This window comes from Oryctolagus cuniculus, chromosome 7, assembly GCF_964237555.1.
Source record: "Oryctolagus cuniculus chromosome 7, mOryCun1.1, whole genome shotgun sequence".
Taxonomy (NCBI): Eukaryota; Metazoa; Chordata; class Mammalia; order Lagomorpha; family Leporidae; genus Oryctolagus; species Oryctolagus cuniculus.
In genome coordinates, this window is record NC_091438.1 from 38981149 (window position 1) to 39042296 (window position 61148).

Sequence of the window (61148 nt, forward strand, 5' to 3'; positions counted from 1 at the left end):
GTCCAAAAAGGAAGCAGAGTGTATTTCATGGCTGTGCCCAGGGGAAAAGAAACCTTTTGTGATTGGAGACAAAGGACATGACTGGCTGGGGAACTTCCTCTCTGTGCCAACAGAACAGAAGAGGAGACTGGGTGTGTAGTTCTCAAACTCTGGCTTACAGTGGACCACCTGGGGAACCTGAGGAGCCTGTGGATGCCTCGGTCCCATCTCTCAAACCCCTTCATCTCCCATCCCAACTCAGCGGGTTCAGAGTGGGGCCACAGGAATAAGTGCTTTTACCGTCTCCCCATTGGCTCTGATGCAGATGTGCAAAACCTACACTTGAGGGCAAGAAGAATGGGCACTCGGAGAACATGCCACCTGGAGGAGCACAGGGCGGGTCCATGTTAGACCAACTGTACTGCAGAGATGAGCCGAGGGAAGTGTGAGAGAGAGAGAGAGAGACAGAGAGAGAGACCCACAATGGCATCTGTGACGCCTGAGAGACTAGCAATGAATTGTTCAGGCTGTGTGATTAGGGGGTCAGCCTAGCAAGTTACTTCTCTGTGTACATAAGGGGTTGGTCTGGTATGGAAACTGCAACCTTGACTGTACGTCCTGCAGCAATGCCCACTGACTTCACAGACCAGGGCTGATTGGTGCTAAGGTTCTCAAGTGAACCTGCCCATGTGTCTTGTGTTAGAGACTTCCTGCACATTCTCTTCAACAGTCACAGATCCTGACCAATTACCAAGGGGCCCCAGGTCTTCATAATGCCAAAGCCCATGACCTTTATGCTTCACCAGCCTTCAATAATAACCACAACTCACATTCACTGAGCCTCACACTAAGACAAGCTCTGTACTAAGTGCTTAATAGACATTATCTCATCTGATTATTACCACTATTCTATAAAGTGAGTATTGAGCATACCATTCTCCTGACAAAGGAACCCGAACGGTTTGGGTCAGGGGCCTGCTCTCATCCACTGCCCACTTACTGCCTCCTTCCAGATCTGCAGGGTTGACCAGAAAAGTCAAGAGAGGCCTTGAACTCTTTTTTTAAAGATTTATTTATTTATTTGAAAGACAGAGTATGGCCGGCGCCACAACTCACTAGGCTAGTCCTCTGCCTGTGGCGCCAGCACTCCGGGTTCTAGTCCCAGTCGGGGCGCCAGATTCTGTCCTGGTTGCTCCTCTTCCAGTCCAGCTCTCTGCAGTGGCCCGGGAGTGCAGTGGAGGATGGCCTAAGTGCTTGGGCCCTGCACCCACATGGGAGACCAGGAGAAGCATCTGGCTCCTGGCTTCAGATCAGCGCGGTACGCTGGCTGCAGCACGCTGGCTGCAGCACGCTGGCCACAGTGGCCATTGTGGGGGGTGAACCAAAGGAAAAGGAAGACCTTTCTCTCTGTCTCTCTCTCTCACTGTCCACTCTGCCTGTCAAAAAAAAAAAAAAAAAAAGAAAAGAAAAGAAAAAAGAAAGAAAGAAAGAGGGAGAGACAGAGAGAGAGAGAAGAGAGAGAGAGAGATCTATGATCACAATGGCCAGAGCTGAGCTGATCTGAAGCCAGGAACCAGGAGCTTCTTCAAGGTCTCCAGGTGGGTGCAGCCCAAGCACTTGGGCCATCTTCCACTGCTTTCTCAGGTGCATTAGCAGGTAGCTGGATTGGAAGTGGAGCAGCCTGGATTTGCACTGGTGCCTATAAGGGAAGACAGTGCCACAAGTTACCCACTATGCCACAGTACAGGCCTGAGGCCTTGAATTCTTTTTTCTGTTTTGTTAATTTATTAATTAAATTCTTATTTCCTAAGTACAACTTTAGGAATATAGTTATTCTTCCCACCAGATCTATCCTCCCACACTCACACTCCCACCCCTTCTCCTCCTCCCTCTCCCCTTCTCAGTCTCATTCTCCATTAAGATTTTCTTTAAAAAAAAAAAAAGATTTATTTTATTTATTTGAAAGACAGAGTTACAGAGAGAGGTAGACACAGAGAGAGGGGTCTTCCATCCACTGGTTCACTCTCCAGATGGCCGCAATGTCCGGAGTTACACCAATCCGAATCCAGGAGCCAGGAACTTCCTCTGGGTCTCCCACACGAGTGCAGGGGCCCAAGGACCTGGGCCATCCTCTACTGCTACCCCAGGCCATAGCAGAAAGCTGGATTGGAAAAGGAGCAGCTGGAACTGGAACCAGCACCCATATAGGATGCCGGCGCATCAGGCCAGGGCGCCACAGCAGTGGCCCCTAAGATTTATTTTCAATTAACTTTGTACACAGGAGACCAACTCTATACTAAGGAAAGATTTCAACAATTTGCACACACACATACACACACACACAAAACTGTTTGAGAACTAGTTTTAGCTTATTCTCATAATACAACTCATTGAGGACAGAGGTCCTGCATGGGGAGTTAGTGCACAGTGACTTCTGTTGTTAATTTAACAATTAACACTCTGAGGTATGACGTCAGTGATCACCTGAGGCTCTTGACATGAGCTGCCTAGGCTATGGAAGCCTTTTGAAACTACAAACTCCATCTGTATTTAGACAAAGCCATAAGCAAAGTGGAAGTTCTCTCATCCCTTCAGAGAAAAGTGCCTCCTTCTTTGATGGCCCCTTCTTTCCACTGGGGTCTCTCTCACAGAGATCCTTCATGTAGAACATTTTTTGCCATAGTGTCTTAGCTTTCCATGCCAGAAATGCTCTTACAGGCTTTTCAGCCAGATCAGGAAGCCTTAAGGACTGATTCTGAGGTCAGGGTGTTACTTAAAGCAATTGTCATTCTATGAGTCTGCTGTGTGGACTGCGTTCCAAGTTGGACTTTCTCTCCTTTTTAATTCCATCTATTATTATTACCAGATACTTGATCTTTTTTATATGATCCCTTTAACACTTAATCCTATCTCTATACCTTCACTTTAACATTTAATATGATCACTTTAACACTTAAGGTGGCATTTTTATCACCCAGCTTAATAGGATTTGGGGTCCCATGACAAGTTTTCAAAGAGTTCAACAAATAGTATGAAGAAAAAAATACACAAAATAAAAACTGTTTCTTGACAGTCAAGGCAATCTCACTGTTACCTCTTTAGTAATATTTTGCTCCTGTTCTTGGGTAACCATGCAATGTATCCTCCAATCCTCCATCTCTGAGAGTAAAAGGGAACACCATGAATAATAAGGCATTTAAATATGTTCTCTCATCATAAAGAAGCAAAAAAACCCGTTTGATTCCTTATGTCTCCCCCCCCAAATAATACATAAATAAATAAATAAATAAATAAATAAATCTGGTTTTAATGTGACCAGCATTGTAATGCAGTAGGTTAAGCCATCACTTGTGACTCTGGCATCCTGTATTTTGAATTCCAGCTCAAGTGTCAGCAACTGCAGCCAAAATGAATCTCTTCCCTAAGGCCCACCTTCAGACACTGTAATTCCATCAAACTTCCACCCTCTGAAGACTCTGGGGACCAGACCTTTAACAGACAGGTCTTTGAGGACATTCAGCACCCAAACCACAGCAAGAGGTTTACATTTTACTGGTGCAACTACTTTATCACATGTTATAACGCCCTAATGTGGTTTTCCTCCAAAGCATACCTTTAGATAAGAACTTGGGTGGAGGAAATTTTTCTGGGAGAAGATCCAAGAAGAAGGAATGAGGAAAATGAGACAGACAAGGGAGAGAAGCCAAGAGGGAATATGTTAGTAGCTGATTAATGCTGTGGACCTGGTTCCCTTCAAGGAGCTGTGGAGAACACACCCCAGAATTCTCTCACGGAAGTGAAGGAGGCTGGGCCATATGCCTACATTTATCTACCTCCTCGATGCTCCACTGGCCGCCGTATAACCCCTCTGTTTCCTGGCTGCACCTGCACTTGGTGAGTGGCCTTCTACTGCTTCAAAAAAAGTCCACAGGCAGGAAAGTGCAGGGATTTCCCAGGGTGAGAACTGCATGGAGAACTCAGTCATGAAACCACCTGCTGGGGTGGTGCTGTGGCGTAGCAGGTAAAGCCACTGCCTGCAGCCTTGGCATCTCATATGGGTGCTGGTTTGAGTCCTGGATGCCCCACTTCCGATCCAGCTGTCTGCCATGGCCTGGGAAAGCAGTAGAAGATGGCCCAAGTCCTTGGGCCCCTGCACCCACGTGGGAGACCTGGAGGAGGTTCCTGGCTCCTGGCTTCAGATCAGCACAGCTCCAATGGTTGCGGCCAACTGGGGAGTGAACCAGCATATGAAAGAACTTTCTCTCTCTCTCTCTCTCTCTCTCTCTCTTTGCCTCTCTTTCTCTCTCTGTGTAACTCTGGCTTTCAAATAAATAAATAAATCTTAAGGAAAAAAAAGAAAGAAAACTGCCTGCCACCGCAGTATAGAAATCAGGGGAGGGAACAGGCTGTGCTACAAGGAATCTTCAGGGTCTGCTATAAGTAAGATGTTAGAATGAATCTCTTCCTGCTTTGGCTATGTGAACTGACAATCTGACAGGTGTCAGGAACTGAAAGACAGAACAAGGGAGCTCTCCCCTTGTGGAGCCGACACTGAGTCTTGAGGAGAAACTGTGTCACTGCTCTCAGAACCAGCCCATCTGTGGATGGAGGGTGAGAGAGCAAGATTGGGCAAAAGACTTCTTTGCAACTAACTGGTACTTTACTGCGACTTCCCATCTCTTCTCCAAACAGGAGGTGATAGTGCCTGTGACATCAAGCCAGGAAGACGAGGACTTGGGCAGCACTGGGAGGCAGATGAGAGTCAGAGGGAGCAGGAGCCCAAGGCAGGCCTGGAAGAATTAAAGCTGATCACGCACTAAGAACTGACTCTCACTAGGGAGCCAGAACTGGGTGTCACAATGTAGAAGCTGGCATCTATCAGGAAAGGAACATTGAAGGTGGACAGCTGAGGGACACTCATGAGCCACAGCATGCTTGGTTGTCCTGGGTGCCACACAACAGGGACATTTGGAGGAGTGAGGAGAGAGGACTGGATATGTGTGGCCAGATGCCCAGGGGCCAAAGAAGGAGTTGCAAAGGACCATGCAGGATTGAGCTGGATCTGCCTAGGGCCAAGGGCAGGAGAAAGGGAACCAACGGGAGCTCTTAATTGGAAAAACTGCCCTTCAGGGGAAAATAGTTTCTTTCAACCGAGGGCCAGGCCTGCAGAGTGCAAAGCTGCTCAGACTCAGACAGTTTCTCACCTCTGCACCCTCTCCATCCTTCTGGGGAGAACAACCCTGAGCTGGGGACAGTCGGGGGAGCAGCGAGAAAGAGCTAAGCTCAAAGTGAGCAGAGAGGAAGCAGAAAGACCTCCGCCCCTGTCACCACAGGCGTGCAGCCTGAAACACATCCAAAGCCGGGGAAGGGGAGATGGATTGTCAGTTAAGTTGGGAATTCTGTACATTTCACAAGACAGGAAGTTCTCTCATTCTCGAACTGAGACCAGAAATCCAGGCCAGAGTTCTTACGGGGCAGAGAATTCTACACCAGGGAGTAACATGTACAGGGCAGTGAGAGAAATGGAGTCACTTTTGGAGCACAGTGCAGGCATGAGCTGGAAGGAGAATTAGATTTGAAAAAAGCAAAGAAAAGAAAAAAGAAAAGAAAAGCATGCTGTAAGCAGGGTCTTCCTCCACAGTGGACTGGGAGGGCTTAGTGAGGACGAGGGTTGGAAATGATTTCCCTCTCCTCAGTAGACACAATGGACTGATTATGCTGATTTATGGAGATAAGTTTAATACATCACCTTCTGGCCACAGCACACTCACTGAAGCAGCCACGCACGGATCCGCCCCCTGCTCTCCGGCTGCAAGGCAACAGACCCACAGCCTCCGGCTGCAACACCCTCGGCATCCACACTCTGCCAGGTGGCACCAGCAGGTGGCTGTGCACGGCGAGGGCAGCGGCACCTGGGCACTCTTGCCCAGAGAAGGTGGTCTCGCCGGGGCCTGGACATTGCCCCAAGATCCCGCTTCTGAAAGACTGTCTTGGCTCCAGAACTCCCTGCTGGGTTAGCTCAGGCTGTGGGATCTGCGTTCCACTCTGAGGCTCTCCTTCCTCAATCCTGCTTCCTTCCCCTTTTCTCTTCATGGGCTGTATTCCTGTTAACCCTCTGCATGTGCTTCTCAGGGAATCCGATATCCTCATTCTTTAAATTCTGAACGTTGCCCGCATGGCCTTGCTATCTTTTCCCCAATGCTTTAACTTTATTTATTTTAATATTAATTGACAAAACTTTGTGCCTATTTCTTGTGTGTAGCACATAGTTTTGAAATAATGTATACACTGTGGAATGACTCCAGAGCTAATTACGTGTTACCACATGTACTTCTCTTTTTTTTTTTTTTTGGTGGCAAGAACACTTAAAATTTATTCTCTTAGACATTTTCAAAGAATGGGTGTGGTACTTTTTTTTTTTTTAAAGATTTATCTATTTATTTGAAAGTCAGAGTTACACAGAGATAAGAGACAGAAAGAGAAAGAAAAGGATCTTCCATCCACTGGTTCATTCCCCAAATAGCAGCAATGGCTAGGGCTGGGCTAGGCCGAAGCTAGGAGTCTGGGGTTTCTTTCAGATCTTCCACATGGGTGACAGGTTCTCAAGGACTTGGGCCATGTTCCCCTGCTTTCCCAGGCGCATTAGCAGGGAGCTGGATTGGAAGTGGAGCAGCCAGGTCTTGAACCAACACCCATATGGGGTGCAGGTATCACAGACTGAGGCTTTACATTTTAATTAACTATTGTCATCCTGGTGTACAACAGACTTCTTCAACTTACTCTTCCTGTCTAGCTGAAATTTTGTTTCTTTTGACCAACATCTCTCCTGGCTGCACACTGATATCCACCATTCTACTCTCTACTTGCATTAGTTCATGTTTTTAGATTCCACATACAAAGAAGATCATGTGTTATTTGTCTTTCTGCACCTGCCCTATTTCACTTAACATAATGTCCCCTGAGTTCATCCCTGTTGTTACAAATCATGGAATTTCCTTCATGTTTAAAGCTGAATAATGTTTTATCATGTGTATATATCACATGTTCTTTTTCCATTCACCTAGCTTGACTGCATATTTTGGCTGTAATGATTAGTGCTGCAGTGAACATGGGAGTGCAGGTATGTCTTTGACATAGATTTCATTTCCTTTAGAAATATACCCAAGAGCTGCATTGCTGGGTGTAATTTTATTTTTTAAAATAAATGAGAAGGGGCTAACCCCGTGGCATAGAAAGTTAAGCCTCCACCTGCAGCACCAGCATTCCACATGGGGCCAGTTCGTGTCCTGGCTGCTCTTCTACCAATCCAGCTCCCTGCTTATGGCCTGCAAAGGCAGTGGAAAATGGCCCAAGTGCTTGGACCCCTGCACCAATGTGGGAGACCCAGAAAATGCTCCTGGCTCTTGGCTTTGGATGGCACAGCTCCATCTGTTGCAGCCAGCTGGAGAGTGAACCAGTGGATGGAAGACCTCTCTTTCTGTCTCTCCCTCTCTGTAACTCTGCTCTCAAATAAATAATCTTTTTTTGTCTTTTATTATGTATGTTTTTATTTTTCTCCAATATTTCCTCAATCTGTATACACAGGCAAAAGTATGCTGTTTGACATTAGACTGCAAACTTTATCACTGCCTGGAAAAGGAACAATTGGCCCTAACACATGCTTAACCAGGAGGCCAGTTCATCTGCCGACCCCCAAGAACGTGGAGATGAACATGATAGATGGACTGTCTGCCATCTGAGCCCTCGTTCACCACCATTCGGTAACCCTTCTTTAGGCCCAGGTCAGCAGCACATTTTTGCCAACAATCATTAAATGTCCAAGAAGACTTTCATCAGCATCCTCTGCTGCAGAAATCTGGGATATATGTTTCTTAGGTATCACCAGAAAATGTGTTGGTGCTTGGGGGGAAATATGGAAAGCAAGACACTGGTCATCCTCGAAAATGATTTTGGCTGGGATTTCCTTGCGGATGATCTTCCCGAAGATCGTGTCGCCACCAGGCTGGGCGACCTGAGCCTTGGCGATCTCATCTGCCATCTCGGGCTGCCTCCAGAGCAACGGCCACGGGAGAAGCGCAGAGGAGGGAGGAAGCCGCAGAGCTGGCAGAGGGCGGGAGCGCGCCTAAATAATCTTTTTTTTAAAATAAATATATATAAATATATATATATAAAAATTTAATAATTCAGACTGAAACCTGATTGTATCTTTTTAAAAAATCTTAATCCCAGAGGCTTTTAAAATTTAATTAATTTATTTATTTGAAAGAAAAATTACAGGGAGAGAAGGACAGACAGAAAGAAAGATTTTTTGGTTTACTTCCCAAATGGCCAGGGATGGTCCAGGTGGAAACCAGGAGCCAAGAGTTTCATCTGAGTCTCCCATGTGGTTGCAGGGGCTCAAGCACATGGGCCATCTCCCATTGCCTTCCCAGGTGCATTAGCAGGGAGCTGGATCGGAAGTAGAGCAGCCAGGACTTGAACCTGTACTCATATGGAATGCTGGCACTGCAGGCTGTGGCTTAACTCACTGCACCACAACACTATCCCCTCCCTGAGTCCTGATAAATAAATTAAATGTTCAGAGGTATCCATTTGAAAAAAGCAACAATACATAGGGAACTATTCATTTCATTCTCTTCTTCACTTAGCAGATCCTACTCATCCTTGGGAGTCTCAGCTTAAATATCATTTCTCTTTAACAGCTTTCCCCCAATGCTCCTGACTGTAACTTTGCTAAATCTCCTCACTATTATAGGCTCCCTCATTTTTCCCTTTAGAAAGATTCATCACACTTGGAGTTACTTGTCCAAGGTCAGTTATTAGCCTGGGAGCCCCATGAAGCCATAACCTAAAATTATTGACCACTGCTCATTGCCCAGCACTCAGGACAATAGGAGGGATCTTCAACAAGTTCATGGAAAGTGCATATTATGAAAAATGGGTTTCAGAATTTTTTGCAACAATTGGGTCGGTGTTGGCCACAGCTTGGGGATTTTATGTCTCATAAAAGAGCTGGTTTGAGTCTTGGTTACTCTGCTTGCCATTCGATCATTCCTGTTAATGCACGCTGGGAGGAAGTAGATGATAGTTTAGACCCCTGCCATCCATGTGGAAGACCCAGATGAAGCTCTTGGCACCTGGCTTTGGCCTGGCCCAGCCCTGGCTAATGTGGGCACTTGCATTTTGAACCAGCAGGTGGAAGCCCTCTCTCTCTCTCTCTCTCTCCTTCTCTCACTCTCACGCTCTCTCTCTCTCTCTTTCTCTTTCTCTCTCTGTGTGTGTGTGTGTGTGTGTGTGTGTGGTATTCCACTTGATCTGTTGCTCTGCCTTTCAAATAGATGAAAATAAACTTTAATAAAAACATTTAACTTTTTAAAAAGAGTTATTTATTTGTTTGAAGAGTTAGGGAAAGATGGAGAGAAAGAGATCTTCCATCCATTAAGGACTTCCCAGATGGTCACAAGGGCCAGGACTAGGCCAGACTGAAGCTGGGAGCCAGGAGTTTATTCCAGGTCTCCCACGTGAGTAGCAGAGAATCAAGTACTTAGGCCATCTTCCACTGCTTTTCCCAGGCCATTTGCAGGGAGCTGGATCAGAAGTGGAGCATCCTTGAACCGGCACCCATATAAGATGGCAGCATTGCAGGCAGCAGCTTACCCACTATACCACAATGCAAGCTCTATTTAAAAATGTTTAAAAACATATATTTTCATTTCTTTTTTTCCACAAATTTCTTGAAGTACCCTTCAATGCGGACCATAGAAGCTACTTCGTACTCATTTAATTGAGTGCTGGACTTGCTGACCCAAGGATAGTTAATGTTAGCACAGAGTCAGAGTTCACCACATCTGCCTCCATTGTGCACTTGACCCTGAGATGCACTATTTTAGACTCATTGGAATTGAATATTGGAATAAACTAAAGATTATCTAGGGGGCTGGTGTTGTGGTGCACTGAGTTAAGCTGCTGCCTATGACGCCAGCATCCTGTATGAGCACTGGTTTGAATCCTAACTGTTCCACTTTTGATCCAGTTCCACGCTAATGTGCCTGGGAAAGCAGCAGAAAATGGCCCCTGCCACCCATATGGGAGACGTGGATGGAGTTCCAGACTCCTGGCTTCTGCCTGGCCCAACCTGGGCCATTGCAGCCATTTGGGGAGTGAACCAGCAGATGGAAGATCAAGCCCTCTCTCCCCTCTCTCTCTGGCTAGCAAATAAATAAATAATAAAATCTTTATTTAAATGAAAAGATTATCCAGCTAGGGGATCCATCTGGTACCAGAGCATCTCAGCAAATCGTTGTCCAGTCTATGCTTGAATATCAGGAACAGAAACTGCCTCCTGTGGTAGCCATGACAGAGCTCTGTCAGAAAGTCTTTTCTTACACTGATCTCCAGCAGTCTCCTCCTGAACCTGATTTCCTGTAGCTTTCACCAAATTGTATTTGCACAGAATGATTTCCATAATTTCAACAACCTACATCAACTCTCTTGTTCAAACTGCTTTTTAAGAGTATCACATTTCTCCCCTCTGGATTGTTTCTCAAATGGAACATAACTAGCTTTACATAGAAAGATTTCATTCATTCATCTATTCTAAAGCGATCAGTTGAGTGCTAACACATGTCCGGCATGGAGGCCAGCAATAGTGGGACCCACAGAAGAAACAAGAGAAGGAGTCCATCTGGGGAGATAAAAATACTCATCAGATTGGACGATGACAGCCACATAGGATCCGCAGAGAGAGAGCTGGAGCAGAGTATGCTGAGATCAAAATGATGGGTTGGGAGCATTCTAAGGGTTCCAAGCAGATGGTACATCTGAGGGTCTGGGAATACAGAGAGTAGGGAGTCCAGGGAGGCTCCCCTAGGAAGTGAGATTTGAGATGAGCTTAGAGAATGGCAACATAAGCCCCTGGTCAAACCACCCTGATAAGCAGGCTCTGAGAGAGGACTCGACCAAGCCGCTAGGGAGGGGCTTAGTGAGGCTGGAGGAAGTTGGAGGGTGGCCACTTAGGGTGAGAATTATTTCCCTCTCCTCAGGACTGCCAGTCAGTCACTCTTGCCAGGAGCCTCCTCACAGCTTGTCCTAACCTCACTCTTGGGGACTGACCCGCTGACGCCTCCTGGGGCACGTGCTGCTGACATGGCGGTCCTTCTCTGGCTGCTCCCTCTCCTGCTGCTCCTTGAAGGTGAGTGACCCCCAGCTCCTTTCCAGGACTGGCTCCTCTCCTCCTGTTCTCCTGTCCTGCTAGATTCTGGGCTGGCAAGATCCTTTGGAGTTGAATGTGTAAGTTCTCCTGGAGCGACAAGGAATAGGATGTGGCTTCAGTATAGGACACGGTGATGTGGACAGCTGGGGATGTGGAAAGCAGAGAGCAGCCTCAGGGTGGCAAAGTGGATGGTGAAAGTTGGAGGCTGAACGACCAACTGGAAGGCAACACTGGTTCTCAAAATCAGGTGCAGTGGAAATCTAGGGCCAGAAGAGGCAGGTGGAGGAGGCAGTGTGTAGACCACAGAAACAAAAACTGAGATTGAACCACAGCTCCTGCTGCCAGGTTCAGCAGCCCAGACTCCAGCTGGGATGTTTCTCCCTCTTCTTTTCCTTGATCTGCAGCCAAAGGGGACTCTGGAGATGATGTGAATCCTGAGGAAGTAGCAGCGGTCCTCCAGGGACCTGTTAGCCTCTCCCTGGAAATACCGTCTGATGAAGATGTTGAGCGCATCATCTGGTACTTTCACAAGCCACTTGCTACCGTGGTGCCAGGGAAAGACGGACATCCAGCTACCATCAGAGTGACCAACCCACAGTTTGAGAACCGACTGAGCTGGCTGGACACCAGCCACACCCTGCTCATCAGGAATCTGAGCTGGGCGGACTCCGGCCTTTACCAAGCTCAAGTCTACCTGGGAACATCACAGCTCTCTACCATGCAGTACTACAATCTACGTATCTACCGTGAGTTTAGGCTGGGAACTGTAAAACTTCTTTGTGCTAATCTCCTGAACTTCCCACCGTGGAGTAGGAGTCTCAGTACTTGGGATCATGGCTTGAGGGACTGGAACCAGAAGAAGACGGTCTCCAGAGTGCCCAGCCCCAGTATCTGAGCTGCAGCAAATGCAGCTGCAGTGACCTAGAGCAAGGAGGCGCTGGGCACTGAGGCTGATCCATGTGGGTGCCCAATGCAGAGCAAAGGCTTAGGGGCTTTGTTTATAGACCCTCTAGGGTTTCCTAAGGATGAACACCTGATCCATACTTGAGACTTTTACCCCTGTGGGATTTAAGGGCTACTAATCACTGTCTTCTCTCTACTTCTCAGTGTCTGTCATCACATTGAATCTACCCTGAATCTTGAAGGGAATTGATTAAAATATAAATGCCCCTCGGAGGGATGGTTATATCTTATGGGATCAAGGAGGCAGAGCAGATATTGGGGGAAGGCGGAGTACAAAAGTGAGAGGGAGGAGGCATTTAAGGCAGAAGACGCCAAAGGCAGCATTGCCTACCTTAGCAGTTGCCCGGAGACCCTGGAACCACAGGCTTGGTGGAGGCTGGGTTTTGTTTTTGCTTATTTGTTGTTTGGGTGAAGGAGCTCTCAGAGGACAGCACTAATTCCTCTGTGTTGGGGGGTGGTGGTGGTGGGGTCTTTGTGTCTCCTCTCATCCAGAATGGCTGTCGGAGCCCCAAATCACAGTGAACTTTGAGATCTCCAGGGAAGGTCCCTGTAACATGTCCCTGACATGCTTCGTAAAGGCAGACATGGACGTGACCTACAGCTGGTTTTCCTCGGGGGACAGCACCGATACAAACCATGAGGGCCCCGTCCTTAGAACATCCTGGAGGCCCGGGGACAGCGCCCTCTTGTACACCTGCAGGGCCAGCAACCCCATCAGCAGCATCAGGTCCCGTCCTATCTCTGCAGGACACTTCTGTGCAGGTACCAGAATCTGGAGACAACCCCTAAGCTCACGCGAAGCCCGTGCCCCAGAGCACCAATTCCTTCCCCAGTCCTTCTTTCTCAGGGAGCTGGAAGCCAGAGCCCAGCCCCGCTCCACAGAGGCTTGACACTGGCACTGGGGAGGGGCCCTTCCCCTTCTCTAGTGCTCCCAACTGCCGAAGGTCACTCAGCTTGGGAATGCCCCCCAGACCCCAGTCCCTGAGTCTCTGTGCATAAAATAGACACGTATAGTTCCCAAGGGGCATCCGCCGATCGTGAGCTTGAGATCCACCGTGGGATCTGGGGAGGTGTCCCCACTGATTCCCACCACTCCCTCTGATGGGGCCTCTCCCCGGCTTCTTCCATCGCAGATCCTGGCTATTCTGAGAAGCCCTCAACACCCTTCTGCCTCCTGGCCAAGGGACTTCTCCTCCTCTTGCTCTTGGTAATTCTGGCTGTGGGACTCTGGGTCGTCCGGGTCGTCCGAGTCCAGAAAAAAAAACAAATGCCCAAGATGAAGAAACTCAAGAGGAACAGAATGGAACTGAGGAAGAGGGAGAAGCCTGGCCTCAGCCTACCCTGACTGTCCCTCGGGGACTCCTGTCCTGAACTTTGTTTCTTTCCAGCTCTCAGGAAAGTGTGCCTCATCTCTCCTCCTCCCAGGGACTCAGTTAGGGGGTGGGGGGCCGGGTCGTCCACAGGGCCATACTCCGCGAGGGAAGACTGTCAGGAAATAAAGTCAAATTAAGCGACTGCTACTCTAGCAAAGCTGTGTCTGGACCTTCTGCCCTTGCCGGTCAGCTCTGAGAAAACAGCTCCCTACCTTCTCACTCCTTTCTGGCTGCCTTTCTCCAAGCTCACCTGCTTTTCTTGGCCCACTGTGGAGGAAAGTCAGTATAAAAGACACCTTACTATCATCTATCCCGCTCCCAAGCAACGCACATGCTGTTTATGCTTTAAGTAAGGAGAAGGAGGGATTCCTTTCAACCTGACTATACCTGTGGGAGCATGTCAGACACTCAGGATCCTGCCCAAAGGGGCACCACTGCTGCCAGATTCCTCTGCTCTCCTGTCTCCTGACAGATCTCTCTCTCTCTCAGATTTATTTTATTTATTTGAAAGAGTTACAGAAAGAGAGAAGGAGAAAACATACAGAGAGAAAGAAAGTTCTTCCATTCGCTAGTTTACTCCCCAGATGGCTGCAACACCCAGGCTGTGCTAGACTGAAGTCAGGAGCCAGGAGCTTCTTCCAGGTCTCCCACGTGGGTGCAGGGGCCCAAAGACTTGGGCCATCTTCTGCTGCTTTCCCAGGGAGCTGGATAGGAAGTGGAGTAGACAGGTCTCTAACTGGCACCCATATGGGATGCTGGCATCTCAGGTGGCAGCTTGATCTGCTGTGCCACAGTGCTGGCCCCTGCCCTCACTCTCATCCTGCAGGTAAGTTTACTGCACCAGCCCATCCAACCACACTGGCTTAGAAGCTGTTCCACACAGGAGAGGGAAGGACCCTCGTTCTGTCCTACTGGGTCCTGGTCAAGCCATCTGACTCTTAATCATCTTTCCAAAGCCATCGATCTGGCCATTGGTCCCCCAGAAGGATGACAACACTGCTGTTTTAACAGCTGAGATCTTGAACCCTTAACTTCTGTCTGTTGGTATTACTGTCCTGTCACTTCCCTGTAGATTTCTTGTCTCAGTCCTCTCTGGAAACTTGTCTTGGGTTAACATGCACTCCTCACCACCTGACAAAGGCCCTTATGTTTGAGTTCTTGCTCTTTCATTAGCCTAACAACAAGTCTGAATTCCTTCCCCACGCCTCATGTGCCACTGTCCAAGTCTCCAGCATTCTCCCAAAGTTGGACCTTGATGCTATGGGGTTGGGGAAGGGAGCTCCACAGGGGAGAACTGGAAGCCACTCAGCCACAAGAGAGGAGTAGGAGGTGAGTGAAGGTGTTGTAGGCTATGGTGGGGACCCAGGTGGAGGTCTCAGAAGACCTGGACTTTGCTCTGCCACTTGCCTGTAGCCTGAGACACTGCTCATTGAGCTTCCATTGAGCCACATCCCTTTCCATAAGGAAGGCACATTGGGAAGGAGAGGCAGGCATATAGGTACAGCTGCTGGGAGTGCTTCCAAAGACACAGCAAAGCAAGCACCTTGACTCCTGAGGAGGGAGGATGGACTGGGAACCCTGGGGACTTTAGAGGAGGTGCCTGACAATAGGGAGAGGGCCTGCGGCAGGAGTCGTGCTCGGTATGTCTTTGGATCTCACCTTCCCTTTCCCCTCTGCCTTTGAGTGAGTTTCAAGAAAAGGACTAAGAAAAAGGGAGCAGGACACTGTGGGACTGTGAACTGGAAAAATAACTTGCTTTTAGGAAAACAGGACACATGGACCAGGCACTGAGTCAAGAAAGCTCTGAGAGCAGTAAGGGACAGGGCCAGAAGCCAAAAGGCAGGGTTCCCCTAGGATTTTGTGCAGGAGACACAGTCCCTTGGGACTTGGAAAGGAAGTGATGAAGTTGGAAAACCAGTCCCCAAAGAGCTACTAGGTCTGGCAAGTGGTTCCACCATGGCCTGAGCCCTTGTCTTTTGGGAAGGCAGTCCCTGGCCTGAGGCTGATCTCCGTGCCCCATTTAGGCTTCAGCAATCCCACCTCCAGAAAGACTGAAGCCAAAGCTGCTCTAACTCCTTTCATACGTCTCCTCGGAAGCCCCACTCCAATGCTGGAGGTTGCTTGTTAAAGTCCACCTGGTGTAGCCGGCGCCGCGGCTCACTAGGCTAATCCTCTGCCTTGCGGCGCCGGCACACCAGGTTCTAGTCCTGGTCGGGGCGCCGGATTCTGTCCCGGTTGCCCCTCTTCCAGGCCAGCTCTCTGCTGTGGCCTGGGAGTGCAGTGGAGGATGGCCCAAGTGCTTGGGCCCTGCACCCCATGGGAGACCAGGAAAAGCACCTGGCTCCTGGCTCCTGCCATCGGATCAGCATGGTGCACCGGCTGTGGCAGCCATTGGAGGGTGAACCAACAGCAAAGGAAGACCTTTCTCTCTGTCTCTCTCTCACTGTCCACTCTGCCTGTCAAAAAATAAAAAATAAAAAGTCCACCTGAGCCTGTCTTGCATGCATAGGGGCAGCTGGTTACTCATATATTTCTGAGTCTGGTACACAGGAAGTGAATGATGGGATGAATGGGCTCTGTATGACTGGCCAGGGGATCTTCCTGGAAGTTGATAAAGTCCACTTTTCTCACACCCTGTCTCTGGAACAGAGAAAGACTGAGGCCCCCACACAGCCAGAGAACCTGGAAAAGAAAAACTGAGACCCTAAATCATATTGAGCATAAGCCCAGAGAGGCCCAGCCCTCTTCCTCTGCAGGAAATTAAGGGAACAATCAGCTGATGAACAGATTTCAAAAATTTTTGCACCCAAAGAAACCTATTTTGTAATTCCATTTTTTTCATGAAGTTTTTTAAGTACCTGCATGCAATTACAAGATGTGGCAAGGGCTACAGGTGGAAATGAGAGTGTGTGGGAGGACCTAGGGAACGGTTCCTGGATAGGTGAACAGAGTTTTGACCTGCAACCAGCAGTGCATCCCTGGAATGCAGGATTGGGCGTTTCAACCAGACGGGAAGTGAGTGCTGAGACACTTATCTAAAGGGCAGCGTAGGTTCTAAGCCCTGCAAGGCCATACACACACTGTGATAAGGTTGGAGGTGAGAAACCAGGCTGGAGAGGTAGGCAAGAATCTTCCTAAGAGACTCAGGACTGTGGGAGATTTCAAGGACACCAAGATCCACTCCCTTAAATCTTAGTGTTCTGTGGGGATAGAAGATAGGCACAGGACAAGTGCAATGACAACATATAAGAAACTATACTGGGCAGCACTTCAAGTCTCAGCTGCTCCACTTCTGATCCAGCTCCCTGCTAATATGCCTGAGAAAGCAGCAGCAGATGGGCCAAGTACTTGGGTCTCTGCCACCCATGCAGGGGACTCAAATGGAGTTCCAGGCTCCTGGCTTCAACTTGGCCCATCCCCAAGTATTGCAGCTATTTGGGGAGTGAGATCTCTCCCTCTCTGTAACCCTGCCTTTCAAATAAATAACTCTTTTTAAAAAAAAAAGAAAGAAGGAAACAAAGAAAGAAAAAAGAAAGAAAGCATACCTCTTTTCTGATCCAAGGATGGCATGTAGTCAACAGGTCCCTGGAGTTGAGAACATATTCTAATACCTGGGTTAGCAAGTTGAAAATATGTGGGCTGGCTGCTGGTACTTGGGCAAAATGGGATCCTTGTTCATTGCATAAATTTTCCCACAGAATAATGACTATGGACCAAGGACAACATATAGGAAAAGCTTTTTTTAAAAAATAAGTATTTTATTTATTTGAAAGTCAGAATTACAGAGAGATGTAGAGCCAGGGAGATAGAGAGAGGTCCTCCATTCTGTTGGTTCACTCTCCAAATGACTGCAACAGCCAGAGCTGAGCTGGTCTGAAGTCAGGAACCAGGAGTTTCTTCCGGGTCTCCCAAGTGGGTGCAGGAGCCTAAGGACTTGGGCCATCTTATACTGCTTTCTCAGGCCATAGCAGAGAGCTGGATTGGAAAAGGAGCAGCCAGGACTCGAACCAGGGCCCATATGGGATGCCGGCACTGCAGGACGGGGCTTTAACCCGCTGTACCACAGTGCCAGCCTCAGAGAGGAAAATTTTTAGTCTTGAGTCTTGGGGATTATTTTTTATCAACTTTCACTTCTGGCACAGTGAAGGGAAAAGTTACAGGGCTAAGTTCCTTTTCTTACCAAAACCCTGCAAGATACAGCTGAATTAAATGGAAATGACAATGATAAGATTCAGGGTAGATATCTGTTGCAGTGTTTGAGATGCCACTTGGAATGTCTGCATCCCATATTGGAGTGCCTGGATTTGCGTCCCATTCCACTCCCAATGCCAAATCCAGCTAGCATATCCCCTGGGAGACAGCAGTCAATGGCTCAGGTGGATGGGCTTGCCACCCACGTGGGAGACCTATATTGAGTTCTCAGCTCCTGACTTTGGCCTCATCCTGTCCTGGCTGCTGAGGACATTTGAGGAGTGAAGCAGGTGATGGGAGATCTATGTGTCTGTCTGCATCTCTTTCTCCCTCTCACATAAACAGAAATTTAAAAACCAATAAAACTCACAAAATAAGTTTCCAGGGGAAGGGGGGCCATATCATACACTTCTAAAAATTGGAAGCAGTAAAATGTTTTTACAAAAAAAAAGTTATTTTAACGTTCACATGAGATTAGCTTATCCTCAAGGAGCCACTGAAGGTAGCAGCAATGGAGCATTTGGACCAGATGTGTGGCTGATACTAACAGAAGGGATGGAGGGAGAGCTTTCCTGTTGGTTTAGTGAAGGGCTAAGAAGTCAAGAAGGGCTTCACTCTGTGGTCCTTTTTTCTAGCCTTGCTTTCATACTGTTCACTAACATGTTTTCATAACAGTCTGAACAACTGTTGGGTCAGTCGATCACACTGTAAAGTGGCGTTGAAACGCTGCTACTTTGGGAGCCTGTGCTGGAGAGATTTGGGAGAGACCATGCTCACTGCTCCAGCTATGCTTCCATCTCAGTCTGTGGCAACATGCTCCCAGGCATTTACACCCAAAAAAACTTCCCAGCAGTCAAAGCTCACTAAAGATGAAGTGCATGTCACAGGGTGTGATCAGATAGGAGCTGGACAGGATGGATGTCATCCTGGAGGGAGGATACAGCAGGGATTCCGGGATTCTGAGATCTGGAGGGTCCCCCCTGACTTTGGGTGATTGTCCCAGGAAGCCAAAAGCTGATGCACTCAGTTTGATGCATCACAGCTCTGGTGTGGTGAGATCATAGCCTGGTTTTCAGGGAAGGCTCCTGGAAAAGCCAGCTGCATGGACAGGTGGGAAGGCCAGCAGCCACCCTACACGGGCTCCTGCAGCACTAAGCTGAGGAAGCGGATCTGCAAGGCATCTTTGCTTCCGAGGCTGAGGGCTCCATGGGAGTGGGCTTCTTGAGGTCTTGACTGGGTCTAGAGGCAGCTCTGCATGTCCTAGACGGTAAGGCTTGGGCCAGCTACTTCATCTGGTTGAGTTTCAGCGATCTCATCAGTCAACTGGAGTTCTTCGTGCTTCGCAGTGTTTATGCGCAGACTGTGCGCGCTACGAAGCATCTCTCCCGGGCCCGGGCTCGGGCCCCCCGCAGCCAAGGATTCGTCAGTGCACTCCTCCCCTTTCAGTCTCCGGTGTCAGGACGTCCCTCATGTCTACCCCCTGGGCCCGTTTTCTCCGGGTTGTTGGTGCTGGGAGCTGCCTCGGGAGCCGACTTGGCTCAGAGCGCAGTCTTCCCCAATTGCACACCGTGGGAGGCGCCCGGGCAGGATCTGGGAGCTTGCCAGTGTAGACAGGTATTTCCAGTCCGGCGAGGGAAAAAAATGGGTAGAGGTGGGGATGGCGCTGGGGGGAGGAGAGCGGATGGGCCGGAGCCCGGGGTGGATCCCCTGGGAGGAGGGCGGAGAGTCGCGCCTGGCTCCCGGGCCCCAGGCTCAGATTTCAGGCGTCGCGGCTCGTCAGTTAGGACAGAGAGGGTCGGAGGCAGGTTACTAACGAAGACGGGCGCGCTCGGAGTCTGCTCAGGGGCCGGCCCCCGCGACCCCCGGAGCACCGCCTGACCCGGCAGCCCCACTTGGCAGGCGGCGGGAAGCGGCCCTCTCGCCTTTGCCAGCTTGATTGGACAGAGCTCCACGAGGGGGCGACCAGGAACCACGTGCCGCCGAGTCCTCTCCCGAAACTACAACTCCCAGGCGGCGCAGGGTCCCGCCCGCCTCGCCTCGCCCTCTGTCGGCGCCCATTGGCCGCCGCGGGAGGGGGCTAGGCGGTCTCCAGGGCGACGGGAGGCGCTCGGGGCATCCGAGGCGGGGAGGCGGGTCCGCCCCCTATTGTGTGGCTGCGGGAGTGGAACCGAGCGGTGCAGAGCAGGTGAGGGCGGGGGCGTCCTGGGGGCATAGAAGTGGGGGTACTGGCGGGGGCGAGAAGAGCGGTGTAGAGTTGTGGGGGACCGCAGAAGGCGGGGAGCTCTGGAGAGAAGTGGGATTCTATGGGGAGTAGAACTAGGGGAGTTCCGGGGAGTGAGGTGGAATCGTTGGTGGGCGAGCGGGGGTCCTGGGGAACTGGAGGCCGTCTGGCGGTACTACGGAGCAGTTCCCGGTGGGCTCTGAAGGCGCGAGGAGTTCCAAGGGGCCAGAGGATGCGGGGAAGAGGTGATTGCTGAGGTGGGCATCAGAAGTGTATTGTGGGCTGAGGCAGGGATTCCGGGAGGGGAATTCCCGGGAGGAGAGGATGGGGAGAAGGGGGGGAGGGTGCATTTTCAGGAGGAGACCGGGAGGGGTCCTGCCGCAGTTGGAGATCGGGTGTGAGAGGGTTGAGAAGTGGGGATAACTGGGCAGGGAGTCCTGGGAGAATGGGGAGACTGGAAAGAGGAGGAGTGGGGTGGAAATGGTGGGGGTTCGGGTGTTGGAAAGATCTTAGGAAATGCATCCCATTCTGGGGATGCCTGGGTCTCACACAGTCGGCTCAGGAAAGAATTGGGGATTTCTACACTTGGAAAAAAGGGTTTTCAGGAAAGTATGGGATAGCCGGCTGAGGCAGCAGGAAGCAGGGGGAATGCCTGGGGGGGAATTGCCAGGAGTGAGTGAGATGTACCAGCCCTAAGTAGAGGCAGGGATCTGACTGGCATGTGGTGGATGTTTTATGGCCTGTGCTGAGCTGTGAGGTCAGGTGGAGGCCCCAGCACATTCCAGCCCGCCTTGCCTGGCCCAGGCTGCCCTAGGACCTGGTGGGTAAGACTTTCAGAAGTTCCTGCCCGCCATGCCCAGGGCTCATTGTGTGCAACTGAGCGCCCACGGGCACTTCAACCACTCATGAAGCATGCCCCCAGGGTTGTGGAGGGGAGGGCTGGGCAAACTCAGCACCCTGAGGATGTTGGAGGGAAGGAGTGGGTGGAGTTGGGCTCAGGCACCTGGGCCTGGTACCTGGTGGAGGGAGAGCTGCCTGGCGGCATGAGGGAGAGGGTGGGCCAGCTGCCAACCCTAGGACTTGCCCAGACCTGGGGGATGCTGCCTGGGCCCCAGACCAGCAGTTGAGGGAGGCAGCTCCTCCTCTCTGCTGTGCCTGGCTCACTCACTGCCAAAGCAGAATTGGGGAGGCTGAGTGGAGAAAGAGGCCACAGGGTCCCCAGCTTCTAGCAGTCTTCATAGAGGATGGGAAATAGAGCAAATGGTTGTGGGGGGTGCCCTAGGGGCCATTTTGGGGGGCGAGAGCACTGAGGGGCCTGGATTCTAATGCCTTAGACTGGCCCCTGCTGCCTGAGCAGAGATCCTCAGGGTCTTGTTGGTCACAGTAGGGTGGAGATGAGAGGATGGGTTCCATCTTGCTGTCTGTGACCTTGTTAGCATCAGGAGTAAGGAAAGAGAAGAGACAGCCTGGGCCATGGGGGGGGGGGTGTCTTAATATTCCATGCTTCCCTGAAAAATCTTCTTCCAAGTGTGGAAGCAGCCCCAACTTTCTCCCAGCTGTTTTCCAAGGCTCTTAGAAAATGCTTAGCACCCCCAGAATCCCTCTGCTTTCCTTAAGATCTTCCCAACTCCCCTCTCCCCCTTACCTTGCTCCCAGTGCTGCCATGCTAGCTCTGATGTCTTTTGGTATGTCTTCTGGGCTCCAGGATTGACCAGCCCTGTGTGTTGCCTTGCCCTTGCTTCTAGATCTGGTGGTTCTTCAGAGAACAGCGTCTGGAGGGGTTGCATGAGCCAAACCCTTAGAGTTTGGACGAGTGGGAGCGGAAAGCTGCTACTGAGGCCCATCAGCAGAAGCGACCCCAGCGTGCTGGGCAGAAGACCTCACTCGGCCCCTCCAACTGAGCTCCTGTGGCTAGGAGGGGCCGGGTAAGCGGGAGAGCTGGGCTATGGTTTGGTGCCTCAGTCTGGCCATCCTCAGCCTGATCATCAGCCAGGGGGCTGACGGTGAGCTGCGTCCCTGTGGTTCAAGAACTCCCAACGGGTAGCTGGTGTCCCCCAAGAGGTTCTTTGTTAACACGGGAGGGGAGGGGAGGACTGGGACTGGTCCTGGAGAAGTTGGGGGATCCTACTGTCCCCCAGAGTCCTGGGGAGCCTACAGAGGTACGGATGGAGCCTCTTGTCCCAGCCCTGACTCCAGCCCCCCACTATGCCCTGCTGCCAACCCACCTTGCAGGTCGAGGGAAGCCTGAGGTGGTCTCTGTGGTGGGCCGGGCTGGGGAGAGTGTTGTGCTGGGCTGCGACCTGCTGCCCCCGGCCGGCCGGCCGCCCCTGCACGTCATCGAGTGGCTGCGCTTTGGATTCCTGCTTCCCATCTTCATCCAGTTTGGCCTCTACTCCCCGCGCATCGACCCTGATTACGTGGGTAAGACTTCTGCTTAGGAGGGAGGTAGAGTGGGGCCGAGGCCGCATATCAACTGCTCTGTCGCTGCCCCACTCTCATCCCCAGCTCCACTGCCTTGACCCTGTTTAACAGGCCCAGTTCTGTCCCAGGCAGTGTTAATTCGCTTTAGGATCCTTTCATTTACACATGCTTGCGTGCATGCGCTTGCACAAGGTGATGGCTGTGCTGTTGGGAGCTCCAGGTAGTCTGTTCCAGAGGGGATCTGCAGCCCTGATCTGAGTAGGCACCCTAATTCGCTAACCGCTCTTTCCAGGTCTCATCTTGAAACCTCCCAGATGGCAGGCCCCTCTTCCACTGTCTCCCCTACTTGGCCCTATCTGCTCACTCCGTGTCCTCTCCTGTCCACTGTCTTCAGTCCTAGCTCAGTCTTCTAAGGGTGGGCGGATGGGCCACAGGGTGAATGGGGCTGCAGCCTCTCTGCTGCTCAGTGGAGGCTCAGCCTGATTCTTACTGCAGAAGGGCAGGTGCACATTGCGGGTGGGTGGGTGGCCTCACTCCCGGAAAGTCAGCGCCTGAATGGCACAGGGCTGGGGTGCTGCCTCGGGGTGGGGTGGGCTCCTGTGCAGACTTGGCCCCCCTGCAGCCTTCTGCTGTGCCCCAGCTGGCTCCCTCGAGTGGCTCAGCCTCTTTCCAATCCCAGATGGAGCCTTAATCTGAGCGGTTTAGCTCCACTGCTCAGAGGGCCTTGTGGGAGGTCCAAGGATGGGCCTGGGCTGCTGGGCCAGAGAGAGCCCTGTTGCCCCCTCCTTGGAGGGGAGGCCCAGGGAAGGCCACCTGGGTGTGGATGGTGGGCTCCCGCCTTTTGCCTCTTTGGTTTGAATCCTGAGGGAAGCCCTGGGATTGGCTGAGCTCTTGCCACGGGGTGGGCCGAGCAGAGAGGGGAGGAGGCGCGGGCAGGTGCATCGGAAGGGAAGAGTTTATTTTCGAGTGGGGGCAGTTATTGGCAAACAGCCTGGTGGGAGTGTGTGTGTGTGTGTCTACACAAGGCCTGTGGGAACGGGTGAGAGCCGACCCCAATTAGTGCAGTGGAGAAAATCGGCTTGTGCCCGCCAGCCCCCTCCCTCCCTGCCTCTGGCTGCACCAGCCTGGGAGGGGTTTGGGGCTACCCTGGGAGGGGCTGAGGCTGGACAGATTGACAGCGCCCCCAGCCTTGGGGAGAAGGAGGGGGCAAGGCAAGCGGGAGGTGCAGGAGAGGTGGGAGAAGGGCTTTTCCTGGGACCCCACCAGGGAGATGTGAAACTTTTCCTTTGCTCCAGCTTCTGTCTTGTCATGAAGTGCCTCAGGCCGACAAGCCACTGGGCGGCTGGCGACTTCATGACCAGTGGGTTTTCCTTTGGTCCCTGTGTCGTTCCTTGAGCCGCAAGGGCTGTAAGCAGCAACCTGTGGGGCTTTCTTGCCGCCCCTACCCTCTGTTCCCACCCCTGCTGGCCTGGAGCTCCTGGTCAGGTCTGAATTGGTCTAGGGGAGTCAGGACCCCCGCAGGGAGGCCCCTGAGCCCATTAACCCTTTGACTGCCTCACAGTGTGGAAGGGGCCTCTCAGCCTTTGTGTAGGGGACTCCGGACTGCAGTTGCTAAGCAACAGGAGGTGGAGGTTGCTAAGGACAATGCCATTCTGTCATAAACTCTCTGGCCAGTGGAGGGGAGATGGGCTTGGGACTGTGCGTGAGACTGGTGGCCTAGAATGTGTGGGGAGCCACGGGAACGGCGACGGCTGTTGAGCACTGTGGGAAAGCTTCCAGTCTTTGAGGATTCTAGAAGGCATCCAGCAGAGGAGACTGGGTCGACAAACTAATGCAAAAGTAGCAAAAAGCAGCATAAAGCAAGCGAGAGCAAAAGGTTAGGATTCAGTTAGCTGCAGGGTGTCGGGTGCTCAGCTTGGTGTGAAACTGTCACTGGCACCCTGGTCCCAGTCTTCCCCATCTCTCCTGGGAGGGCTCTCCAACCAAGTCTTTGCATCCCTGGGACAGGCCTTAAACCTTTGGCTTTGGTGCTCCATTTTGGGGGGTGTTATTAAGATGCCGCCTGCATTTTCTCAGTGGCCTGAGTTACTCGATAAAATCTGGTTATCTCATTCTCCATCAAGAACTCCCACAGTCACTCTACTGACTTCCCCTTATTCCCTTTTATCCTCCCAAATCCTCTCCTCTGCCTAATGCAAGTCTCCCAGAAGCCTTCCTTACTCCCCTGGCTGCATGGTGCAATGTCTAGGCACGGCTAGCACCACTGAATTTCTGAGAGTATAGAGGGTATACACCTGCTTGTGTACCTGAGTACGGGTTCCCTGGCTCCTGAAAGCTTGAGATAGAGACAAGACTCTGGTTTCCTACATATACCCCGGAACTGGGAAGATCCAAAGTCCACTGGGAAAGACAGACTTCTGGGAAGTGGGTGCAGGAATCAGGGGAACTTGGGAATGCTGCCCCTGGACACCTCCCTGCTCTTCTGCAACATCCAGGTCCAGCAGCCCACGTCTCACAGAGCAGTTGGGGCACAGAGTATGCTCCACTGCATATCCTGAGAAGTAGACATTTGAGACTGTTACCCATGGGCTCCCAGCATCTCTGGAGTGAGAATACACAGATGATGCTTGGTGCCTTGAACGTCACTGGATCTTACCCGCAGAGCTGTGTGGAGAGAGCACACTGCATGTGGGAACTGGCCTGGTTTTGTTACTTACCACCCATGGACAGAAACTTAACATTAGTTCCTTCATCTATAATGGAATTCTTGAGAATATTAGTAACAATGCCTAATACTTACTATGTGGCCTATACTCAGTCTCTTTCCTTCCTTCTCTGTAGTGCTAGGTCAACATAATGAAGTGCTACTATCCTGTGGGACATAGAAGAGGTGGCAATCATACGGCTATGGGCATAGAAGAGATCCTCAGGGCTAAGTGGGCAGGCAGCTTGGGGTTCCTGAGGAGTCCTACGGGGGGTGGGTGGTGGTGGAGGGTATGGTTATGTTAAATATTTACCTGCTGGGCCTAGTCTTATCTCAGGGAGGGAAGTTAAACATCCAGCCCTGTAAGCAGGTCCACCCATACCAGAGACTCCACACCCCTGGAACACATTCTTGGGGGGGGGACAAAAAGACCCAAGTCAGCCTCAGCTTGGTCACTCTCTTCACTCAGTTCTCTTTCGGCAAAGTCACTCAGGAGGCAGAACAGAAGCAGATTGGAGGGGTGAATGTACCAGCAGCTCCAAGGAGGGCTGAGGTGGGTGCAGGGCTAAAGGACTTTTCCTACCCCACAGGCTGTAGCAAGTGTCATCTGTCCATCTCAGAGGCCAAGGTCAGGGTGGGCAACAAGGGAGGAGGTTGTGGGCAGGAAGACCTGCTAGTTATCTGTCGGAGTAGCCCAGGTGAGAGATCCTACAGGTGTCAAGGTGAATACATAAATAAGGAAATGGACATATTTAGGAGGTGGGATTGAGCAAGTATGTAGCTGTGGGGTAATAGAGGAATCCAGGTGATAGCAAGTTTCTGGTCAGCTGACTCGGGGTGGGTGGTGCGGTCCACTGATGCAGGGAGAGATGTGTTACCAGATAAGGGACAGGGCCAGTCTTGGGTATAGCCCTCTGATCTCAAACCTTGAGCCCATTCATTTGTTCAAAAGCCTCTATCCGAGCACTCACGGATGCCAGGCACTGTGCTGCCTTCCTTCCCTACCCTCTCTCTCCCCTCCACACCTCCCCAGGGGTTTTCTGTTCTCTCACTGTTCTAGACGAGGAAACTGAGTTAGATAGCTCACCCAGCGGGGTACACAGAAGATCTGGGCTCGTGCCTAGGTCCATCTGGCTCCCAAGGGGCGCCTTTCTCACCAGGCTGCACTGCCAGGGGCCTGAGAAGCTGTCTGGGATGTGTGCTCCCATCAGAGGAGGGTGCTGAGGGTGCCCTCAGCCTGAGCCTGGTGGCATGGTATGGGTGCTGAGGGTGGAGAGGAGCTGTCTGCCTGGGCTGTGGTTGTGTGGCTTTGTGGAGCTGTTCAGTCAGCTGGGACTGGAGTGCCCTGGGGCGCGGAGGGGCTGGGCAGAGAGGCTGCTGACTTTGCTGCCTGGCTGGGCTGGACTCTGGCCACCCTAAGGCGCTTAGGCTGCTGATAATAGCCCTAGGGGATTAGGGGCTTTGGCAGGCGGGGTCTGGGGCCCTGCTAGGGCCCCAGACACTGCTGAGGCTTCCGGAGACAGGGTCCTCTGGGAGTCCCTGTGTTGCTTTCCCAAAAACAGCCCCCTTTGTAGGTGGACTGAGTAAGATTCCCTGGGGGTGGGGGGTGGTGTAGGGGAGCAAGTGCTTGGCCCTCCCCTCCCTAGAACAGCTCAGGAAGCGTTCATCGGAGCAGTTCATCCACCTGCTGCCTCCTGGGTGTCTGTCTATTCGAAGTCAGACCTGACGTGGTCAGAAGAGCTGAACGCAGGGCGCTGCCCTCGGTGATCCCAACCCCATCTGTGCCTCTGCAGACCCTGCTCTCAGCACACCTGGGCAGACTGAGACTGCTCTGAACATTGTGCCCAGGGGTTTGAGGCTCCCATGGGGTCCCTTCAGCACCTTTGATTCAGGGCCCTTTCCTCAGGACGAGTCCGGCTGCAAAGGGGGGCGTCGCTGCAGATCGAGGGGCTGCGGGTGGAAGACCAGGGCTGGTACGAGTGCCGCGTGCTCTTCCTGGACCAGCACAGCCCCGAAGAGGACTTTGCCAACGGCTCCTGGGTCCACTTGACAGTCAACTGTATGAAGCTGGGGAGAAAGGGAGGGGAGGGCCACTGTGGGGACCCCTGGCTGGAGGGAGAAAGGGGAAGAGGGAGTTCTCTTTCCATCCCACAAGCAGTTCCAGGACCCCCTCCCTTCCGGACACACCCTGTTTGCTCAGTGGTTGTGTTTTCCCCCTCCCCCCCACTCCCACCCTTTTTCAGTTCTTCAAATCTGAATCAGAGCAGCCTTCTGGGTCTCTGTCAGGAATTTCCTCCTCCTCTCCCCTCCTGCCTCCCTGACCCAGGAGATAGGTTGGTGCGTGGGGAGCCCCTTGGTCTGTGAGTGAAATACAACACTGTGTTTTTAAAACACCTTGTTACATTAATTCTGTCTCACCCCTAAGGAGGGAGGGCACAGTCACTCTTCCTGTTCCACAGGTGGGAGGGAGTGGGGCTCCCAGGGGCTTGGTTGTTCCCCTCATTAGCAGCATCAGAGACCTGGCTTCCTGACTCCCAGAACAGTGCAGCCTGTGCTCACTGGCACAAGTCAGTGCATGGAAATGGGCTGCTGCCTGCCTTACGTGGCCCAGAGCTAGACAGTGATGGCTGCAGCCCTGAGTGGTCCCCTGGCCCTTGCACAATGCTCTTCCAGCTGTGAGCCCCTCTGGCAACCCCTGATGCCTCTCTCCCCCGCAGCACCCCCTCAATTCCAGGAGACGCCTCCCCTGGTGCTGGAAGTACAGGAACTGGAGCCTGTCACCCTGCGCTGTGTGGCCCGCGGCAGCCCCCAGCCTCACGTGACTTGGAAACTCCGAGGACAGGACCTTGGCCAGGGCCAGGGTCAAGTGCAAGTGAGTCTTGGGGCGTAGGCAGAGTGGGCCAGCTAGAGTGTGAAGGGAGTATGGGGGCCTGGGAGTAGAGCTGGAGGACTGAGTGGGTCCAGGCCTGGGAAGAGGTGGGATGGAGGAGGGGCTTTGCATCAGCTGCCCAGAGCCTGGGGTGCTGCCTCCCTCTGCTGGCCAGCCTTGGAAGTACAGGATCTGAGGCTGTGACTAGAGGGACCTGCCTTACCCAACTCCTTCCCCAGGTGCAGAACGGGACGCTGTGGATCCGGCGGGTGCAGCGTGGCAGCTCTGGGGTCTACACCTGCCAGGCCTCCAGCACCGAGGGCAGCGCCACCCATGCCACCCAGCTGCTGGTGCTAGGTTCTCTGCGGGGAGGGCTGGAACCAGGGCTTCCTGTGTGGGAGGATTGGGACCTGTGGCTCGGGAGGCACACAGCAGGGTGGGCAGACTTGTGCCATGGGAGGTGAGGGGGCTGTGGCATAAGCTGTTTCCTGAAACCAGCATGTTCACTTAGTTTTTTTTTTAAGATTATTTATTTATTTGAAAGGCAATGTGACAGAAGACGGGGGTGGGGGGTAAGGAGGGAGGAAAACAGATATCAAAGGGGAGAGAGAGAGTTTTCTCTCTGCTGGTTCACTCCCCAAATGGCCACAACAGCTGTGGCTGGGCCAGGCTGAAGCCAGGAGCCAGAAGCCTCTTCCAGGTCTCCTTCATGGGTGTGGGGGTCCACGCACATGGGCCATCTTGTGCTGCTTTCCCAGGTGCATTAGCAGGGAGCTGGATTGGAAGCAGAGAAAACAGGACTTGAATTAGCACCCCGATATGGGATGCCACGGTTGCAAGCTGTGGCTTAACCTGCACCACAATGCCAGCCCTGGCACATCTTAAAAGAAAGAATCAATAGTCAAATAACCACTTAGTACTCAACAATGTTACAATGAAAAGGGGGCATGCATGTTGGTGTGAGGCTGTGAACCTCCTGACACCACGGAGCCCTATTCTCATCTACATCAACGACTGTTACTGGAATTCAGTTGGGCTCAGCTGAGCACAGCTAACCTGGCTGAGACCTTCCCTTTAGAAGGGATGCGTTGGCCTCACTGTATCCCTGAGTTCCACATACATGCATTCCAGCAGGCATGGATTGAAAATATTTGGGGGGGCTGGCACTGTGGCTCAGCGGGTTAACGCCCTGGCCTAAAGCACTGGCATCCCATATAGGCACCGGTTCTAGTCCCGGCTGCTCCACTTCTGATACAGCTCTCTGCTAAGGCCTGGGAAAGCAGTACAGGATGGCCGAAGTGCTTGGGTCCCTGCACGCACATAGGAGACCCAGAGGAGGCTCCTGGCTCCTGGCTTCAGATCAGCACAGCTCCGGCTGTTGCGGCTAATTGGGAAGTGAACCAGTGGATGGAAGAGCTCTCTCCTCTCCTCTCCTCTCCTCTCCTCTCCTCTCCTCTCCTCTCCTCTCCTCTCCTCTCTCTGTGTAACCCTGACTTTCAAATAAATAAATACATCTTTAAAAAAAATAGAAAATATTTGAGGGGGAAAAGCCTGCACTGATACTGAACATATACAGGCCTTTTTTTCTTGTCGTTATTTCCTTAACAGTATAACAACTGTTTACATGGCATTTATGGAGTCTTGGGTATTGTAAATAAGCAGGAGATGATTTAAAGCATCCGGGCTGCTGGTGTAGGTTCTGTGCACACACAGTTGTATGTAAGGGACTTGAGCACCCACAGATCTTTGTAGCCATGGGTGGGGGTGTGCTGGAACCAATTCCCAAGGGCACCAAGGGATGACTGTGTGAGGCCTGCATTCTACCTTCACTGGGGCCTGTCCTCTATACAGCCACGTGTTGCTCTCCATGGTGCTGTAAGGAGGGCAGTGCCTGGTCATTAAGGGCACAATGCCTGGTGTCAGGAGCAGCAAGCAGTCACAGGCATTTTGCAGGAGGTGTGTGGCTTGGCCAGGCCCTCAGGAAAGACATTCCAGACTGAGAGGTTTAGAGAGCAAAGGGTGTGAGCATGGCGGGAGGACAGCCAGCTGCCCTCTGAGAGGACTCCCGAGGCACAAGTGGACAGGTGGTCGTCCAGGCAGGGGGACTGGGTCACAGGGCTCCAGAAGACCGAGTAAAAAAAATAAGTGTGAGCTTAATGTGGTAGGAGCCAGGGGCTGGCTGCAGGTTCTTGAGCAGACTTCTGTGGCCAAAGGGGACAGTTCTGGCATAAGGGAGCCTGGAGTTGGGTTGCTGCAGCACCTGGGGGCAGCTGGGTGGGGGTGGAGGCACTGAGGTGACTTAGGGTGTGACAGGCAGGATAGGGGCTGATAGCAGGGAATTTCATCCCGTGGGTGGGAGAACTTGGGAAGGGGAATGAGTGTGGGGAGAGAAGGGATCTGTTCCATGGAGAGCAAGTTTCCCCCAGGCCCTGCGAGAGCCAGCCCTATGTTTCAGATGTAGAAGTGGCCTGAGGGTCTGGGGAGCCCTCTGGCTGAAGCCACCTCCCTCCTCTCGTGCTCCCCACAGGAGCCCCCATCATCGTGGTGCCCCCCAGGAACAGCACGGTCAATGCCTCCCAGGATGTGTCTCTGGCCTGTCAGGCTGAGGCGTACCCCACCAACCTCACCTACAGCTGGTTCCAGGACGGCACCAATGTCTTCCATATTAGGTATGGCTGCCCACATCGGGAGCACGGGAGGCAAGGACTTGGTGCACAGTCTTGGGGAGCCCCTTGACTGGGCCCAGCCTGGCCTCTCCTCACACATGCCACGTTGCAGCCGCCTGCAGTCCCGAGTGCGGATCCTGGTGGATGGGAGCCTGCGGCTACAGTCGGCCCAGCCTGATGACGCTGGCCGCTATACCTGTGTGCCCAGCAACGGCCTCCTGCACCCGCCCTCTGCCTCTGCCTACCTCACTGTGCTCTGTAAGCCTGACTGAGGCCCCTTCCCTGCCTGCCGCCCTCCCCTGGGCCTGTCCCCTCATTTGCCACTGTTTTCTCCAGACCCAGCCCAGGTGATAGCAATGCCTCCTGAGACACCCCTGCCCGTGGGCATGCCAGGGGTGATCCGGTGTCCGGTTCGTGCCAATCCCCCACTGCTCTTTGTCAGTTGGACCAAGGATGGACAGGCCCTGCAGCTGGACAAGGTATAGACTTGGGGTAGAGGGTAGGGAGGTCTTAGCTTGACGTTATGCTGGTCAGAAGGACAGCTGGGGTGGAGTTGGCTCAGTTTAATTCAGTTCACTGACATGGGAACATACATTTCTCACAAGATATTGTGCTGGGGCCAACAGGCATCCATCCTTAGGGTCAAGGGGAGGGAAAGCGATGTAGACATTTTGCTAGGTGACCACAGATGGACAAGTGCCCGCCTCTTTGGCCTGGCTGAGGATAGATCAGTGACAAGTTCTGGGACTTCTAGAGGAGACCTGGAATGCTGGATGTCAGTCCATGCAGAAAGCAGGCCCAGAGGCATGACAAAGTGTAGTACATGTCTGGACGAAGGAATTGTACATTTGGTGGGAGCCACAGTGCTTGCAGGGACATGAATGGTACAGAGAAGGCTGGAAAGACAGGCTGGGGCCAAATGGAGGAGCTGTCGACACTGGGCTAATATTACCTCATTCCAAGGTGATTGGGATCTTTTGCTTGTCTGAAGAAACTCTAAATTCCTTGAGGCCTGGCATTGCATCTCTTAATTGTAGTGTCCTCTGGGCTTCCACAGTTGTAGTACTCAATACATTTTTGTTGGATGTTTAGAAAAAAAAAAAAAAGTCTAAAGACAGCCGGAGCCAGTGAAGCCTCTTTCAGCAATGGTAAGACAGCACCAGAGACATGATTAGAAGCTGAGTTTGGGGCTGTTTCTGGGGCTGTTGAAATGGCCCAGGAGAGAGGGCAGGAAGTCGGGGTTAGCAAGGAGACCGTGAGGACTTTCTGGGATGACTTGCTTGGGAAGGGAGAGTGAAGGAGTGGGAGGGGTCCTCTAGCAAGGGGGGCAGAGGAGATTTTCATATAGGAAAGGAGCTGGTTTAGGATGAAAATGGAGGATTTATCATGGATCACTGGCTGGACAGTCAGGCGAGGCCCCAGCAGGCAGGGAGCCCCCCCCACACACACACCATGTGTGCCATTCACACTGTCATTTTCTGAGTGACACCCCTGGAGCTGTGCAGTCACGGCCTCACCCGTGGGAAGTGGCCTCTCTGGAGGAATGGGATGCAGTGGGTGGTGCACCTGGACTAGAGGTGTGGGTTTCCAGCACCACCTCCTCCTGTTGCTTGGCCTGTCTCTGTCCCTGTCCCTGTCACGCCTTGCTGAGTTCCTGTCTCCAGTGCTCTTCTCCTCTGCTCTCCAGTTCCCAGGCTGGTCCCAGGGCACGGAAGGCTCGCTGCTCATTGCCCTGGGAAATGAGGATGCCCTGGGAGAGTACTCCTGCACCCCCTACAACAGTCTGGGTACTGCCGGGCCCTCCCCCGTGACCCGTGTACTGCTCAAGGTGAGGCCCCGGGGCGGAAGAGATGTGTTAAGTCTGGGCTGACGTGCGGGGGTAGTGTTGGGGGGAACAAGACACATCTAGGGAGGGGCTTCCTTCCAAGTCTGTGTTAACCATAGAGACCATAGCAATTGGTAGATGCCATTCCAGGATTCTGCAAGAATGGTGCTAGGGAGGTGAGCCATCAATCACAACGCATCCGTGGAGTGGGCTGGCCTGTCCTCCCCAGCTCGCACTGACCAGGGCTGTGCTTCTTCCCTTGGGAACTCTAAGGAAGGGAGCAAAGGGGCGGGAGGAGGGGTGTTGTGCAGAGGGGTGTGCGTCTCCTGAGAGTCCTGCCCTGGCCCATCGCTGCTTTATCTGCCCCAGTATTTCCCTCCAGCCTATGTGCTGGGCAACGGAGACACAGAGCAGAGAGAAGTTGAGAGGTGGAGAAAGCGAGGTTGAGACCAGGGATAGGATGTGACAGACATCCTATCCCAGAGAGGGGGCGGCCTTTGAGAGGGATGGGAAACAGGACCCTCCCAATGCCACATCTGGCCCGCAGGCTCCCCCAGCGTTTGTAGAACGGCCCAAGGAAGAATATTTCCAAGAAGTAGGGCGGGAGCTACTCATTCCCTGCTCCGCCCAGGGAGACCCCCCTCCTACAGTCTCCTGGGCCAAGGTAAGGCTTCTGACCCTGCTCAGCTTCCATCCATGCCTGCTGCACCCCTGCCTCTTCATACCTCAGGGCATTTGTGGGAAGGAGGAGGATGGGGGGAGGAGAGGACTGCAGGGGCAGGGAGGGGAGGAAAGCAGAGTTGCCCGGAGAGATGCGTGGCACCCTTGGTGAGGGGTGGCCGCGTGTGTCCTCAGGCCTGACCAGTGGTTCTGTAGGTGGGCCGGGGGCTGCGGGGCCAGGCCCAGGTGGACAGCAACAGCAGCCTCGTCCTGCGACCACTGACCAAGGAGGCCCACGGGCGCTGGGAATGCAGTGCCAGCAATGCGGTGGCCCGAGTGGCCACCTCCACAAACATCTACGTGCTGGGTTAGTGCCTGGTGTGGCCCAGGGCTTGGGGGAGACTGTGTGGGACAGGACACAGGTCCTGATGATGAGTGGGGGCCAGGGGTATGTGACAAGCATCCCTCCTTCCACTCCCCCTACCCAGGCACCAGCCCCCATGTGGTCACCAATGTGTCCGTGGTGCCTTTGCCCAAGGGTGCCAACGTCTCCTGGGAGCCTGGCTTTGATGGTGGCTATCTGCAGAGATTCAGCGTCTGGTACACCCCACTGTGAGTGGCGTGCCCTGCCATCCCCCAGGCCAGCCTCACCTCTCCACCCTGAATCCCCCTGGCCCTCTGTCCTTCCTCCCTCCCCTCTATCTCTGCCTTGTTCAGATGTTCAGAGCCCAGGTCCTGAAACCTTTGATGGCTGAGTGGAAGGGAGAGGCCAGCTCCATGGACCCCACGCCTTCTCGGTCTTCCCAGTTCATGACGTGCTCTCCCCATTTCTCCATGCCCCCTCAGGGCCAAGCGTCCTGACCGAGCCCACCACGATTGGCTCTCCCTGGCAGTGCCTGTGGGCGCTGCTCACCTCCTGGTGCCAGGGCTGCAGCCCCACACCCAGTACCAGTTCAGCGTCCTGGCTCAGAACAAGCTGGGGAGTGGGCCCTTCAGCGAGATCGTCTTGTCTGCCCCTGAAGGTGAGCGCACCCTCTCGTCCCAGAGCTTCTGAGACAAGGTAGGGAAAGCCAGGATATGGGAAGCCCCGTGGGATGGGGCACAGGTGTGTGGAAGGACTGGGGTGGGGGAGCACGATGAGGGGCACTGGGCGTCCCTGGTCTCACCTGCCTCTCTGTCCATTCAGGGCTTCCTACTACACCACCTGCCCCCCGGCCACCCCCAACAGAGATGCCGCCTCCTTTGTCCCCTCCCCGAGGTCTGGTGGCAGTGAGGACACCCAAGGGTGTCCTCCTGCATTGGGATCCCCCGGAACTGGTCCCTCAGAGACTGGATGGCTATGTCCTAGAGGGACGACAAGGCTCCCAGGGCTGGGAGGTGCTGGACCGGGCTGTGGCGGGCACGGACGTACAGCTGCTGGTGCCAGGCCTCATCAAGGTATGCGCGGGAGGCTCGGCTCTGGTTCCCCAAATCCTACTTTCTCACCCTGCCACTCCCTCTCACGTCCTGCTCACTCTTACCTCCCAACTGCAATGACTGGGGCCCGGGTGGGCGGTACCAGGCGCTGACCCCATTCCTGGAAACCCATCCCCAGGATGTTCTCTACGAGTTCCGCCTCGTGGCCTTTGCGGGGAGCTATGTCAGCGATCCCAGCAACTCCGCCAACGTCTCCACCACCGGTGAGAACCTGGCGGGAGGGACCGGAGCGGGGCCGCAAGGGTCCGGAACCGGCCAAGCGCTCTGACCCCACAATGTTCCCGCACTGCCAGGCCTGGAGGTCTACCCATCGCGCACCCAGCTCCCGGGCCTCCTGCCCCAGCCCGTGCTGGCCGGCGTGGTGGGCGGGGTCTGCTTCCTGGGCGTGGCCGTCCTCGTGAGCATCCTGGCCGCTTGCCTCATGAACCGGCGCAGGGCCGCCCGCCGCCGCCGCAAGCGCCTGCGCCAAGGTAAGGCGGCGCCGCTGTGGACCCTGTCCTGAGCTCTTGTCCCCCAGAGGTTCAGCTCCGCTCCTGCGCGGTCCGCGTGCGCTCATACAGTCCTGCATCTGGGCTTGCCGAGCCGGTACCCCAGCGCTGTGGGGGTTGCACGCCTGGTATGCGGCAGGGGGTCTGCACCGCGGGCCTGGCGGTTCTGCCTGTGTCACCTTGTGTGTGCATGCTCTTGCAGATCCACCCCTCCTCTTCTCTCCACCGGGGAAGTCAGCTCCGCGGTAAGTTGCCCCATTCCTGTGGCTTGCTTCTGCTCTCACAGTGGCTGTCCCGGGATCCTCTGCTGCTTTTTGGGCACCTTTAGAAGAGAAGGGAGGGCCGAATGGAAGGCAGTGCAGGGGGCCCAGCTCAGGCCGTCCCGTGTTGCCTGTGCCCTCACCTCTCGCCGTGCCCTGTGCTGGTCCTGTCCACATCTGCTCTCCCTAGCCCTGTCCTGTGCTCCAGACCTGACCCTGGCTCCTGAGAGGCGGGCGAGCGCCCTCCTACAGACCTGGATCTCCTGTCCTCCCTAGCTCTGCTCCCGGCTCTGGCAGCCCCGACAGCGTGGCGAAGCTGAAGCTCCAGGGATCCCCAGTCCCCAGCCTGCGCCAGAGTCTACTCTGGGGAGAGCCCGCCCGCCCCGCCAGCCCCCACCCAGACCCGCCACCTAGCCGGGGACCCTTACCTCTGGAGCCCATTAGCCGGGGTCCAGATGGGCGCTTTGTGATGGGACCCACCGGGGTGCCCCCACAAGAAAAGCCGGGCGCAGAGCGGGCAGAACCTCGGACGCCAGCCCGGCGGCTGGTCCGGTCCTTTGACTGTAGCAGCAGCAGCCCCAGTGGGGCACCCCAGCCCCTCTGCATTGCAGACATCAGCCCCGTGGGGCCCCCTCCGGCAGCCCCGCCCAGTCCCGTGCCGGGCCCCGGACCCCTGCTCCAGTACCTGAGCCTGCCCTTCTTCCGAGAAATGAATGTGGATGGAGACTGGCCCCCCCTTGAGGAGCCCCGCCCTGCTCCGCCTCCGGATTACATGGATACCCGGCCCTGCCCCATGTCATCGTTCCTTCGCCCTCCAGATTCCCCCTCCAGAACAGGTCTTCCTGGGGCTCTAGTGGGGGCTGGGGTCGCCTCCGAACCCCCCTACACAGCCCTGGCTGACTGGACTCTCAGGGAGCGGTTGCTGCCAGGCCTTTTCCCCGCTGCCCCTCGGGGCAGCCTTACCAGCCAGAGCAGCGGGCGAGGCAGTGCCTCCTTCCTGCGGCCCCCATCCACAGCGCCCTCTGCTGGAGGCAGCTACCTCAGTCCTGCTCCAGGGGACACCAGCAGCTGGGCCAGCGGTCCTGAGAGGTGGACCCGAAGGGAACATGTGATGACAGTCAGCAAGAGGTGAGGGCGGTCCCTGCCCACCCCTGCCCTTACTGCAGCCCTGCTCCATGGTCCCAGACATCCCCAATACCCTGTGCCTCTGGCTCCAGTCCCACCCTGGACTTTTGCTGAGGTCCAGGGATTTTCACGGGGGAGCCCTTGGCCCAACCCGAGTGTGATGATCCCCTCTTCCTTCGCCCACACTGTTAACAGGAGGAACACATCTGTGGATGAGAACTACGAATGGGACTCAGAATTCCCTGGGGACATGGAATTGCTGGAGACCCTGCACCTGGGCCTGGCACGGAGACCTGAACCAGAGCCCGAGCTAGGTGTGTGAGCCCTTTCGGAAAGGCAGGCACTCCTGGCTGCGTGTCCCCCTGCAGGACCCGGCCATCCTATCTGTGCCTGTGCCCCAGTTCCTCTGCTCCGAACTGTCTTGTTCCTTGGCTCACGCAGGCTGGAAGGTCCCAGGGAGCTTCATGGCTGAGCACCCTGGGGGATCTTGAAGCTCCTTCCCTCACTGTCCTGCCTTCTTCTTGCAGGCATAAAAAGTCCAGAGGAGGGCTGCTTGCTGGATGCAGCCCGTGCATCTGGCCCCGAGGCCCGCTGTGCTGCCCTTCGGGAGGAATTCTTGGCTTTCCGCCGCCGCCGAGACGCCTCCAGGGCCCGGCTGCCAGTCTACCGGCAGCCAGCCCCCCACCCTGAACAGGCCACTCTGCTGTGAACACCCCTAACACGAGCCTGGACAAAGGCTTGTGGACCTGCAAAGGAGGGCCCCAGTAAGACTTCGCTCCCTCCTGCCCCAGTGGTGCCCAACAGAACCTGACTGGGCTGGGGTGAGCTTGGTGTGAGATGTACACACTTCCGTGCTGGTGCCCTGGGTGACTGTGGGGATTGGAATAGGGATCCTAGATCTGCCCCTTGTGTGTGTGTGTTTGTGTGTGTGTGCGCACACACACGTGTGTGTGGTGCTGGTGGTGCGGGTGAAGTTTTTTACAGGTAAATAAAGAAAGTGAAAAATGTTTCTGTGTGTTACCTGGTTTTGAATCTGAGGGAGAGGTGGGAAAATCATTACAGAGGAGGAGAATCGTCCTGAACAAGTACGGGTGCGTGCAGCGGCATTCCAGAAGCATTTACTGGGGCAGGCACCTGATAGAGCAGCTAAGGTGCCACAGGGGACTCCCGCAGCCTTTATCAAGCCTGGGTTCAAATCCTGGCCCTGCTTCCTGCTAATGTGCACAGTGGGAGGCAGTGCTAATGGCTCAGGTACTTGGGTCCCTGCCACCCGCTGGGAGATCAGAGTTGAGTTTCAGGCTCCTGGTTACAGCCTGGCCCAACCCTGGCTGATGTGGGCATTTGGGGAGTGAACAAGCAGTTAGAAATTCTGTCTCTCTACCTTTCAAATAAAGTAACAATAAATACATGAATATTTTTAAAAAGCATTTATTGAGTGCCTAATGAGGCCAGTTAATAAAGACCAGCCACTAAAACAAAGTTTAGCAAAAAGACAAAGTTCACTGAGACTTGCCTTAGCCCTTAGGGAGTTCTTGTCAGGCCAAAAATAAAGAAATAGTTACTGTGTGATACGATAAGTTCTGTGATAAAGCTGTGTGTTGGTTATTATCATAGCACAAAGGAAGGAGTTCAGCTCAAGTAAACATGCAGTGAATCGTGTGCTAAGGCACGTGCTACAAAGGAGGCTCCTCAAAGGGAGGTGGTGGTGATAATGACAGCATTCACCATGTGCCAGCCACCACTCTCAGCTCTTCCCCTGTGCAGGTGCACTCTCCCAAGCCGAGTTACGTGGTCCTATTAGCTCTGTTTTACAGGCTAGGGAACTGAAACCTAGCGTGCTTCGGGAATCTGCCCAAAAGTCACACAGCAGCTCAGGTTGAACAGGAGAAGCGAATCAAGAAAGGAAAACATCCCAGGCACAGGAAGAGCTCTTACGAAGGCACAGGGTGGGAGGGATACAGGACTAGGTGGGACTTGGGGAATGACAGAATGGGAAGGCTGGAGGGGACTGGTTGTTCACGTCCTTGAATATCACGTACAGTGCGGAGGCTCCTATACACCAGCTCCACTAATAGGCGTAAATGGGGACTCCACCCTGGGGACTGCTGAGGGGATATCACCCTAAACTCCGCTGCCCTCCCCCCACCTGCCACCCTTCTCCTGCTCTGAGCCCCCCCTTGCTGATCCTCCTAGGACTTAAGACTGACTCCAGGTCACACAGGGGATGGCAGGGGAACAGGAGTCAGCTGTGAACCCTGGATACCAAGACCAACCACGCCCTTTGGATGGGGGTGGGGAGGGCAAGGAGTGACCTCACTGTTAGCACCTGTCCTAGCTTGAAGGAGGTGGAGGGCAAGACCACGTGGGGATGCTGTCCTGGCCTGCAAACCCCAATTCTGTCACACCCTAGTGGGGTGGGGGGAGGCTGCCTTCCTGTGGCTCCATTTACCTTGCTAACCTAGACACGCCCACAGTCTTGAGCTAACCTTGTAGGCAGAAAATTTCTTACTGGGGCACAAGTCTATGGATGGAGACCACTGCAGCTGCGGTTGTAGGCAGACTTCTCACATCCTTTAGCCTTCATTCCTACCCACCCTGCCCCTCTTAAGTTTATAGGCGCGGCGCCTTTAAACTTTCTCGGCCCTTGCCCCGCCCCTGGTCCGCCCTGTCTGAGGCGGGACCCTCCAGAAAACCCCTGGCCCCGGCTGGGCGCTACGCTTGTTGCTGAAGCCCCTGCCTGGAGTGAGCAACAGTCCAGCCCGCTTGAACGGTGAGCAGTAGCGTGGGTCCGGGCGGGAGACTGGGGGCAGGGGGATGTGCGTGGTCTTCAGAAAGCACGAAGCCAGAGCCTGAGACTTGCTCAGGGAGCTTGGGGGTCAAAGGGCTGGTTCCTGCAGGGATCCGATGACTGCTCCGCCCCAGCCCATGCTGTCAGCTCCTGTCCCCCAAAGCTGAACTTTGCCGGACAATGGGGTTCCACGAGGTTTGCGGGTGCATAGACGGACCGCCCGTCAGGAACAGAGGCTCCAGAGCCGGTCCCCATGGGGCCAAGGAAAGGAGGGCGTCGGACGTAGGTCCAGGGTCCCCGTGCGCGCCTTGGGCAGGCTCCACGCTCTCGGGGTTCTTGTGCGACCCTCCACTTCCTGGTCCTTGGAGCACGTGTGGGCACTGCCTGCGCTCTGAGTCTCCGAGGCCGCCTTTCCAGCTCGCTTTGATGTACCCGAGGTCACGGGCGGAGGCTAGGAGGTCTCCGTGCGCTGCGCCCAAGGCGGCCTCGCCGTCTCCAAGGCAGCGGTGGTCGCCAGGAGAGCCCCCGACCTCAGAAGTCTGAGGCTGCTGCCCGACCGCTCGCCAGGGTGCCCCTGTCTTCGAGGTGGGAGGGCGACTGCTCTCCAAGAACCCTTATCCCTGCCCGGGCCCCGCTGTCCCCCACGCGTGCCCCCTGCTGCTGGGAAAGCCCGTGGTGGCCGCGGGCGGGCGGGCTGCCCAAACCACTGCGTCACCCCAGCGGCGGGCCGTCGGGCGGGGGTGAGTCATCCGCAGTAACGGCCCAGGGCGTGGCGGTGGGGGTGGGGGGCGGAGGAGCGGCCTTGGGGCCAGACCTGCGGGCCGGAAGTGGACTGCAGCCTCCCCCCGCCCCGCAGGCTTCCTGGAGCCTCCTGGAGCCTGTATGGGGAGGCTCTGGGGGCGCCTGGTATCGGCGGCGCAGGAGGAAACCGGGTGGGACTGGGGATGGAATGTGGAGGTTCGGTGTGGGAGGAGACCTGTGGCCTGGACGGGCTCCCCAGCAGTTCTCTTTGACTCCAGAGCACCAGACGGGGCCAGCTCCCCCATCTCCAACCCCTCCCAATTTCTCTCTCCTGTTGCACGGGCAGACCTGACGGTAGAGCTGGCCAAGATGGGGCTGGACCCGCAGGGCCCTACCGCTCCTGAGCGACTAGTCTTTGTCCAGCTGCAGCACCAGCCCCGCCCCACCTCCAGCCCTCAGCCTCGTCCCTGCCCCTGCCCCCCCCCAGGCATTGGTCTCTAATCCTTTCCTCACTCAATTCCGTCACCCTCCAGGATTTCCAGGTATGAGCGCTTCAGTTTAGAACTCACCTTCCCCGCCCAGGGCGTTCCTTCTCCTGAATTACTTGAGTCTGCTTCTCTACACCCAGACTAACTTCCCACCTCCTCCAGTCGCTCTGCAAATCCACTGAGGCTGCCGCCTACAGAAATCCCATGCACCTGGCTCTTCCCGAGGGCGGCCCCTGGGCTCCCAGCCTCCCCTAACCAGGACTGTGTGCAGTGGGCGGTTCTGCCCGGTGCCCCCACCCTGTCTCTGTTCTTGTGTTTGGTACACAGAAGCCATGGCAACGGCCCCCACCTCGGCCCCTCCTGCTGCCCAAGCCTTGTGGCTTCCTGTTTGTGTAGCCTCTGCGTTCTTTTCTGCTCCCCACTCTTGGTGACCAGTGGGCTGCCCCTGGGGAGCTGCGCTGAGGTGGGCCCTTGGTGGGCTCCTAACCCAACGTCTTGCCTGCGTGCTGGCTTCTACCTGCTCCCTGTGGCAACTCACTTTGTGGGCTAGTGCCCTCATCATGCCCTTTTAAGATAGTTCCAACCCCAAGTCTTAGCTGGGAAGTTCCCAGGTGTTAATCTGCGCAGTGAATGGAGAGTCCCCTTGTTTTCCCAGTTAAAGCTCCGCCCTGGGTCAGCATTGGCCCCTGGATGGGGCAGATGGGGTGAGGTAAGCTTTCAGCCCAGGGTCTGGGTGGGGCCGAGGGCTGCCTTGTCTTTCCCTACTATTGCAGCCCTGTGAGCAGGGCTTGTTCCCACAGCTGTAGTCCGCTAGTCAGCTGTGCAGTTGAGGTCACTCCCTGCCAACTCACCCCCCCCCCCCAATCTTGTTCAGCTGTTGTCTTCCTTGGGCTCCATCTGTAGTGCTGGGCGTCTCCCATACCTGTCTTCCAACTGGGAAGGTCTCTGGCCTCAGCCCACAGGACTTGCAGTTCTCTCTTGTTTGAGGGGAGAGGGCAGGGTGTGTCCCCTGGGGATGGGAGGGTGGGTTGGGGGTCGGGGTGGGGGTGTGGAGCTCTCCAGATCCAGCAGCCTCAGCCCATCAGCTGCCGCCTGCACGTGGGGGTGGGACGGAGGAACAGCTGCTGGCCAGGCTGGGCCCAGCTGGGCCTGCCCCTTCCAAGAACTTCGCCCTGTGGCTCTGGCACCTCAGGGATCCAGGGCAGTGGCCCCAGAGTGGAACAGATACGCTGCAGCTGGAGGCCAGGGCCCTGCCAGCTGTGCCCACGCCTCTGGGGGAGGGAGGGTCACTCAGCAGCTACCCTCAGCCCAGAGGTGGGTCTGGCAGGTGAAATCTGTCCTGCCGGGGCAGTTCCGGTAGGGGACAGTGGAAGAGTCTGGCTTTGAGCTCTTCCTCCCCTGTGAGCCCTGGTGACTGGGTTAACCATTCCCCTGCCCGTCCTTTACTTGGGCCGTGGTGATCCCTAGGCATGGCACCTCTTGGGCCCTAGAAACAAAACCCTGAGACCCAGGTGGCCATAATGAAGCTGCTCCCAGGAGGGAGGGCTGGAAATCAGGCTGGGAAAAGGAGCTCATTGGGGCCGGCATGGTGGCACAGCAAGTAAAGCCACCGCCTGCAGCGCCGGCATCCCATATGGGTGCCAGTTCAAGGCTCGGCTGCTCCAACTCTGATCCAGCTCTCTGCTATGGCCTGGGAAAGCAGTAGAGGGTGGCCCAAGTCCTTGGCCCCCTGCACCCACGTAGGAGACCCAGAGGAGGCTCCTGGTTCCTAGCTTCGCCTTGGCACAGCTCCAGCCACTGTGGCCAACTGGGGAGTGAACCGGTGGATGGAAGATCTCTCTCTCTGCCTCTCCTTCTCTTTCTGTGTAACTCTGACTTTCAAGTAAAATAAATAAATCTTAGGAAAAGAAAAGAAAAGGGGCTCCCTGGGACAGCAGCAGCCGGTGCCCTTGCCTCCTCCTGCCTAGTCTTCCTGTCTTGAGTTTCCTGGACTGAGTGGCGGCTGGGCTGGGTTGGGCTGGGGAGGGAAGCTGTCTCCTTCCTCCCAGGCCTCAGTCACTGGATCCCGCCCGCCCTCCTGCTGATTGTGTGGGTCAGGACCCTGACTGACATTTATCTGGCCCAGCTTTCCAGGCTAGGGGAAGTGGAGGGAGTGGCTTGGTCTTAATGAGATTTAAAAATAACTTTTTAATGGGAGGATCTTTAGCGGAACTCTGCAGCTCCATAAGCCTGTGTAGAAAGGGGCGGCCATGTTCCAGGGTTGAGGGGGCTGGCCCAAGGCTCACAACCTCTGGGGGACTTTGAGGCAGCCTGGCTCCTGGTACCCCAGCAGAGCTACCTGAGGCTCATAGTGGGGCTGGTGGGATTGTGAGCCTGGGTGCATGGGAGAGAGGGAGCCAGAGTGAGTTCATTCCTGATGTCTGTCATGGCTCAGAGCCAGCTGCGGGGAGAAGAGGGGGCTCCTATTCTTGTCCTTAAAGGCAGCTACGTGTCCTGGAGATCGCCTTCTGTGGGTACCCAGACAGCTGGCTGTGTTTCATAGCAGGGAGAAGAGTCTCTGGGGAGGGGGCGGGGCATGGGGGGCTGCACCCCTCGGAGTGCCTGGCTCGCTGTGCTTAGCAGGCTCCTCTGTGTAATGTGGTGGGACCCAAGTGGTGAGGCGGTGGGTGGGGTCAGGGTGCCACAGGGAGGAGCTGCTGGCTCAGGCCAGCAGTCAGGAAACCACCCAGTTCTTAGTAACCAAGGTCTTCGAATTAAGAAAAACCCCTCCTGTGTATTTTCTCATCCTTCCCTTTCTTCCAGGTTTCCCTAAAATACCAGGCCCAGCTCCTGTATCAGCCTCCAGTCTCTGCTATCACATGCTGCTGCCAACTTAGTGACTTAGACCACACAAGTGCAGTGTCTCATAGCTCCAGAGGGCCCATCTCACTGGCTGAAGTCCAGGTGTCACAGAGCTGCCTTCCTGCCGGGGGCTTCGGGGACAGTGTCTTCTTGCCCCTCCCTGCTGCTGGAGGTCACCTGCATTGCTTGGCTTGTGACCCTGTGTGATTTGATCTCTGCTTCCTCCCTCACTTCTCCCATTCTGACTCACCTGCCTCCACCTTCCCACTTAGCAAGGGCCCACTTGGATGATGAGGCTACCGTTCCCATCTCAAGAGCCTTAGCCAGGAAGTCCCTTTTTGCCATATAAGGTTAACATAGCCACGGGTTCTGGGAATTAGGACAGGGACACCTTTAGGGAGCCTTTATTCTGCCTACCACAGCTCCTAGAGGGGAAGCAGAATTTGTTTTATTATCTGTTTTCTCTTGAGAAATTCCTATTGCTTGCTGAAATCTGACAAGAGCCTGCTCGGGGACTGCCATTGTGGTGCAGCAGGTTAAGCCGCTGCCTAGAACACTGGCAACCCATAGGGTGCCAGTTCATGTCCTGACTGCTCCACTTCCGATCCAGTGCCCTGCTAATGTGCCTGGGAAAGTGGTGAATCATGGCCCTTACATGCCCGTGGGAGACTTGGATGAAGTTCCTGGAACCAGCCTGGTTGGTTGCAGCCATTTGGGAAGTGAACCAGAGGATAGATCTCCCTCTGTCTCTAACTACCTTTCAAATAGATAAATAAATCTCTTTTTTTATTTACTTATTGAAAGGCACAGTTAGAGAGAGACAGAGAGAGAAGTCTTCCATCTGCTGGTTCACTCCCCCACATGGCTGCAATGTGGGCCAGGGCCAGACTGAGGCCAGGAGTCAGGAGCTTCATCTGGATCTCCCACATGGGTGCAGGGGCACAGGCCCTTGGGCCATCTTCTGCTGCTCTCCCAGGCACATTAACTGGGGGCTGGATGGAAAGTGGAGCAGCCAAAACTTGAACTGGTGCTCACATGGGATGGCGGCTCTGCAGACAGCGGTTTAACCCACTACACCACAGCACTGGCCCCCGATAAACAAATCTAAAAAAAAAAAAAAAAAGAGTTTATTCACCCTACTTCCAGGAAGCCTTCCCGGGCTGCTTGCGCCCATTGTGTGCAATCCTTACCCTTTCATATGCATTCATCTTGGCTCCCTGATGGCATTGTAGGCACTTTGGACTTCGTGACTTCATAACCTTTAGCAGAAATAACAAGTGCTCAACTACAACACAGTTGTTGACTGACAGGACATCTAGCCTGTCCTCCAGCTCGCCATAGATTTCCCAGACTGCTTCCTCATCTTGTTCCTCTCCCTGCTTCACTCCCTTTCCCAGGGCTGTTAAGACTGGGGTTTAGTTGGAATGACCAGTTTGCCTTTGCTAAAGCCAGTGACCCCAGATGAAGAACTCATTTACCCAGGACTCTATTCCAGTGGGCTAATGCTTCACTCTCGTAGTGGAGCCGTTTGTTCATATGCAGTCTCTAATGAGGAACCTCTGTGTAAGGCACAAGCTACTTGTCGGGGTACAGGACCTGAGATAGCCTGTGGTCCCGCGTTGCCTCCCAGAGTCCAGAGCAGTACTGCCCGACTACTTCAGAAAGTTTCTGCAGGGGTGGGCATTTGGCTCTTTGGTTAAGATGTCACTTGAGAAACACAAATCTCAAATCAGGGTGCCTGGGTTTGGGTCCCAGGTCTGCTTCTGATTCCAGCTTCCTGCTAATGCACACCTAAGGAGACAGTAGGTGATGGCTTACGGACTTTGGTCCCTGCCACTCACGTGGGAGGCTCCAGTTGTGTTCTGGGCTCCTAGGTTCCCTGGCTGTTGTGGGTGTTTGTTGAGTGAACTAGCAGATGGAAGATTTCTGTCTTTGTCTCGCTGCATTTCAAATCAATGAAAACAAATTAAAAAAAAAAAAACTTTTGTGAAGTTTGTGGAACAAGGGATTAAAAGATAAGTTTGTTTTGATGCAAGTTTTTTGAAATCACTGTGCACAAGATGTTCAAAAAAGTTTACTAAGAACGTATGTTATGAAAAAATTATGCATGGGTTTCTAAACTGTGATGCACCAAAATATACTTCTCTGAGTTTTGTCTTTCCATGAACTTTTTAGAAGTCCTCTGGTATTCTCCAAGTGAGATTTCCTTCACTTTGGGACCTGCCCTGGAGGATATGGTGTGTGTCCCCACAGGCAGAGTCCCTTGTCTCACGGGCTGCAGACTGCTGACCACAGGCGTGGGTGTGTCCTCTCCCCAGCTCCCCACAGCCGTCAGTCACCGTCCTTCAGAATGGCCAACCGCGGACCCGCCTACGGCCTGAGCCGGGAGGTGCAGCAGAAGATCGAGAAACAGTACGACGCAGACCTGGAGCAGATCCTGATCCAGTGGATCACCACCCAGTGCCGCAAGGATGTGGGCCGGCCTCAGCCCGGACGCGAGAACTTCCAGAACTGGCTCAAGGACGGCACGGTGAGAGCTGCCCCCCCCCCCCCCCCCCCCCCCGCCGAGAAGGGAAGACGGGGGGAACCCAGTTCTGACTTCTTCCTCAGCCTTGGTGTCTTTATTGAGGATATGAGAGGCCCTGTACTTTCTTTCCTCCTCATCAAGTGAACACGTGCCCCAGGCAGGAAAGAACTGTGGGAGAGCCTGCCCTAGACAGTGAACTGGAATAGCAAGGAAAGACTAAAACCTGGCTTTTCTCTCTGGGCCCAGAGGCAGGGATGGGGCGAGAGGGGCCCTGGGGCTCAGACCCGGTGAAGGATTCTGGGCTGTCTCTGTCTGGCAGGAGAGGAACCTCTCAGGTTCACTGCCTCTGGCGTTGTGGGTGCATGCCGATCTGCAGTATACACATCCTCACCTCTGCACACCTGCTGTCCTTACCCAGGTGCTGTGTGAGCTCATTAATGGACTGTACCCCGAGGGGCAGGCCCCAGTAAAGAAGATCCAGGCTTCTGCCATGGCTTTCAAGCAGATGGAGCAAATCTCTCAGTTCCTGCAAGCAGCCGAACGCTATGGCATCAACACCACTGACATCTTCCAAACTGTGGACCTCTGGGAAGGTGGGCCAGGGCCAGGGGCTGTCCGGAAACCAGAGATTGAGCTGGGCCATCTTGAACAGGAAGGGACAGGTTTCTGGCTCCCTGAGGACTTAGAGTGTGTGTGTGTGTGTGTGTGTGTGTGTGTTGTTTCATGCAGAAGTTAGCCCTGGGGGGTTGGGATGGAGAAAGGACAGGGATTAAAAGGAAGCCAGGCCTGCTATCTAGGCCATAGTGGAACCCTGACATCTAGGATCCCAGCCCTGCTGAGGCCAACACCACCCCTCCTCTTCTGCTTCTCAGGAAAGAACATGGCCTGTGTGCAGCGGACGCTGATGAACCTGGGTGGGCTGGCAGTAGCCCGGAATGATGGGCTCTTCTCTGGGGACCCCAATTGGTTTCCTAAGTAAGTATTCCTGGAGCAGCCACTGGCCAGGCAGGTGCAACATTGCTGCACATTCCTGTCCCTGGGATATAGCAGCTGGTCCTTTGCAAAGTGCTTTCACACTCTGACTCAATCCTCACAGCTCTCCATGGGTGGCAAGTGACTATCCCTTCGGAGAGATGAGGAGGAGCTCAAGGCTTTCAAGGGAAGAGCTGGCACCAACACCCTTGAACCCATGGCAAAGCCTGTGCTGTGCCAGGAGGGGAATGTTTTGTTTTGTTTTTTGTTTTTTACTGGAGCCACCTCTGACTCCTCCTAACCAGAGCTCCCTTCCCTCCCAGGAAATCCAAGGAGAACCCCCGGAACTTCTCGGACAACCAGCTGCAGGAGGGCAAGAACGTGATTGGGCTACAGATGGGCACCAACCGCGGGGCGTCCCAGGCGGGCATGACTGGCTACGGGATGCCACGCCAGATCCTCTGATGCTGCCCTGCCCTGCCCCGCCCTCCCACGGATGGTTAATATATATGTGTGTATATATTTCAGCAGTGACATTCCCTGAGAGCCCTCCAGCTCTCCTCTGCCAGGGTGGGGCTCCAGCTTGCCCTGTCCCCTCTAGGGGTGCCTGATGGTGGCCTCTCTCCCTGTGCTTACTAATACATTCCTTTCCCTACACCCACCAGAAACTGGACCAACTGGCCTCTTCTTTTCCCTTGGGACCAAAATTTGGGGGCACCAACTCCTCTCCCCTTTCCCTCTGGTCTCTCCTGCCCCTGGGCTGGTACTCTTCTTCCATTCCTTGGCTAGGAGTCAGCTGCCTTCCGATGCTGGACTGGCCTCTCTTCCACAAGAATGCCCCTCCTCCAGCCCTGGCTGCAGGGACTTAATTTATAGGGAGGGGCTTGTGGCAGCTGCCACCCTGGCCACAGCTGGACTGCACTCACCGCACATCTGGTGCTGCCTTCCCTGGCAGAAGGCCTCCTGGCTTCTCATTTTCCATTCCCCTCACTGTGGCTAAGGGGTGGGGGTGAGACAGAGGAGGGAGGGCTGCCCACCCTGGGGCTTGAGGAGGAAGGGTTTGCTGATTTAAATAAAGAATCCCAGTCTTTTTTGGATGGACTGTGTTTGTGTGCCCGGAGGGGAGGAGAAGAATACGGGGAGGAGTGTGGCGAGTGGCACAGGGAAGAGGGCAGAGGTGAGAGGTTGCAGTGCTAAGCCCCTTCTTCAGTTCCTTCCGCAGCCTCTCTCTCGCTTGGTTTGGGAGAGAGTAGGCTGGGGTTGAGAAGGGACAGGGCCTCACTGTTGCCCTCAGATGAGGAACCACAATGAAGAATCTTTGGGAGTGCCCGCAGGGAGGTCCCTCTGTACCCAGTGAACTGGGCAGTGCTGCCTGGTGCTCCTGGCTGGACCTGCCCCTCCAGCCAAGACAGCTTCTCAGGCCCCTGCGGGAGGTGGCGCTTGCTGCCCACACAGGGCCAAGTTGGGCAGGCTTGGAGCCAGGTGGCCTGTGTTGGTGTTGGAGAGACCTGCTTGAGGGCTGTGGTGGAGATGGGCTGGAAAGCTGGGGGTACTGGGGGAGAACCTGGCAGCAGCACTACCCTTTCATTGTATTATTATTTTTTTTAAGTTTATGTATTTTATTTGAAAAGCAGAATTAGGGACAGAAATCTTCCATCCACTGGTTCATTCCCCAGATGGCTACAATGGCCAAGGCTGAGCCAGAGCAGAGCCAGGAACCAGGAGCTTCTTACAGGTCTCCCGTGTGAGTGCAGGGGCCCAAGTGCTTGGGCCATCTCCCACGACTTTCCCAGGCATATCAGCAGGAAGCCGGATGGGAAGTGGAGCAGCCAGAACTCATATGGGATACCAGCATCACATGCAGTGGTTTCACGCACTTTGCCACAGCACCAGCCCCCACAACTTTTTTTTGGTGGGTGGACTTGGACCAAGATTGTGGGGTCAAGTTGTCTGCCACCCCTAGTGCTTAGCCCTGACCCAGGCGTGACTTAAATCCATGGTTTTTAACCCCTTGACACCATACGTACTCCAAGACTTTCAGACACCTCTGTCTTCCCAGGGAGAACTTGAGGGTGTCCAGTCTCACAAGTTAGGTCCTAGGTCCCATCAGCCAGCCCCCGAGTCCTGGTCTCCATTGCCTTTCTCCGTTGTTTTTATTTTTATTTTTTTAAAGATTTATTTATTTATTTGAAAGTCAGAGTTACAGAGAGAGGTAGAGGCAGAGAGAGAGAGGTCTTCCATCCACTGGTTCACTCCCCAGTTGGCCACCACAGCCAGAGCTGCATTGATATGAGGCAGGAGCTTCTTTCAGGTCTCCCAAGTGGGTGCAGGGGCCCAAGTCCTTGGGCCATCTTCTACTGCTTTCCCAGCCCAAAGCAGAGAGCTGGATCAGAAGTGGATCAGCCGGGACTTGAACTGGCACCCAAATGGGATGCCAGCACTGGAGGTGGCGGCTTTACCTGCTATGCCACAGCGCTGGCCATTGTTTTTCTACTCGAGGAATTTGTTTCCTGAGAAGGAGGAAACCCCAACGTTGTGCTTGGGGTGAGAGATCCTGCAGCAGTTCATAAGCAGAGAGCTTGCCCTGCCCTCCCCCTCCCCCCCCGCCTCAATATGGCTCCCTCCTCCTGGAAGCACCTACTGTGTGCCAGGTGCCAGTCTCCATGCAGTGATAGTGCTCAGCTTATCCCAACAGCTAACCGTGGGAGACATGGGATTTGCTTGCCCGCTGCACTCCCCCGGGCTGTGGCACAGATAAGATAGGCTGTAGCCTATGTGCAAATTCCCAAGGCATTAGCTGTCACTCCACCCCTTTGTCTCCCATTCAGGAAGGCTTTGTGGAATGCCAGTGAGGGAGAGTGATGTCATTGCAGAGAAAACATTGAATGCACTGATACTGATACTAAAAAAACAAGCCTTTGCAACCTTCCCCGATTTAACCATTTATAGCCACAGATCAGATCACAGCCTTCTGGGGCAGCAGGAGGCCCCACAGCTTCCTCCGAGCAGATTCTCACAGATGTCCCTGGGGGCAGATGTCACTATTATTTTTCCTATTTTGTCCCCAGAGGAAGACACTGGTTATGAGGAATTTGCCCAACACCATGTAACCATTCAGTAGAGGGGCAGAGATTCGAGCGCTGGTCGATCTGGCCATAAGTCCAGCTGAGTGTTCCAGGCTCAAGCAGAAGTGAGGTTGAGGAGGACTTGGGCACAAAAGGTGCTGGTGGACGGTGGGGTGGTGCTGGTGGACAGTGGGGTGGTGCTGGTGGACGGTGGGGTGGTGTGGTGGACGGCGGGGTGGTGCTGGTGGACGGCGGGGTGGTGCTGGTGGACGGTGGGGTGGTGTGGTGGTCGGTGGGGTGGTGCTGGTGGACGGTGGGGTGGTGCTGGTGGACGGCGGGGTGGTGTGGTGGACGGTGGGGTGGTGCTGATGGACGGTGGGGTGGTGCTGGTGGACGGTGGGGTGGTGCTGGTCATGTGTCATCTGAGGTTGCTCTGAGGGACCCTTGTGGAAAGCATTTGCATAGCGAATGTGGGATCACACTAAATGCTTAAGACACAGACAGGTGAGGAACGAAAGGTGAGGTTTGTGTGAGCAGCAGCTCCACGACCCTTCACCACTGCCCTGCTGAACGTGGCCAGAGACACTTGGCATGGGCTCATCCCCCACACCCTGTGATAACTGGCTTTCAAGGCAGACACTGACAAGATCTGAGAGGTGCTCAGAGTCTGGCCGTCACCACCAGCCACCAAGCTCTGTGACGCACCTTGCTGCCCTGCCCCAGTCCAACGCAGGTTCAGCTCTTTCCTTTGGGCATTGGCCTTTGCTGGCATCTCAACTTTGGGTTTTCTGTTCATTGACTTTTTTGCGTTTCGGCCCCCTGAGGTCACAGTTTCATCTCTAGAGTGGCTTCTCTCTTGGGCTCTGGAGCCCAGCGGGAAGAGCTCCTCCCCCCGTTGCCGTGTCGGAGTACCCATCCTCTGTGGCTCTCCAGCCTGGTGTCTGCAGCACTCTGTACTTGCAGAACTACTCCTGCTGCCTGGAACAGTCTCCAGGTGTCTCCATGCCTCACTCCTTTATCTCTTTCAGTCTGTTCCAAAGTCACCTTCCCTGACTGTTTGATTTAAAACTGCACACTCCACCCCTCCTCCTCCTCTGCTTCATTTATCACCTCCTGACACCCAGTGTGTGTTCCTTATTTTCTGTCTCCACCCATAGAATGTACAATACATGGAGGTAGGTTTTTGTTGGTTTTGTCTGCATAAGGTAGTGATTGGCATGTTGTAGGCATTGGATACATATTTGCAGAATGAATGAATGAGTGTCATATTGCCATCAATGTCCTGAATATCCTGGCCTGATAACACAGTGACCAGCCAGCCCAGGGTCCAAATCATCCAGCCTGTCATGGATCCGAGATAGGACCAGCCCATCTGTCAGCTTCCAATGCTTCCCCAGGGTTCACTTCCAAGAGGTAAAAACCCAAGAACCTGTGTTCCCTCCAGCCAGAGGAGAGGAGGGCAGGGAGTGGGAGGAGGACACTGTGTTCTGGGCAGATGGAAAGTACGTTGAGCATTTGGGTAGGAAGCATGGGAGGAGGGCAGGAGGACCTGGTCAGAGCCGACTTTGGCCTTACCCCTCACCTTCCGCCTTGAAATGGAAAATCACTGTGGGGTGGAGGGAAAGTAAGTAGACGTGGCCTGTGCTGGCCAATGGAAGGAGAGCTGTGGAAGGGAGGCTGGGAGGAGGAGAAAGAGGACCTCAGATGCCCCGCCCAGCTTGGCTCACCTGTGCAACCTACTCATACGTGTGTGAGCGAGGATCCAGGTGTGTGAGAAATCACGGGCTGGGGGTGCAGGTGTGAGGGGCTGAAGCTGTGTGTGTGGAGTCTGCCTGTGAGTGTGTTTCCTGAGGACGGAGGACAATGGGTGCAGAGAGGTGTGCATTCCCTTGTGAAGGCATCTGTGTTTGTACATGGCTCCGCAGAGAACAATACGTCCCATTCCTGCCCCGACAGCTGAAGGAGGCCTTTGAGAGTTTGGCAAAAGGCCCAAGGAGCGGTGGAACAAGAAAAGGGCTGGACGATGGGACCCCAGGGAGGGGCCAGCCGTGGGCCTGGGATTAAGTCTGCAGAAGAACAGACTGAAACGGCCAATTAGTAACTGTCTCCTTGCAAACAAAGGGGTTTCAGTGCCAGCAGCCGGGGAGGCAGATTAGAGGAAAACGTACTGAAGTTGCATCTGGAGAAATTCAGGTTAGACAAGGACAAATGATCCTCTGGACTCTGAGGGCTCTGAGCCCCCGGAAGCTCCACGGCTCAGGAGGAGGGGCTTCTATAATGGGACAAATCACATGTTCTCACGGAGGAGGAAAACTGGCTTCTGCCTGGGAACGCTGTTACACACACCCAGGTTCCCATTCGCAGATTCACTGTTTTGCTCAACAGCGGCTGGAGTTCACTCTGCTGGGCCTTGTGGGGTCACAGGTTATTGGTGCACGCTCTTCTTGCTCATGTGGGGGAGAGGACAGCCGGATAAGAGCCACGGTAATACAGGAAGCTCGTGTGCCTTTGGAAAAAGGCACAGGGAGCTGCGTGGGGGGAATCGGTGCCCACCTCTCAAGGCCCTGGATGGATTCCTGAATGGTGACTGGTAGGGGGACGTCATGTGGAACTGAGGCTCCGTGTCTCCGGGGTCACTTCCCCTGATGCACCCATGGGGGTGGGGGAGCCTGCTGGGGGGCTCCTCTGGAAGCCTGATAATCACTGGTTCTCTGGTCAGAGGTCAAGTACCAGTGGCAGGTAAGGGACTGTTCCTTTCCCTCGTGGGGTGGAGTGGGTCGAGAGGCCTGAGTCAGGGTGAGAACCAGAGATGGGGGCAGGGGCAGATGCACAACACTGGGCCTGAGGAGGACAGCAGGGGTTGTACCAACGCCTCCCAGAACTGGGGCTGTCACACCATTTCACCCCACTGTTGGCAGGACCTGAACCTTGAATTGGGTTTTTGTCAGATCCATGCCTCCATGTGGGATGGAACCGTAATGGCAATGATGCTGTCTACCAGTTTTCTGTTAGTCATGGTGCCAGGAGGGTTACTTGTATTTTGAGATTATTCTTTCATAGTTCAAAGAATTGGTTTTTTAAACTTAGTTATTTATTTGAAAGGCAGAGTGACTGAGAGAGAGAGAGAGAGTTCATACTCTGGTTCACTCCCCAAATGGTGAAGACAAAGCCAGGAACCTGGAACTTCATCTGAGTCTCCCACATGGGTGGCAGGAGTCCAAGCACTTGGGATATCTTTACTGCCTTCCCAGGTACATTAGTAGAAAGCTGGATTGGAAGCAGAGCAGCTGGGACTTGAACCAGTGCTCCACTATGGGGTGCAGGTATTGGAAGTGGTGGCTTAACCTGTTGTACCACCAAGCCAGCTCCCAAAGAATATATATATTTATAATATATATATAATATAATACATACTATATATATATATATATTTAAGAATTGGAAAGTCAGAGTTACAGCAAGAGGGAGACACAGAGAGATCTTCCATTAGCAAATCACTTCCCAGATGGCCTCAATGGCCAGCACTGGGCCAGGCCAAAGCCCGGAGCTTCTTCTAGGTCTCCCATGTGGGTGGCAGTGGCCCAAACACTTGGGCCATCTTCTGCTGCTTTTCTAGGCCATTAGCAGAGAGCTGGATCGGAAGTGGAGCAGCCGGGCCTAGAACTGGGCCCATATGAGATGCCAGCCCAAGGTGGCAGCTACACCTGCTATGCTATAGCACCGCCCCCCCCCATGGAATTTTTTTCAGCACCCATCCCGGGTGAGGCATGTGCTGCATGCTGGGAGATCCAGCAATTAGCAGGACAGTCTCTACTCTCCTGGGAGCAGCCAATTATAATGCAAAGTGATATTGTCAGGGTTAAGGGTTAAGGGTCTAGGGGTGCTGTGAGAACCCACTGGAGGGACACCCACCCAGCCTTGTGTGGAGGGGTGTCAGTGAGGGTTTCTGGAAGATGGTGATGTCCACGAACTGAAAACTTGAGGATAATCAGTACCACGAAAGGAGTACTGGAGGAGGAGAGTGACCTAGGCAGGGGTGTGGCATGGATGCCGGCCAGAGGTGAGCCGGTACAGAATGGGACTGTAGAGGTTTGTGTTTAGAGACACGGGGGTGGGGTGCTGAGAACTGCGACTGTGCAGGGAAGTCAGGGCCAGATCATCAAAAGAACTTCAAAGTCAAGTAAAAAGTTTTGGACATTTCTATTTTATTTTTTTAAGATTTTTATTTATTTAATTATTTGACAGGTAGAGTTATAGACAGTGAGAGAGAGAGAGACAGAGAGAAAGGTCCTCCCTCCATTGGTTCACTCCCCAAATGGCCACAACGGCTGGAACTGCGCCAATCCAAAGCCAGGAGCCAGCAGCTTCCTCCTGGTCTCCCACATGGGTGCAGGGCCCCAAGCACTTGGGCCATTTTCCACTGCTATCCCAGGCCACAGTAGAGAGCTGGACTGGAAGAGGAGCAACTGGGACTAGAACTGTGCCCACATGGGATGCCGGCGCTGCAGGCAGAGGATTAATCTAGTGCGCCACAGCACCAGCCTCTCTATTTTATTTTTAAACAGCATTACAGAGGGAGAGAGAGAGAGAGAGAGAAATCTTCCATCCACTGGTTCACTTCCCAGTGGCTTCAACAGCTAGGGCTGGGCCAGGCTGAAACCAAGGAGCCTGGAACTCCATCCAGGTCTCCGAAGTAGGATGCAGGAGCCCAGGTATTTGGAACATCTTCCCTTGCTTTCCTAGGTGCATTTGCAGGGAGCTGGATTGGAAGTGGAGCTTCCAGGACTCAAACTGGCACTCTGATACAAGATGCCAGCATTGTAGGTGGCGGCCTAACCCGCTGTGCCACAACATTGACCGCCAGGTTTTGGACATTTAGTTGAGGGCATGCGGAGCTGCTGAAAGATTTTTTTAACCAGGAGAAGAAAGAGTTGAGAATTGTGTTTTAATTTAGAAAATTCCCTGAGGCTGCAAGGGAGAGAATGGCCTAGGATTGGGGCAGTCTGAGGTGGGCAGATTTAGGAAGATATTGAGTAGTCCAGGCTGAACTGATGGTGGCCTGAGTTCAGGGAGGGGTGGTGGGAACCCAAAAGAAGACAATGACTATTTTTTAAAGATTTATTTATTTTACTTGAAAGTCAGTTACACAGAGAGAGGAGAGGCAAAAAGAGAGAGAGAGAGAGAGAGAGAGAGAGAGAGGTCTTCCATCCCATGGCTCACTCCCCAAATGGCCACCATGGCCGGAGCTGTGCCGATCCGAAGCCAGGAGCCAGGACTTCTTCCGGGTTTCCCACGTGGGTGCAGGGGTCCAAGCACTTGGGCCATCTTCCACTGCTTTCCCAGGCCACAGCAGAAAGCTGGATTGGAAGAGGAGCAGCCAGGACTGGAGCTGGCGCCCATATGGGATGCCAGCGTTTCAGGCCAGGGCCTTAACCCACTGCGCCACAGCACGGGCCCGAAGGGAATGAATTTCAACTTTGCTTAGTACCTTCAGAATGACTGGAGAGTGGGAAGGACCAAGACATCCTTCTGGCATCAGCAACTGAGTGGATGGTGGTATGGGCCGCTGGCGCAGGAAATTCAGGAGGAGGAGCTGGACACCACCACGAGGCCTTGTTCTCTCCGTTTGATGGGTGAGGAGACTGGGGCCGGAACAGTAACTCGCTGGACGAGGCCAGTGGCAGCACTGAGATTACAGGGGTGCAAGCTGCTTCTCGACCCAGCACGGGGCTCCCCTGCCACGGGGCTGACCTTGGGGCAGGGTTCAGCCTGCAGCTGGCTTGAGCTGTGGTTTGTCTGCAGAGCTCATGGCCACAGTGGAGGAAGGGAGAGGTCAGGCCTAGGAAGAGGTTCAGGAAGTTCAGCTCTGAAGCAGCCACCTCTCCTGGGCAAATGAGGATCTGGCAGCTTTAGATAGGAACCAGAGCAGCTGAGGCTCAGTCCCTGGCTCTCACAACTCTTCCTGGGGCTCTCTGGCCCATGGGACCACCTGGGGCAGCCCAGTGTTAACCTTCAGCAGTGAACACCACCACCTGGCCAGGACAGACTTAACAGTTAACTTCTTTCAAAACACTTGCTTGTCTACTAATTCGAGAGGCTTCTCAGCTCAGAGTAAAGCTTTAGCATTTGTGTGCCCTTTGGAGAGAAGAGAAAAGTGGATGTCTGATATGGCCATAAGTGATATGCCCATGGTCCCAGTGTTATTGGGAGTAGAAAGCATGCCTTGTGCTTGTTCACGTGGCTCCTGGTTCTCAGGATAGGTAGTGCTGGCCCAGGGCCCAGAAGGAGCTCAGTTCAAGTTCACGGTTTTTGAATTGGTTTTCATGTACTAGAATGCAGATCTCTGATTCCAGCTTGCTCATTTAAAGTTGAACATGCCTGAAGTCAAGCACCCCTAGAGCAGGGGCTGGCTGTGCACTCCAGGCGACACAGAGTGCTGGGGATACCCCAGGCCCCATCCTGCTACAAGGAGTCCCAACGTTTTGCAATATATTCTGTTCTCTAAGCAAAGTCCTCAGACTGCCAGCCTTGGAATCACTTGGGATGCTGATGAGAAATGCAGGTTCCAGTTAGACCATTAGACCCAGACAGAGAGTCTGGGATGGAGGCGGTGGGGGCGGTGTCTTGGGTTTTCATTTTAAGCCGGCTTCCCCCATAATTCTTAGGCAGCGCCGTCCACAGAGGTTTGGAGAGGTTTCTCCAACAAGAAAATTGAGGTCTGAGAGGGCCCTGGCTGGAGGCCTTGCTCAGGAGCTGTCCCTACCCCCAACCCTGCACTGTTTGGTAACTGTGGCTGGGTTGCCAGGGGAACCAGGCTATGCAACTTCCTGGCTTTGGCGGTTTTCCCCCTCCTTGGCCTTATCTCAGCATCCGCCACCCAGTCCAGGGACCGTGCTGGTCACGTAGGAGGGGAAGCTGGTGCCAGGCATGTGGAGGCGTGTCTCGGGCGCCAAGCAACATGGCCCAAGGCCCTGGGTAGGCAGGAGGGTGGAGATGTGGCTTTTAGGAAGGTGAGGAGGCCACAGGCTCATTAATGTCTTTCTCTGTGGCCTGGGCAAGATCTGCCCAGTGTGATGTGGGGAAGGGGGTGGTGACCAGCCCAGGGCTCTCTGTCATTACTCTGGCATGTCAGCTCCTCATTCATTACCCCGTTGCCCCCTGCCCAGGAGCGGGGACACCAGGATCCTTGTGTCCCCTCCTCTCTTCCTTCTGCCCTCCAGACCCGGGGCCTCCACCCATAAGCACCCCTACTTACAACTCCTGCACTAACGCCTCTCACCTGCTCATGCACCTCTCCACTTTCTCCTTGGCTCCTGATTTCTTCCTGTCCATCAGACTCTCTCCCTCCTCCCTGCCCGCATCAGACTCGCAGGCTGGAGCCGGAAGGCTCATGCTCTTTAAAGAATGGGAAGAGAGTTTTGAGGAAAGAGGGAGGGCAGCAAATAGTTTGAGTAAAATAATTCATGTGTTAGAGCGTCTGTATTTATGCTCCAGGCCCTGCTTTGACTCCGAGAGACTTTCAGGCAGCCTTCAGAGTTCCAGTGTTCCAGGAAGAAGGGGGATAGCGCAAAGTCTCCCAGGCCTCCTGCAACTTCCAGGATTTATGATCTGATTCCTGGTGGTGTTTATCCTTCTCTGAAGACAAAGATCCCCCCACCCCCACCCCCTTCCCTTGCTCTTGGGGAAGGAAACAGCCAGGCCTTGTGCAAAGTGGTTTTCAGGCCTGGCCTGGTCTGTACAACATCTCTCTTTGGGGCCGTTACCCATCTTGCAGATGGGGCAAGTTGCCCAAGTTCTCTCAGCTCTGAGCAGCCGAGTGAGGGTTCAAATCCTGCTTCTGCTGCTTCCAGAATCCATCACTGCTGGCTTTCCTCTCTGTGCTCCTGAGGGAACAGAAGCCAGGGACCAGGCCCAGAAGCAATGGTGCTTTCCTGGGGGGCTAAATGGGCATCCCAGAATTCCTCTTATGGGCTGCCGGGCACCCCTCAAGTGGGAGCAGAGGCTGTGCAAGGCCATGGGGACAGCTCCACAGGAGGAAGGCGACCCTTATCCTGGGAAACCCCCAGAAGCTAGCTAAGGCATTCAGAGAGATAGACCATCACTAATGAAGAGAGACACACACTTAACACAAATCCTGCATGGGAGTGTGGAAATCTCATCTCCGTGGAACACCGTGCCACCCCAGCCTGTGCCCTCCGCCCCCCCCCCCCCCCCCCCCGCCCCACGCAGCCGTCAGCATCTCTACCCTCTCTGCTGCGGAAGGGCAGTTTTCTGAGTGCATTTCAGAGGCTGGGTGAAGGGGCGCGGGAGAGAGAAGCAGGGAGCCAGTCTCCCTTCTCCTTGCTCTTAGGCAGGAGACACGCTTAAGTGAGAGGCCAGACTTCACATTTGAACCAAATGGCTCTGCTGGACCCCCGCTCCCAGGCTCCTCCCATCCCAAAGTACTCATTCATCATGGAGTCAAGATTCCCAGGCCTCTTGCCTCAGCCGGGCCTGACTGACCCTGTACCCAGGAAGGCGCCCAGGCCCTGTGGGGGTGAGCAGCCAGGGCCAGGACCCAGTCCAGCCCAGGATTTCTGGGCTCTGCTCCCAGGTCCTCTTCCGGCTCACTCCTCTCTGGTCTCCAGCCCCTGGCCCCTGGCCCCTAGCCCCTGGCCCCTGGCCCCTGGCTCCTGGCCCCTGGCTCCTGGCTGGTGGTCTGGGCTTTCTTCTGAGAATGGTCTGGGAGTGGTCTGGCCTTGGAAGGAAGGGTCAGGCCTCCGGAGGTGCAGCTGGGGTAGGGAAGAAACTGTGGACCAGCCCTTTTCCTCAGTCTTCAGCCTCTTAAATCTCCCCCATTGTTCTTACCCTTGGCTTTCGGGGGCAGGGAGAAAGGAGCACCAAAGGGGACAGAGCACCCCCCCCATGGGGGGGGGTGAGGGGTAGGGGGGAGGGTGACATGACAGCCTGGGAATCAAGGCGAAGGCAAAGGACTTCACGGATGCACAAGCCAAAAGGAGCAGGAGAAAGGCAGGAGCAGAGGGCAGGGGAGGAGTGGGCAGAGCTTGGCTGAGGGTAGGAGGTGAGAGCAAGGGCACCCAGCCCTGCTCTGCCGGATGTGGCTGAGCACTGGAGCCAATTCTGCTGACAAGGGAGAGGCTGCCTCCCTCCTTATCAGGGTGGAACCTGGCTTTGGGAGGCCTGAAGCAGACACAGTTTTGGAAGCCCGAGTTGAGAACAACGCTGAAAAATTATTAACACAAAATTAATGATAGGAGTCAGCAATTATTTAGCATAATGTCACAACAAATTCTAGATTGTAAAAAACTTGGCAAATACTAACAATATCATAACAGCTAGAGAGCAAGTAAGATTTGTATGGATTGATTGCCTAAGCAGCTCTAAAGAAGTCTTTACTTTTTTGGTTGCGTATTCTTTGTATCTTCATGTGACAGTGATTTGATAATATCATTTTCTATGAAGGGAGTAGGAAGATAATTCAGTCTTTTCTCTGTCATGGATTGATCAAGGTTTTTATTATTCTTGATGGATTAAAATGTTTCTTCATCTCAGTTTTTATTGGTAAAATCATGTCATTTTTTGGGACTGTTGTCAAATTTGGTAAAATCTATGCTAAATTTCCTCTTATATGAAGTGTAGGATTTCAGAGCATTGTTCAGCAGTTCATCCTAACTGTGCTATGAATTGGCAGCACTCATCACCCATTTTTCACAAGTTCTCATTGTAGTGCAGTAATAGTTTTATGCAGCCTCCATCAATGTCAAAGTTTGATGTTGAATCAATAAGGTAGTTAATATTTCCCTAATATGTTTATGGGAGTTTCTTCTCCTTGTTAATTAGACTATCAAACATATTCTATATATTCTATTAAAAACCAATCTCTTTCTCTTAGTGAATTATTGTTTTTGAATCTGAATCTGGAGATTTTGCTACAATTTGCTCTTCAATTTTAGAATAATTTCTACTGATCCTGTGGCTTTTTTTTTAAACACTTTTGTTTCCTAAGCCACTAATTTAAGCCAATTGTCTGTTCTTTAACACAAAAATCTAAAGGTGACAAAACAAGAAACATTATTAAAATATGTTAATCAGCAATCTGTTAACTTTTACTTGTATTATTGAGACAGAGACTTTCCAAAATGCAATTTAGAATGGCATACTTCAGGGGCCAGCACTACGGTTTATCAGATGAAGCCTGAGATGCTGGCATCCCATATGCATGCTGGTTTGAGTCTTGGCTGCTCCACTTCCGGTCCAGCTCCCTGCTAATGCCCCTAGGAAAGCAGCCGAGGACTGCCCAAGTGCTTGGGCCCCTGCACCCAGGTGGGAGACCCAGAGGAAGCTTCTGCCTACTGGCTTCGGGTGCGTCCAGCTCTAGCCATTGTGACCATCTGGGGAGTGAATCAGCAGATGGAAGATTTCTCTTTCTGTCTCTGCCTCTCTCTCTCTCTGTCTCTGTTACTAACTCTGCCTTTCCATGCGGGGCGGTGGGGGGGGAAGTATACTCTAGTTATGTCAACTTTTTGAATAAATTGTTTACAATTTGTGTTTCTCTCCCAAGTCTTTGGAAATATAGTCCTTAAAATATCATTGTTATGTTGCAAGGTGTGGACAGAAGAATAAAGTATCCCTTTACACACTTGACTGTTCAGTGTTTCTCCTCAGAACCTGTGAATACTTAGTTTACAAAGCAAAAAGGGCTTTGCAGATAGGATTAGACTGATGACCCTGAGATGGGGGGTTTATTCTGGGTTGTCTGTTTGAGCTCAAATTCATCACAAGGATTTTTTTTTAAACTTTTTTTAGATTATTTTTTAAAAATTGTATTTATTTATTTTCATTGTATTTGAAAGGCAAATGTGCATACAATCTCCCCACCACCATCACCACCACCACTACCCGCCCCAACACACACAGAGGAACACACAGATAAAGAGATCTTCTATGTGTTGGTTTACTCCCCAAATGCCCACAACAATGAGGGCTAGGCCAGGCAGAAGCCAGGAGCCTGGAACTCAATCTTGGTCTCCCATATGGGTGGCAGGAACCTAAGTCCATGAACCATTTACCTGCTTCCTCCCAGGATCTGCATGAGCAGGAAGCTGGATTCAGAAGTGGAGCTGAGACTTAAACCCAGTCACTCTGATGTGGGGTACGCACCAAATGCCCATCCTGTGTGGGTTCTCAAAGTCCCAGGAGCTTGCCCAGTAGAGACAGGCGCTATTAGTGGCTCTGAACATGGAAGAAGGATTTGTCTTAGAGCCTACTGACACCTTGATTTTAACCCAGTGAG

The 61148-nt window shown here is 53.9% G+C and overlaps 3 protein-coding genes, 1 long non-coding RNA gene and 1 pseudogene across 7 annotated transcripts; 3 read left to right on the plus strand and 2 right to left on the minus strand.

Moving 5' to 3' along the window:
• Positions 1 to 7498: 7498 nt before the first annotated feature.
• On the minus strand, positions 7499 to 8095 carry LOC100344239 (adenosine 5'-monophosphoramidase HINT1 pseudogene; annotated as a pseudogene).
• Positions 8096 to 11004: 2909 nt separating this feature from the next.
• SLAMF9 (SLAM family member 9) lies at positions 11005 to 13684 on the plus strand. Its single transcript, XM_002715269.5, has 4 exons — positions 11005 to 11170; positions 11596 to 11937; positions 12647 to 12916; positions 13288 to 13684. Exons 1-4 carry the CDS (start codon positions 11125 to 11127, stop codon positions 13497 to 13499), a joined length of 870 nt encoding a protein of 289 aa, XP_002715315.2. The 5' UTR covers positions 11005 to 11124; the 3' UTR covers positions 13500 to 13684.
• A 5786-nt stretch (positions 13685 to 19470) lies between these two features.
• On the plus strand, positions 19471 to 37440 carry IGSF9 (immunoglobulin superfamily member 9). Of its 3 annotated transcripts, none has more exons than XM_051858480.2 (21): positions 19471 to 19903; positions 21685 to 21942; positions 22172 to 22360; positions 26971 to 27123; positions 27782 to 27936; positions 28173 to 28290; positions 30461 to 30602; positions 30712 to 30857; positions 30936 to 31078; positions 32287 to 32427; positions 32972 to 33088; positions 33301 to 33451; positions 33573 to 33696; positions 33931 to 34106; positions 34271 to 34521; positions 34679 to 34763; positions 34854 to 35030; positions 35251 to 35293; positions 35585 to 36436; positions 36629 to 36747; positions 36961 to 37440. In XM_051858480.2, exons 2-21 carry the CDS (start codon positions 21885 to 21887, stop codon positions 37140 to 37142), a joined length of 3522 nt encoding a protein of 1173 aa, XP_051714440.2. In that variant the 5' UTR covers positions 19471 to 19903; positions 21685 to 21884; the 3' UTR covers positions 37143 to 37440. The 3 variants fall into 3 exon arrangements, with proteins under 3 accessions (XP_051714440.2, XP_051714442.2, XP_051714441.2); XM_051858481.2 differs by lacking the exon at positions 19471 to 19903 and adding an exon at positions 19993 to 20196; XM_051858482.2 differs by lacking the exon at positions 22172 to 22360.
• Positions 31148 to 41401, minus strand: LOC138850517 (uncharacterized). The gene is made up of 2 exons (XR_011390345.1): positions 40532 to 41401; positions 31148 to 35370 (listed from the first exon to the last, which is right to left on the minus strand). It is a non-coding gene; the product is annotated as an uncharacterized lncRNA (long non-coding RNA).
• On the plus strand, positions 38900 to 47891 carry TAGLN2 (transgelin 2). 2 transcript variants are annotated; one of them, XM_070077488.1, is made up of 5 exons: positions 38900 to 39203; positions 45610 to 45821; positions 46237 to 46411; positions 46691 to 46793; positions 47114 to 47891. In XM_070077488.1, the coding sequence occupies exons 2-5, from the start codon at positions 45642 to 45644 to the stop codon at positions 47253 to 47255; spliced, it is 600 nt and encodes a 199-aa protein (XP_069933589.1). In that variant the 5' UTR covers positions 38900 to 39203; positions 45610 to 45641; the 3' UTR covers positions 47256 to 47891. The 2 variants fall into 2 exon arrangements, with proteins under 2 accessions (XP_069933589.1, XP_069933590.1); XM_070077489.1 differs by having other exon boundaries at positions 38957 to 39203; positions 45545 to 45821.
• The last annotated feature ends 13257 nt before the right edge of the window (positions 47892 to 61148 follow it).

Bases quoted from the DNA above. Each gene is read 5' to 3' on its own strand.
- SLAMF9 (XM_002715269.5), top strand. From the start codon at position 11,125: ATGGCGGTCCTTCTCTGGCTGCTCCCTCTCCTGCTGCTCCTTGAAG. The intron at 11,171-11,595 runs GTGAGTGACCCC...CTTGATCTGCAG, and splicing joins TCTCCTGCTGCTCCTTGAAG to CCAAAGGGGACTCTGGAGAT. The intron at 12,917-13,287 runs GTACCAGAATCT...CTTCCATCGCAG, and splicing joins TGCAGGACACTTCTGTGCAG to ATCCTGGCTATTCTGAGAAG.
- IGSF9 (XM_051858480.2), top strand. From the start codon at position 21,885: ATGGTTTGGTGCCTCAGTCTGGCCATCCTCAGCCTGATCATCAGCCAG. The intron at 22,361-26,970 runs GTAAGACTTCTG...CCCTTTCCTCAG, and splicing joins CATCGACCCTGATTACGTGG to GACGAGTCCGGCTGCAAAGG. The intron at 28,291-30,460 runs GTTCTCTGCGGG...TGCTCCCCACAG, and splicing joins CACCCAGCTGCTGGTGCTAG to GAGCCCCCATCATCGTGGTG.
- TAGLN2 (XM_070077488.1), top strand. From the start codon at position 45,642: ATGGCCAACCGCGGACCCGCCTACGGCCTGAGCCGGGAGGTGCAGCAG. The intron at 46,412-46,690 runs GTGGGCCAGGGC...TCTGCTTCTCAG, and splicing joins AACTGTGGACCTCTGGGAAG to GAAAGAACATGGCCTGTGTG. The intron at 46,794-47,113 runs GTAAGTATTCCT...CTTCCCTCCCAG, and splicing joins GACCCCAATTGGTTTCCTAA to GAAATCCAAGGAGAACCCCC.